Below are 60,948 nucleotides of genomic sequence, written 5' to 3' on the forward strand. Positions count from 1 at the left end.
TCCTAATAGTATCCCGGGGGTAGCATTAGGAAGATAGCCGAACCTAACCCCTCTACCCTTCTAGGACTACTTCCCTCTAGATTCCTAGACTCTAGTAACCTTCCTTAAGTAATAACGACAATAAGATACTCTGCTAGAGGATGTTCCTGCCCTAATTAGCACTAGCTACGTAGGACACTAAGAAAGGGAGGTTCCCTATCCCTCTCCCTTCCTAGCTCTTAGATAGACATAGCAACCTAGGCCTATAGCCTCTAAGAATAGGGACCTTAGGCTATTAAGCTTAGTGTTTGGAAGAAGAAAGAAGGTAAACGTACGGACTACCTTTACGTGCGTGCTAATATAAAAGGTAATGCTACACCTACAATAGTAGTGCTATAGGCTAATACATCGACGGATTAGCTACGCTAGGCCTAGGCGACTTGCTCCTCGTTACCGAGCATCTTTAGAGAAAAGCTAATACTACCCCGGGGGTGTTATTAGTCCCGCTAGCCTTACTACTATAGATTTCTGCTAGGGACTCGAACTGACTAGTTACATTTCGAGCACGCGAGAGTCTACGATAGCTAAAGTTTAACAAAGGGCGCGTAGTCGTTATTAGCAATTAGCTAGATCGATTGTTAAACTTTAGCCTACCCGGACAACAAAGAAGTCTCGTATGTAGCTTTACTTTTATATATAGCCGTTATCCGTTTGCTTTACTAGCGCGGAACATACGGACTACGTTACCTTCGCACTATATTTAAAGCGAGCTTCCTAAGCTCCTTCTTCTACTCGATTACTAACTAACTCGCTACCGCTTAACTACCCCCCCCCCTTTTTATCCAAACCCTTTAATTATTATTATTAAGCAACGAACATACTTGCAAACTCGTTTACAACCTACTTCCGCTTCGGTCGACTATGTCTTCCGGCGCCCCGAATCCGCTAGGCGCTAGCAGTAGTAACGACCTACCTGCTCCTATTAACCTAAGCCTAGCCGCCCTAGTTCCGATCGAAGCCCTATCCGATAGCGCCTTAGCTGCTGCAACTAGCCTCGAGTACTGCTTCTAGATCGTTACCGCCCTTAAAGACCCTTAAGAGAAGATTTAGAACGCTCGCACCCTGCTACGCGTTATTAATAAGAATATTAAAAAGGCTGCTATCTTAGTTGCGTACGGTATAAACAACTTGCGTTAGTCTATCGGTAAGCGTATCTTTAAGCGCGAGGTTCTTAACGATATAGATATCGAATAAGCCTTTCCTATCGTCTATAGCCTCGAGACGGCCGGCACCTAGATTCGTTTACGCTTTAAGACCCTCGACTAGGCCTTCGAATATTAGGGAGGACTAAGCAGTCTTCCGAAGAGCCTTATTAACTTCGCCTACGGTAGACAAGAGCGTACTAAGTAGGTCTCTTCGTTCGTTAATAAATACAAGGTCCGTCGTTAAGGCGCCGAACACCTTTCCCGTACTATAATCTATCGCGTATCTACCGCTAGTAAGAAGGTAGGCAAGCAGTTACTTAACCTGTCCTTTGCGCTTAACGACTTTACGACAGCCTACTAGAAGAAGCACTACGATGCGATTGTCTAGGTCGATCTTAACGTATAGACAACTAAGGATCTACTAAAAGAGAAGGGCTGTCGCATTAATAGTACAGGCTTTATTATTAAGGGTTAAGAGGCTCCGATCGTTAATGTCCTTAAACGTAAGGCTCTTCGCCTAGAGACCGAGGCCGATACGGCTACTAGTCTTACGCTCGCTATAGAAATACAGGCTAAGGATCGTCGCTCGACCCGTAACCGCAAGGTCCCTTAAGAAGTTTAAGACGAGCGCGCTAAGGCCGAAGCAGCGCGCAAGAAGGCATTACATACTCGCTAGGCCCTCCGCAAGGCTACTAAGAAGTATAGCACTCCTTCTAGTACCGACTATAGTACTAACTATAGTACTAACTATAGTACTAACTATAGTAACTCGGATATTAATATGCTAGATACACTACTAGAAGATATCTCCTCCGAAGGCTCCTTTAGCGAGCGTAGAGATAGAGGCCTCTCGCCGATTCTATTAACTAAGAACATCTGTAGTTCTTGTAAGGGCGACTCTATTGCGTACCTTATTACTAATATCGATATAGTTCCTAAAGCCGATATAGGCAAAGCTCCTACCGCCCTGTCTATCTATTAATAGCTCGACGACCTTAGTAAGCTAGGTGAAGAGCGGTTTACTATATATACTAACTATATTAAGAAGGCCGCTAAGGTCTGTAGTCTTTACGCTAGTGCTAAGACGAGTGTCCTCGTCGGTCGCCTATTAAAGATTAGTCGCGAGGTTGCTAATTAGGATGCCTTTACTGCCCTTAAGACTAGTTATGCTAACTAGTTTCCTAGACGCCCTACTACCGCCCCGACCTCCTTAGGACTCTACGCATTTAACCCTACTAGCGCTATTACTCGCGATCTTACGCTAACTAAGCGTCGGTGCAAGTTAATTACTAGCATTCTCGGCTAAGGCACTTCCTTCGACCGTTTTCGTTAGACTAGCAATACTATCTTCCCTCGAGTCTTCGGTTAGATATAGTCGCCTCGTAGAGCGCACCTTCCTCTTATCGTCGACCTAATATAGGAGGAGTTTCGCATATTCTTTTAGTATATACGTAAACTGCCTAAGTCTAAGCAGGAAGGCCGTAATACCCTTTAGACCTATAGAGTAAGCAACTAAATCGTCCGTTAGCATCCCGCCTTGTAGCTCTTAGCCGTTACCTTTCGACCTAATTACGTATACGAGCTTATCTCCGTCCCTAAGCTTACTAAGTACTTCAAGGTAGGTAATAGCGGTTATAAGAACTGCCCTACTAAGGAGACTTCTCGTCTCGGACAAGATGTAGTTAAGCTCGCAGCTAGTAAGGGTGCTAGCTATCTGCGCATTAAGGTTTCTCTTATGTCTAAAGATAAGACTGCCTATTTAACTGTTATCGAGGGCATATACGAACTAGAGGTCTTCGAGAACTAGGTTGAGAAGCTTAATGCCCGTAGCCTAGTTCTACTAAATAAGATTAGCAAGCTTACTAACAAGCACCTTACTAACGACGACCTCGGCTATATATTCGATAGTTAGCCTAACGAAGGCGAGGCAGCTTAGTAGATCCTCAACCCTCTAAAGGAATACGAAGTCTCTATTTAGATACTACACCTTCCGTATAGCGATCTAAAGCCCGAGAGCGACCGCATATCAATCGACCTAGGCTACTCTCGTATTATCGACGGCACTAAGATTAAGGGCTACGACAACTTGACCGTCGCTAAGGTTGCTAAGGCGTACCGCAATCTGACTGCCCTTCTAGGTTCTAATACCTTCGTACCGTTCGCCTTCCCTACCGCTATCTTAGTCGAAGGCCTTAGTTGCATTTCCGATACCCTAGTCGGTAGAATTCCTTAGTTAAGTTACGTTGTTTAGAACGAAGTTAAACAAATCCTCTAGTTTAGTAAGGAGGAGCTTAAGGACTATCTACGCGAATAGGAGAAGGCTATATAGGACAAGGCTGCTAATCTCCTCGTTAATTAAGCTCGCTTCGAGGCGGAGTACTTTAGTACTAACAGCTTCAATACCTACGGAGGAGTTTAGGACAGTCGACTAGCTAATAAGGTTATTGCTAGTAAGGATTACGGTATATTAAAGCAGTAGTAAGTTAGCGTAGTAGATTGGATGCTTAGGAAGTTCTTTTTGCATATTAATAGAATCTAGGAACAATGCTACCCTAGGGGTGTTATTGCGGAGTCTCTAAAAGATAGCCTTAGCTAAGATACCTAAGGTTACTATATAACTGTTTGTTTTAAGCGCACAATGTGAAGCGTATCTAGTTAGATACGAAGAAAGGGAGGGATATTAGCTAGTAACCGGCCCTATACACCTAGGCTGAGTTTTGAGCCTATATAAGAGGCCTCCTTCTATATTATAGATAGAGCACCAACCTCGTATAGTACATTGTTTACGTTACACTTCTATAATGCCTATGTTACAGGGCTCTAGTCATTAGCCTAAGCAACCGTCTTGTTATCCTATTATGCTAAACATAGCTGCCTATATTGCTATAGGTTATGTTACCCTCGGTAGCCTATACTATTACAGCTAGTAGTAGTAGTGGTTTTGGTTTCCGTCCTTTACTAAGTAGTGTTTAAACACATTAATATAGGTCTCTCGAATAGGTTCTAGTATACGCTTAAGCTGTTTAGGGTCTATACTATTAGGGGGCACAGGTTTATCGTTATTACTACCGAGCAGGTCGGCAGTTAGATTAGCTAAGGCGGGGGTTAGGTTGCTAATAAACAGGACCCTAATATTATTAGGACACTCGCTAATATCGATGTGTTTAATGTCCTCTCTCCTAACGATTCTAAATCGCTATTGTTAACTGCCTAAGTCTATAACTATAGCATAGTGCTTAAGAATAGGGTTACTAATAACAATATTAGATAGAAGGTTGTCTACGTCTACCGCGTAGGTAGTAAAGTCTAGCAGGCGCTTATTGCCGAGGTTATCTCTTAGAACTATAGGAATATAGTAGGCTCTATAGGTTAAGTGCCGAGCGTTATTAAACTAAGCAAGGGTTAGTATGTTAGTTCTAGGCAATTGTCGGAGGTCTAATTGCTTAACTAGGCGGTAATTAATAAGGGCGCTAACCGAATTTCCTAGATCTAGCATAACCTTAGTCTTATAGTTGTCTCTATATATGTCCTATATAAGACAGGTGCGTATAATAGCTAGCACAATATCGATAGTCTTACGCCGCACAAGGCTAATAGTTAGTGCGGCGCTTACTCTTTTTTCGACTAATTAAAAGAGCCGACTAGGGTAGCATTAGCGGCTAAAAGGTGTTTCCTATACTTAGCGGAAGCACGGTCAATTCGGGCCTAGTCCTTTAGTTTGTCGCATTGGCCTAGTAGATAGCTAGTGCTATTATAATTAAAGCACTTCAATCCGGTTAGTAGACTACCGTAGCTATTATTATTGTTAGCAGAGCGGTTAGCATTGTAGGGATACGAGCCCCTTCTACGGCCCCTATTACGGCCTCCTCTATATAGTCGCCGGCTACGGCCCCTTCTACGGTCGTTGTTACTATTCCTACTATTAGTATTATTGTCTTAGTAGGAACCTTAGTTTCCTCCGCGGCTACTACGATTGCCGCGGTTAGTACTAGCTAGTCGGATCCTTAATTCTAGTCGTTATTAGAGCTAAATAGCCCGTTCGGCTGTTTCTACTTCGACTATGAATTAAATGCGTATTAGATTGGTTTGTTCGAATATACGGCGACGGTCTAATTCGAGGATAAGCTCCTATCTAAGTTTTAGGCGTATCTCGGAGATCTATATAGAATTAGTCTTAGGCGGAAGGTCGTCTTTAAGGGTTTTTAAATAGGCCTCGAATAAGCGAGCCGATTAATTAGTCTTCTATTTAGCTCGAAGATATAGGTCCTAAGCATATTATTGCCTTAGTATAGGGTTTCTAAGGGTATCTAGTATAATAGTTTTGTAGGTCTACTACTAAATAGCGATCTAGTTGTCGAGGGAGTCGAAATAGTTATCCTATATGCGCTTTAGGTCGCCGTTAATGTACTATATAGCGTATACGACTAAGGAATAATCGTCTAGTAGCGCTCTTAGTACATTGCGCTAGTTAAGCTTATAGTTACGAATATAGTCGTTATATTGCTTGCGACTAGAGCCGTTAAACACGGTATAGTCCTTAAGCTTAGCATCCTTCTTTTAGACTAGTAGTAAAGAAGGTCCTGCTATAGGTTTAGTAGTAGTCGTTAGGGCTTCCTAAAGGCGACGGAGCTCGAGGAGGTTATCTCTTAGCTATTGTTCTTAGCGTAGGGCAGCAAGCCTGTTTTAAGCGGCTTCTCAAAGTCTCCCTAATAGTTAAGAGCTAAAGGCTAGTTAGCTATATCGTCGATTAACAATATTGTTAAGAATATCGCTAATAGGCAATTCCGGATTATTACCTAGAATTACAGGTTCTTCTTTAGTAGGCTCTCCGGCAGGCTCTTTAGTAGGAGGCACTTTAGCAGGTGCTCTAGTAGGCACTTTAGTAGGTACTATACTACTAGCGTTGTTATTGCTAGCGCTACTAGCGGCAGCACGGTTGTTGTTACTTCGTAATAAGCCGGCTATTATAATAGAGGGTAATACTAATAATGTATTATTAGCCCCTAAGATACGGATGTAGCGGAATTAGTAGATATCGGCCTAGTATGCTTAACTTAGTGTAATAGGCCGTATAGAAGGCCTTGCTTAATAATTAGTACGGTTGTTTCGATAGAATAGTACGTATAGGTCCCGTTCTTCGGGCGTAATATAGTTAAATCGATAGTTTTCGTAGCTATACCGCTAAAAGCTTGAAATAAGGACTATCTAGCTGCTGCCCTTAAAGGGTAGATCGAATACTATATAAGAAGGGTATATTAGTAGGTAGATAGGGTAGTAGTAGGTACGAGTAGTATTCGATAAGGATCTAGGAGGAGAGGGAGGAAGGCAAGAGAGTTAGCCTAACGCTAAGCGCTAAGCCCTACCTAAGGCACTAAGACCCGGGCTTTACCTAGCCTAGTTATATACTAATTACGTATAGCCTCCTTAGCTCTAACAGAGACTAGCTATAACGCCGACGCGCTATACTATTACGATACCTACGATTAGTAGGGTCGCGAACGCCTTAACCTCTACGAGTAAAAGCTTCGTAACAGTATAGAGACTAAGGCTAGACGCTAGGTCTATTATAAGGAATCGAAAGAAGAGAGCCTTAGGGACGACAACTATAAGGCCCTATAGATCGAATTAGAGACAGAGGGCGAGCGCGCTACGCGTCTCGCCGATATTAAGAAGGCCTTAAAGGCTAAGGCCGACTAGTATAAGAGGAAGTTTAGAAAAAAGGATAATAAGGGCCGCGATATATATAGTAACTACCTCTAGCCGGACCTCGCCTCTTTTAAGGACGAGTACGATTTCGACGCCGACGACGAGAAGCCTACCTAGGCTAGGAAGAAGGCTATCCTCGGCGCGTACGTAGTACTATAAGCGGATTAGCTTATCGGCATTTTGCCTAACGGACTAGCGGTATACCTCGCATTAGTCTAGCTATTATATTTCGGCCTTAACGAATTCAAGATAGCGCTTATTAACCTAGATTCTATATACAGTTCCGAAAAGTACGCAAATTAGTAATACGCCCCCTCCGGCAAATAGCCTAAGGCGATCTAGAAGAGTATCAGCGAGATCTACTCTCCTAGACAGATAAGGAAAGGCTAAAGCGGACTAAGAAACCCTTACTACGGTACTAACGTACGCTTACTCGAGTAGGCGATAGCCGGTAATAAGCTACTATACGATATTAACGAAGACGGCTTCTTTATAAATAACTTAATTATATACGCCCCTAAGGTTCTAGAGAACTTTACTATACCGGACTTCGCTATTCCGAGATACGAGCGCGACAGTTTTGCTTATATAACGGCTTTCTAGAAAACTTACTAAGGCGAGATAACGACTATTGCCGTCGCCTACTACGCGTTAGTATACTAGGTTACAGAGGGAGCGTATTGCCTCGTAAGTTGCCTAGAGCTAGCGAGTTGCTTCGCCGGACTAATCGCCGACGTAGTCGAGCGCTATAAAACAGATCCGAGATAGAAAATAGCCGCCGACCTTAAGTCTATCTTCGATATGTTCCTCGAACCTTTCCTAGCGCTAGTGCTTTAGGGCGAGTAGCTAAAGATATAGCGCTCGATATATATATAGCTAATCGTAGTACTTATAGACGACGAGAAGTAGTAATTAGAATATAGCGATATTACTAAGGACTTCGAGCGCGTAGTCTATAACTTTTAGATATAATTAGGCCGTTTCCCGCTAGGCCTACGCGTCCTACTAATAGACCTAATATTAAGTCTTATACTAGCTACCTAAGGCATAGTCTTTTAGGATATTCCTTTAGCCTACTACGAAGAGAAGGCTAAGGCGATAACGAAAGACGGATACTAACGCCTAGCGACGCTACTATATCCTAACTATATAAAGTAGAAAAAAGCAATCGACTAAAGGATATCTACGTAGACTAAGAAATTTAAGGCTAAACACTTAGAGTGTATGCCTAGGTATTAGGGTCTATTACGTGCCTAATGCCTAAGGCTATAACTGCTGCACTTTATCTTCGGACTTCTATATAGATTAGTCCTTCTTTCTAATACATTAGTTACATTAAGTAGTTATAAGCCCCCTGCGTTTCTAACGCATTCTATACGTTTTCTAATAGTTAATCCGACTGCTACGTAGATAGCGCTTGTTACTAAAAATTGCGCCGATACTAATACCGTCGCCGCCGCCGCCCTCGAGTATTCTAGTAGATACTAGACTCGAGTCGGTTACTATTAGTGTTAGCTGTCTGCTACACCGGTTCCTAACAATAGTGTCGGCTGTCCGCTATACTAAGACCTAGGCGCGCCTATCGGCCGCCTCTTAAGACGAGTCTATAATAGTCTCTTTCTATATCGCCGTCGCTATCCGCAATAGCTCCCCCTGCAACCTCTAGCGCTTATATAAGCAACATTCCTAAGCTAAAGAATAAGGAGAATTACCTATTATAGTCGTACGCCGCTAAAGGCGCCCTTAAAGGTATATCGGTCTAGCGCTATATATAAGGCACCCGCTAGCGACCCCTTTCTAAGGCCTCTAGTAAGTCTTCTAAGGAGTTTGAAGACCGCTAAGATAAATAGGACTCTAAAGATCAAACAGTACGTACCTAGATCTTTGCTAATTGTATTAGTAACATTTAACAATTACTACTTAGTCTGTCTACATCTTAGGAAGTATAGGACTTCCTTAAGAAGAAATACACTAGTAAAGGTAGGTCTACTAAATTTATGCTCTACTAGGAATATATTACCCTTCGGTATAATAGCAAGGACATTAAGAAGTTCTGCAATAATTATAAGAAGAAGCTCGGTGCCTTAAAGGACACCAAATTAGCTATTAGCTAATATTAGGCTGTCTATATGTTTATTATACAGATCGCACTATTCTACGAGGCATTCGTATAGATACGCCGTAAGCAGATGCGCGCCTTAGAATACACTATTAACGATAACACACTTAACAACATTATTAGCGCGTTGCTTAATAAGAATATAGCTTAATTAAACTAGGCCCAATATAACGGCTTCTTTAGTCTTTAACGCTAACTATAATAGCAAGGTAGCAATAGCAATAGCAATAGTCGAGGTAACTCGAACCGTAGCGGTCGTAGTAGCCGCGGAAACAACAACAATAGTCGTAGTCGTAGTAGAAATAACTAGAATAGTCAAAATCGCGAGAAGTGCTTATACTATTAAGGCACTTACCCTTCCGACCGCTGCTATACTAAATACCCTTATCTAAAGGAAGAAGACCGACTGCGTCGCGAATAGCAGAAGGCTAAGAAGAAGGGGGTGTAGTAGCAATAGCAGCAGCGTAGACTAACTGCGTAGCAACAATAGCAATAGCCGCTATCTAGTTAGAACGGTGCCTAGGGCCTATATACGGCTAATGCTACCCCGGGGGTATTATTAGACCTAAGCAGCAACTACGCCTTTAATGCGATTACTGTTAGTAACGCAGCTTCTACAGCACTTACTATAGCGACTCGTACTACTAATTAGGTTGTCGACTTAGGTACTAGCATATATATAGTTAATAACCCTTTATTGCTTATTAAATACGAAGGCTGTTATATTCCTGTCCGGTTTAGTAGCAACACGAAGCACGCTACGATAGTTGGTATAGCTTAGACTAAGGTTATTAATAAGCGTAGTATAAGCAGCATAAAGCTGTCTAATACACTATATGTTCTAGGTCTAGTAGCTAACCTTCTGTCTACTAAGAAGCTTGCCGACAAGGGCTGTTTCTATCGGAATAACAAGCGAGTACTGTTTACTATTATTAACAACTCTAAGGTTACTGTTACTTAGACATACCGCAAGAATAGTCTCCCCTATCTGTATATACCAACCTCTAGTCCGGATAGCTAGGTTGTTGCGCTTCTATCGAAGAAGGGGGTACTAACAGGTACGATAGAAGAGTAGCATCTACGATATAGCTACATCTATTACCGTAAGCTACTACGGCTAGAAGCTGAGGGCTAGATTGTTATTACTAGTACTAAGAAGGACTTCCGCAACTGCATTGCCTATCGGATAGCGATAGCTTATAAGGAATACAATCGTCTACTACGCCTTCGACTATCTACGATTTACTATATTGTCTATATAGACGTAGTTACTATTACTAATCTAGGTCTATTATAGGAGCGCTATTTTACGCTGTTTACGTACGCTAAGTTAGGCTATCGATACGAGTATACTAGCACGCTCAAGTTAGGGGCTGCAGTAGCTATTAAGGACTATCGTATATATATCCGTATATAGACTAGTTACTTAATCCCAATCTACCGCCTCGATAGAGGGGGTAAATACGGCGGAAATTAGCTATTAAATTAGGCTCGAGACGAGGGCATTATACTGCAAGTTACTGCACCTTATTTATTAACTTAGAATAGCCTTGCTAAGGTTAGCAATTACATCGTGTATACGACTACGAGAAAGATAATGCTATAGGCTAACCTTCTAAAGTCTCTATAGCTATATACTGTTGCCTCCGCTATATAGGTCCTTAATATTACACCTAGAACCCTAGAAGGTCTTAGCCCCTATACTATTATAGCTAAGGAGCTTAATTAGTTACGAACACAGCTACGCCTATAGCACCTTCGAGCTTATAGCTGCACTGCAGTTGCCTACGATTACAGTATAGCTCGTAGAAAGAAGATAGACAGCAGAGGCCTAGTTAGCAAGCTAGTTAGCTATACTAAGGGCTCTATAGACTCTAGAAAGTACATAATCTACCTGCCTGATTAACACAAGGTTATCGCTTCTAAGGATGTTCAGTTTATTAAGTTAGATAGTAACCTTCTACTTCTAAATAGCATAGATCTATATACTAACCCTAATAACCCTTCTAAAAGCGAGTTTATTAGTATTAAGTCTATTATGCCGGCTCTGTTTAATGCTACAAGCAACGAGCCTCCGCCCCTATTAGAAGCCGCTAGTATAGTCTAGCAACTTCTAGCTTAGCAAGAAGAATAACCTCCGGAAGGGCTAGTATAGGACTTAGCTAACGAGGTTGTTAGTCTATTGCTAATCGAGGACGACCTTCTAGACGTTTAACTACTAGCTTCGAGTAATAAAGATAGCTTCTAATTAGCTAAGGAAGATTAAGCTCCGCCCTTTAATCTAAATGCGAAGAAGGGTAAGCCTAGCTAGTTGCTAGAGTTTAAACGACCTAATACGATAGGCGCTCGTTCTACCCGTACAACCCGTAGTACTAAGTTAGCTCGTAACCTATTACGTAGCTATCTAGCTAATTGTAGTATTAAGCGGTCGACTCGACGCATAATAGCTAATATGCCGATAGCCTATATAAAGGGCTTTATAGCTTCCTACTACATTGCTAAACAGCCTAATAAGCCTAAGGATACTATTCCTATTCCGAAGAGCTACAAGGAGGCGACTTAGTCGCTATACTAGCTACAATAGAAGGAGGCCTATAAGGCTAAATACAAGTTACTAATCGACAACTATATATAGGTCTATATATCTCGGTTAGAGGTGCTAGAAGGTCGTAAGGTTGTCTATAGCCGATAGGTGTTTACTATTAAGCGTAACGCTAATAGCAAGGTAAGCCGGTTTAAGGCTCGATAGGTCGTTCGTAGTTTTATATAGGTTGAAGGACAGGACTATAATAAGACCTATACGGCTATAGCTAAGCCGTCTACGCTACGAGCGCTATTTGCACTAATCGCTTATTACGACCTAGAGGCTAAGCAGTACGATATTCTAACGGCCTTCCTTAATGCGCTTATCGGTAATAAGTATAAGATCTACGTCGAATAGCTATACAGTTTTAAGGACCGTAGTAGAAAGGGCATAGTTTGCCTATTGCTAAAGGCACTATATAGTCTAAAACAGTCGCTAATGCTATAGTACGAAGAGCTTCGAAAGTACTTAAAGAGCCTAGACTTTATACCGATAATAGCTAATGTATGTGTGTTTAAACACGTCGTTAGCGGCTCTATTATTATTATCTATATCGACGATATAATTATTATCGCCTATAGCCTATTAGCACTAGAAGCAGTTGCTTAGTTGCTAAAGGACCGTTTTAATATGCGAGAACTAGGCGACCTATACTACTATCTCGGTATGCGGATCATCCGCAACCGCGGTTAGCGTACTATTTACGTCGTTTAAGATGCCTATTTGAATAGGCTTAGTAAGAAATATAGTATGCGTAGCCGTATCGGACTAGCTACTCTAATAGCACCTCGCTATATTAAGACGTCTATTTAACGCGTACCTAAGGGCTATATAGCTAGTGCCGCCTTTAAGACTTAGTATTAAGAAGGTGTTAGTAAGGCACTATAGCTAGCTATAATTACACGACCTAATGCTTGCTACACTACAGGCCTGTTGTTACGATTTATCTCTAACCCTACTAAAGAGCATTATGCCGCGCTCCTTTAGCTAATTAAGTACCTAGTTAGTACCCTTAGTCGTAGCATACGCTTCTAAGGCACATAGAACGATAAGCTCAATTTTGCTAGATACTGTAATACCTTATAGGCCGATAACCTAGTTACTCGCCGTTCTATAGGTAGCTTCTACTTTACTATTGTAGGCGGACCTCTGTTATATAAGTCCGGCCGCTAGACGCTTGTTACACTATCGTTAACTAAAGCTAAGTATATCTAACTTACTATAGGGGCTAAGGAAGCAGTTACCTTAGCTCGTTTATTAAAGGAAATTAGCTATAAGGGCTATATTCTTCTAGTTACGCTCTACGAGGACAATTAGTCCGCTATTGCTATTACTAAGTCTACTAGCATTAATAGCCGCATAAAGCATATAGATGCTCGTATCTACTATATTCGAGAGAAGATTGCTAATAGTACTATTGTCGTCTAATAGGTTAGCACATATAATTAGATAGCCGATAGCTTTACTAAGCCGCTTAACAAGGTTAAGCACGGCCGCTTTGTTAAACAACTAAACCTAGTAGATTACAAGACCGCTATTAAGAATGCTGCAAAGCTAGCTGTTAAGTACTAAAGGGCCCTTTGTTTGCTTTGTCTATATAACCTAAGAGTAGTCTAGTTTGTTTACCTGTTTCTGCTTACCTAATACCCCTTGTTTGCTTTGCTAACAGAATGGCTATTGTATTGTTTGTTTGTTTCATTCTATAGCGATATATACGTGCTAAGGGGGTAACTTAGAGTATATGCCTAGGTATTAGGGTCTATTACGTGCCTAATGCCTAAGGCTGCAACTGCTACACTTCATCTTCGGACTTCTATATAGATTAGTCCTTCTTTCTAATACATTAGTTACATTAAGTTAAACTCTAGGAATAGAAGGCTTAGGAGCAGGCCGACGCAAAGGCTTAGAAGGCAGCCTAGAAAGCCGCAAAAGTATAGAAGGCCGCCTCTACCTCGATAGCTAGAAAGTGTAAGAATACGCCTACGTCGGCCCTAACCGCCGCTAAAAAGGCTAAGTCTACTAAAGCCGATAATAGCAAAGCCGACCCGCTAACTACTACTAAAAAGGCTAAGTCTACTAAAGCCGATAATAGTAAAGCCGACCCGCTAACTGCTACTAAAAAGGCTAAGTCTACTAAAGCCGACGATAGCTAAGTCGACCTAGGTACTAGAAAAGGCAAATCTACGAAAGCGCCCGCCGGGAAGGCTACAACAGTAGGAAAGGCTAAGTCTACCAAAGCGCAAGCTGCGAAATCTATAGCGGCGCCGAAGAAAGCAACCGACAAGGGCAATTTAGACTTAAGTAAACCTATAACTCGCGTATATAAGGAGATCGTAGACGCCGCTATCTACGTAGGACTAGCTCTCTAAGGACTCCTTATAGATTCGACGATCCGCCTCCCTATAAGCCGTTTCGACTTTCCGAGACTTATAATAGCTTTCCGCAACGTAGACTTAGAGCGGGTACTGCCCGGTAACAAGCTACGTCTATTAAGGGAGTAGGAGAAGGATTTTATTCGCCGCTCTATAGCTTTTTACGAACTTAATATCGATACTAGCTAGCTTATCCTCGCGATATTCCTAGATAAAGAATAGAAAGCCTACCTCTACTATCTAATGCTAGTCGCATTAAATTTCAACTACGAGTGCGGAAACATTTACTTCTAGGTCTCCTAAATGCTAGTATCTACTTAGGATAAGATCGAGAAAATTAATAAAGCCGACCCTTTCTCGAATCGAGATTTCGTTACTAGTATATCTAGAGACGATAGAGACGCAGACATAAACGCCTTCTATAACTAGACGAACTAGATACTAAGTTACGCCCCTAAGCAAATAATAAACGTTATTTAACAAAACGGCGACTACTTAATACTTTACCTAATAAGCAAGCTCCTTATATTAGCGGTACCCTTACTATTAAAGGCCGCTATCCTTCGGTACTAGATAAAGGCGCTCGTTCTAATAGACGGGAATAACGAGATCTAGCCTATACCTTAGGCGACTATCGTTTACTATAAGGGAGATAATAACGTTAGATAGCTACTTAAGCACTTCGCGCGGGAACTCGACGACCGAAGTAGCGGACGCCCGCTATAGCAAATCGCGACTAAGGATAACGGATACTCTAGGTCTACTATAGATAACGCGTTTTAGCTCCCTAGGGAGGATATTCTCGATAAGCTCGAGGCCGTAAAATAGCTATATTTCGTAGAGCTAATATATGCCCGCCTCGTAAAGATAGTCTAGCAAATTCCGCCGGAGCCTACGTCTATCGACGATAGCCGTAGCTTACTAATCGAGGTAATACGGGACTATAGATAGGACAACGACGCCTTTCGGAAGGCCTTAGCTACGCTATAAGGAAATTAGTAGAAAGATACCGACCCGTAAGAATTTAAGTAATACGTCGGCCTCTTTGTAAGAGCTATCGGCGACGCGCTCGAAGATAGCGGTTACGATTAAGTAATAGACGACGAAGACCTTGCCGAACTAGACGCCGACGAGAGGTTATAGTACGAGAGATATATCGCGTTATATTAGAAGTTCGGTACCGCGTTTGCCTAACTACTAGAAGAGAATTAAAGAGAGGTTATAGACTATAGTAACTAATTCGACTAGGAAGGTACCGCCTAGAACGGCAAATTCGACCTTACTAACCTCGAGGACATTATAGAGTTTATAAATATACTCGCCGATTTCTAGTTAGAAGACGGCACTATTAAATATAATAACGAAGACGAGCCGACCGCAAGTCTACCCCTAATTATCGATTCTATCTAGCGTATATCTAAAGAACCTAACTCCGCTACGAATGCGATTAAGGCTATAAAAGATCTACCGCTACTATAGTTCCTTAGGTAAGAGGAAAGCGACCTTTTTAAACTACTTGCCGCGCTCTATAGATTAGTACGACCGAGCGGCGATAAGGGCCTATATAAGGCGCTCGGAAAGCTTACTATAGAGACTTTTAATAGTCTATATCCTACTAATAAGAAAAAGGGCCTCTGCTTTCTAGAACTGCGCCCTCTATAGTAAGGAGAACCTAATAACGAGCATCCTAGAGACCCCGTAGTTAGCGAATAGTAGTGTTTCTTACACTCTCGCGCGTTAACGACCTAGCTAGAGGAAATAGGATATTAAGCATTAGCGGGCAAGGAAGAATTAGGATAGCGAGACGAAAGATAGGAGCGTATAGCCTAAAATCTCTTTTATTATATATGTAGATACTAAGTCTACCGTCCGCGTAGTTGCGGACATTTCGGAACCGAGGGATTCTATTACGAAGGCAGGCATAGGTATAGGCTAGGCAGGAGGCCCTAGCCTACTATAGTATATACTTCTCTAAGCCTAGATAGACTTAGAATAATTATCTACTTTATAACATACGATGTATAATAGTTACTCCTCGATCTTTCCGACCCTTTAAGCGAGGCAAACCTTAACTATTACACTTATAATAGCCTTTACCTATAGAAACTAGATAAACTATGTTTTTTAAAAAGATAAGATAAGATTAACAATTAAAGGCTGCTAAACCTAACTAATTAGAGCTAGTGAAACTACGATAGTAAATAATAGTCCTCGTAATAATAAGAATAATCCCTCGGAACGGATAACCCTCGGAAGCGGACATTTCTAGGTCTTTTAGAGTAGACGTAGAGAACTCGGAACGATATTACTTAGAACAGAGGCAGTGCTATAATACCTCGTACGCCTACCTATTATAGTAGGGAAGGCGCGCTCGTATTATAATTAGTCGATAGTCCTTAATTCTCGTAGTTATATATTACTTTATTATATATAAGGATAGCGTAGTTAGAGTTAGACATTGTACTAGAAGGTAAGGTTTAACATAGTTATATAATTAGGTAGTTAAGCGTTTAATTTAGCGCGGCTAAATAGCTTAGTTAATCTGCTAAGTCGGCGGTAGCGGAGATTAGATTAGAATATAGACAGGCTACGAGGGCGCGGCCTTTAGAAGGGAAGCGTATATTAGAGGCTATACGTAATTAGTATATAACTAGGCCGAGTGAAGCTAGGGTCCTAATGCCTTAGGCAGGGCTTAGCGCTTAGCGTTAGGCTAACTAGCCTGCCTTCCTCCCTCTCCTCTTAGATCTCTATCGAATACTATACTAATTTACGACTACCCTATCTACCTACTAATATAACCCTTCTTATATATTATCTCGGCTAATTGCTATCTCTAGCTAATAGCGCTAGGATAGGCGTAGTTAAACGTCTAGAAATATAGTCTTTATACCTAACTTCTTACTAAGTCGTTAGTTACTATCTATTATAATAACTAGCTATTAATCTTGCTATAAATAGCCTAGTAAGCTAGGTTGTTACGATATAACACTATTGTATATACGATAGCAGGCAGCGGTTACTATCGACCGCTGCGGTCGCTATTACTACTAATAGTAGGACTATTATATAGATAGCTTGCCTCGCGGTACCTTAGAGAATATATTAACTTTTATACCGCACAACCGTTACGATACCTTCGTACTATAACCGTATGCCTAGCAACTTAGTAGCTTCGCTTAATACTTAGTTAGCTTCTATACTAACTACTAGTCCTCTACCCGAATCGACCCTAGTTGTTATAGCTACGACGAGAATCGACGCGATTAGCTACGGGTCCTACCGATCTTCCGCCGATTACTACGATTTAACTCCTACCCGTTACGACGGTACCTATTCGATTTACTACCCTTCCGCACTATACCCTACCGACGCGCGAGCGCTTTATCGGCGATCCTGTTAGTACTCCGAAGAGACAGTAGTAGTAGTTTCTACCTTTAGTAGCAATTGCCTACTATACCTAGGTCTAGAGGTAGCTACTTTCCCTAGGAGGACCTACTCTAATAAGCTACGCTCCTCCGCCTTTAGTCGGTTCTCCGTTGTTATCCTCTATTTAGAGACTATCTCGCCTCTACCCTCTTACTAATAGTTTACCCGCTTACCGTAGCTCCTTCGGACTCGCTTCTAACTCCGGTAGAAGCCTCGAAATTAGCTAAGCTAGCGGTTTAACCGCTGCCCTAGTACTACAATCTCGGATTACTAGATATAGAGCCCTATATCCTACGTATCTATTCCTATATTTAGAACTACGTCGATTATAGCGAGAACTTCGCGACCTAGCTTAGGGCAAAGTACGGCCGAATCGACTTGCTTGCTTTATACGTTCTATACTATTACCCGCTCGTAGGAAATCCGCCGCCTCTATAGGCTAAAATCGAGGAACTCTACCTAAACGCCCTTAACGGTTATAACTTCCTAAGGTAGTAGATAGTAGATAAAGGAATTCTAACTAAATCGGTTAAGAAGCTTAAAGCTGTGCTCCTAACGGTGCGCGATTTACGCTATTACTATTAATCCTATCCGGATATCTATCTACTACCTATAGTAGAGTAGCGCCTACCGGCCCGACTAGCTTAAGTTCTACCGTAGCCTACGGTTTCGCCTATTACTATAGTAGAAACAACCGTGCCGCTAGAACAGCGTCCTAGTTCGCCTAATAGCTCGCTTAAATCGGTTTTCTTATAGAGGCTACTTAAGCTACGATACCCGGCAGACGAGAATCCTTAGAAGCTAAGGGGGCCTCTACCTAAGACTTTCCCTAAGGAACCGTTAACCGGGCCTTCCGATCTGTCAACGTCGCCGTTCTAGGACATCGGTCGCGGCTAATTGCCTCTAATAAACGACGGCCTCGCCGACCCGTAGGCTAACGAGCCGCGTAGTCGTTTCTAATATCGTACCCCGGTAGATACCTCGTAGATAACCGAGGAGATCGATAGGGCGAATATCGCTATATAATAAAACCGTTAGCGTCGTAATTATTTTCGCGAATTAGCTAGACGGAGAGGAGTCTATCTTAATAAAGTCGTATTAGACTTTCTAATAGAATAGGCGATTTTACCGCTATCGGCTACGCGTAAGCTAAGTCCGCCTTAGCCGAACCTAGGTTAATATAATTACTAGTAGAGAGTAGATGTATATATAAATGCCTATAGGCATAGCTGCTTACGTCGGGGCGGCTTTGCGCTAGGCGATCCGCCTAGCAATCCGCCTAGTAATCCTCCTAGTAACCCTACCGGTAACCCTCCTAGCAATTCGTCGGTCTATCTACCGCTACCGCTAGCTAGTAACTTCGATCTAGGCGATCCCTCTCGCGAGCCGGCGTAGGATTAGCCTTTGCCCTTCCCGCTATTAGACTTGTAGGGTCTACTACGGGAAGGTAAGAAGCAATGCCGGAAGCACCGTCGGTATAGGGATAATCCGAGTAAGGATAGATCCTTATTAGATAGTAAGGATTCGAACGACTTCGATTAATTCTCGTTAGATAACGATAGCTCCTTAGATGCTAGTTATTATAGATACGCCTACCGTCGTAGATACCGTTAGCATTATCGGGACTACGTCGCGGAATCGCTAGTTTCTAAAGCGAGTTATGTCTAGGGGTACTACGCCCGCTCCTAGCGGCTACGGTTCGATCTAGCGCATCTTAGGTTCTTCGATCCTCTACTTAGCGTTACGGATTACGGCGAGGGAGACTACGCCTTAGTCGGGAATAAGATAATATACCGTTTAGTATATACTTTTATTAAAGCGGCTAAGGATTATGCTTATATCGTAGAGCGAGAGACGGTTCGTCTTAACCTCTCTCTTTACTTTCGAGGGGTAGCGCTTAGTTAGTATTATAGTTAACTTTCTAGCCGTAACTAAGTAAAGCTCTGCGGCGGATACGGTCTAAAGCGCTAGGAACGTTATCTTAGCAAGAAATAGAAGGTCCCTCCGATAAAGGTAATAGATCTTCTCGATAAGTAACGCTATAACCGGTAGGATATCGCTTTAGAGCGTTTAGTAATAGACTTTATTATTAAGACGGTGCGACTCGCTAAGGATACCGGTATACGGAAATCGAACCGGCTCTTAGAAGCTTATCGTCGAATAGACCCGCGCCTTTAATTAAATATAGACGAGCTAAATTGTCGTATAAAGGTCGATAAGTAGGTTACGTACTATAAGAAGTAGGTATTAATCTAGGAGTATATGCTTTCGTCCTTATCTAATCGTCGCTAAGACGCTACGACTAGGAATAATAGCCGCGCTAGTAAGGCTGCCTAGTAGAACTAATACGAAGGGAACGCCTCTTATACTCTAGCGAGCTTCGCTCTAGTAAGAGCATCCCCTAACTACTAGAACCGCGATATCGACCGACCGAACCTACTACGCCTTACTAACGCCTATTAGTAGAATCGCCTACCTAACGCCTCTTAGTAGAATCGCCTACTACTAGTAGGAAATAGTAAAGGACCGTCGAAGGGTAGTAGCCCTACCTTCCTTCCGAAAGACCTAAAGCGAGTCGATTCGCGCCTATTTAATCGATAGGATAGAAAGCGCAATAATCGAGCTCGTAAGTAGGCTAACTTTACCGATAATAGTAAGAAAGCAGGCGATACTATAAATAATACTAACTAAGCCGACGACGGCTATCGGGAGGATAGTTAGGAGGATAATAGGAGAACCGACGCAGATAATTATAGCTATTTTAGTAACGCCGAAAAAGACGCCGACTACTTTACCGACCTATACGACTCCGATCCGGGCTTAGGAGCTTACTTTGCGGGCGTAGGCGACCGCTCGCTATTAGCGTTAAACTCGGTACTATAGGCTAAAGCGTCCCTACTAGCGGCGATCTAACTATTTGCCTCTACGAAGCACGCTTATAAGGTCTATAGGCGGCGATTTAAGTTAGGCAACCTTCTATACTAGTATATTCGTAAGGAGTACGCTAGGGCGGCGACGCCTTCTACTATTATCGAACGCGTATTAGCAAACCCGGAAGTAATTTAGTCGAAGGCGCCTCCGTTAGCTTAGTAAGGTTACGTATTCTAGAATTAGTAATATATAACTTTCCCTTTTTAGTTATTACTATCCGGTATATCTATATAGGTCTGCCTAGATACTAGCTATATACTTGCTATTACGGAAAAAGACTTCGTTTTAAGCTATTACCCGGACGTAGAGGTACGTAAGCTACGCGAACTAATCGAAATCGGCGGCATTGCCGGCGCGTATCGCTCTAGGGAATACGTCGTATTAGACATGTTTATCCCGGTAGCGAAGACAGACGGTACAGTCTCCCTAGTACGAATAACTCGTAAGGTTTACCTAGTTCCTAAACTAAAGGCAAAAATCCTAGTCGGTATAGATACGATTGCTCTAGAGGGAATAAAGATCGATATTCCCGTACGGACGGTTACCGTAGCTAGTTAGGACAACGCCCGCTTTAAAGTAGCCGTTAAGCGTAAGAAAGGGAAGTCGGTTTAGCGCCCTATAAAGCTAGCGGAGGACGTAATATTAGCGCCGCGTACGGTCGCCCTCGCGCTAGTTAAGTACGGCGGTAACCTCCCTAAGGGCCGGGATTTTATTCTTAACGCCGGTTTCTTAGTCTAGCTAACTAGTAATATATAGAGGTTATCGTTATAAGCTCCGCCGTTAGTAACGGCGTATAATTAGGTCGTAGACGCTAATTTTTCTTATATATATATTCGTAACGATGCGACTACTCTAGTAACGATTCGAGCTAGATAGCTACTCGGTTCGTTAAGTAATAGGACTACTACTAGGGCCTGCTATATCGACGTAGCCGACTATAGACTAGCGGGATTGAGTCCTAACGCTTTTACGGCTACGCGGGATATGCTAGATACGTAGCGGGAATGCTAGCACGCGTTAGGCGTAACGATCTATAGTAACGATAACTAGGTAGACTAAATCGCTATAGCGGTCGAGCGGTACCCGGAGCTTTTTACAGATTACTAAACGGTAGTCGATATTCCTAAGCACGATTATATGCCTATCCCTATAGTACCGAACTACTTAGATCTATTGCCGCCTCCTCGTATAATTAACCTAGGTAAGAGGGACCGTAAGGTAGTAGACAAGATATATAACGACTTGCACCGCTAAGGGAAAATGTAATATACGACCGAGCCTACCCCCTTCGGCTTCCCGGTGTTCGTAGTTTAGAAGCGGGTTGCTAACGGTAAAGGCGGTATAATTAATAAGCCGCGGGCAGTAGTCGATATACGCGCCTTAAATAAGGTAACGATCCCCGATAGCTATTAGATACCGCTCTAGGCGGATCTCTTTATATAGTTAGTAGGGTACTAGTATATTAGTACTATAGACTGTCTAACCTTCTTCTACTAATAGGGCGTAAAGCCGGAGGATCGTTATAAATTAACGATTAATACTTATCGTAGCTAGGAGTAGTACAAGGTCGCTATTATAGGATATTCGAATAGTATCTAATTCGTATAGCAGAAGCTAGATTAGATCCTTCGCGACTATCGTAGCTTTATACGAGCTTATATCGACGATATCGTAGTATTTTCGCAGACGTTGCCTAAGTATCTCGATTATCTAGAAGCGGTCTTTTAGAGATTAGACGCCGTAAGGATTAGCATTAGTCCGAAGAAGACTTTCTTAGGCTTCCCCTTTGCGACCCTTTTAGGTTAGTACGTTAGCGGCCTCGGTCTAGCTACAAGTAAGGAGAAAATCGTAGCGATTACCTTACTTTAGTTCCCGGAGAACGTATAGAAGCTAGAGCATTATCTTAGTCTAACTAATTAGTTACGGTAATATATCCTATACTACGCGCAGATAGCGGCGCCTCTATAGGCGGAGAAGATACGCTTATTAAAAGGGGCGCTAGTTACTAGCAATAGTCGTCGCCGGTACGTCGCTATTACGACGCTAGGTAAGAACGATTAGTACCGCGACGAGCTAGTAAAAGCGTTTCGCTTATTGCAATCGATGTTCTACGAGCCCTCCTTCCTATACTATTTCGACCCTAATCGTTACTTATACGCTAATATAGATTCCTCTAAAGAGTTTAGCTATAGCGCGGTACTCTACTATATTAATAGGGACCTAGACCCTATTCTGTCTAAGAGAAAGGCGCAGTTGCTTCCTTACTACAAGGTTTAGCCTATTTTGTTCTTAAGCCGAGGCCTAACTTAGGTAGAGATACGATATTAGCCGATAGAGCTCGAATACTCGGGAATCGTATAAATAGTAAAGAAGGTAGGCTATTTAATATATGCTTTATCGGGGCCGACGACTATCTTTATAGACTACTATGCCGCGGTCGGTCTTACTAACTCGGTATCGATAACTACGACTACCGATATAGGTAAGCAGAACCTAAAATTAGTAAGGGTATCGATGTTCCTTTCCTAATATCGAGCTAATATAGTTTACCGTCTAGGGCGGATATACCTAGTTCTAGACGCCCTTAGTCGACTTCTAAGAGATATAGAGTCGCCTAAGTTAACGCTAGACGAGGAGAACTTAGACCCGCTCTCTTACTATACCGACGTTATACCCTCTTTAGCCGATTTAGAGGAAGTAGCCTACTTCTATACGATATTAGTAGAGCTAGATCCGGATTTCCGACGTCGGTTAAACCGAGCGTACGATAACGACGAATATTAGTCTAGGGTTTTACGACTAGTTCGATAAGCGTAGGCGCGGAATGCTTTAGAGTATCTCTATTCGGAGGGAGCTAATATGCCTTCGGTAACGAAAACGCTAGTTCGGTATAAGGGTAGCAAAAATCCGGACCTATTCGTAAGTAATAAGTTTAATAGTCCGCTAGGTATTCGATTCTTCGAGAGGGACGGCCTCTTATATTTCTATAACTAATCTTTAGGGCGCGAGCGACTCTATATCCCTTAGGCCTTAATAGGCGAGATCTTCGAGTAGGCTTACGATAACCGTTACTACTAAGGCTTTTAGCGCGTCTTCGACCGCATTTAGGCTTTATTCTTTATATATCGACTCGCTCGCTACCTTCGCCTCTATTTAGATTATTATTACTAGTGTCTCCTTTTACGTACCCCCCGATACGCTCCTTATAGCGAACTTTACCCGATCTAGAATACGGAGGGCCTATACTATACTGTAACGATAGATCTCGTAACCGCCCTACCGGTTACGACCGATAGATTTAATATACTATATACGATTACTTATAAGACGTCTAAGCGGGTAGCAGTCGTCCTAGGCAAAGAGGACTAGAAGGCCTACGACTAGGGCATCGCTCTAATCGATAGGCTTTGCTTAATAGATATAAGTTTGCTAGTAGTGCTTATCGCTAATCGTAATCCTCGCTAGCTAAGCGACTTCTTTAAGGGCGTTTTCTCGCGCCTACGTACGAAGCTAGCTACGTCTATAGCCTACTACTCTTAAACCGATAGTTAATCTAAGCGAACTAACTAAACGGTCGAGACGGCAATTCGTTACTAGTTAGCGGATTATCCTAGCGAGGATTAGACGACGTTTATCCTATAGCTATAAGCTACGCTTAATAACTCCCGTAATACGACTACTAGTTAGTCGCCGAACGAGGTTGCTATAGGCGTAAGAACGAATCTCGACTCGCTCGATATACTATACGACTATCCGTATAATAGGGCGGTAGCGCGTAGTCGTATCTAGAAGGAAGTCTAGGACGCGATTACTTAGGCGAACGTAAAAATAAAAGAACGGTATAATAGTAAGTATAAGCCCCTATTCCTTAAGCTAAGTAACTATATTATACTTCGCCTATACTATAGTTACGAAGTGCTAGGTTAGTCGTATAAGTTTAGCTACCGTTTTAAAGGGCCTTTTATAGTTCTTAAAAAGGTCGGACGACTAGCCTACTGTCTCGAGTTGCCGCTATTAATACGTATCTATTCGGTAATATCGGTTTCGTAGTTAGAAAAAGCTCCTAAAGACCTAGATCCTTTTAAGAGAACTATTAATTACGAGCCCCCGCCCGTCGCAGCTAAGGACAGTCTAGGTTCTAGCGACGAGGGCGATTCTTACGAAATCGAGCGCTTTCTCGGGCGACGGACCGTCGTCCGAAGAGGCTAGCCCGTTCTCTAATACCTAGTAAAGTAGAAGGGCTATAGGAGCGCCTATAATATATAGTATAATATCGACGACTTAATAGGCGTAGACGATCTACGCAAAATCTATAATAACGTATACTCTCTAGAGAAGGTACCGCTATCTCGTACCCTCTATAGGGTAGTAAAGCGGACGAGAGCTCGCTAGCCTTTTTTAGAGGTTGCTAGCTCCGCCGATAAAGGCGAGGCCGGGCAATCCCTCGCGGTTCGTCGCAAATCGATACGACTCTATAGCGCGACTCCTCCTTCGGAGTCGTAATCCGCCTAGGCGTACCCTTATATCGTTATCGTAACTACGTTACTTAGGCAACCGTTATACGTAGACGCAGGCTATTCCTTATTTAGTATCGATCTTTCTAGTATCCTACGATAAGAGAGCTTTCTATTAATTATCGACGATAAATAGAAACGGACCTTAAGCGCGAGAACTGCGTCCGCTACGGAGATCGTAAAGTAGCAGCTTTTTAGCAAAAATTTCTATAGTACTAATCGCGATATAAGCGCCTAAACGTTATATTATTTAAGGCGGATTTATAACGCGCGTCTCGCCTATACTATAAGGCCGATACGTTCGACCTCCTCTAAGGAGCGATAGCTAAGGAATATCGTAGAAGCGAGGATCGAGACCCTTAGGATATTGTAATAGGGAATAGTAAGATTAACGCTCCTCGCGGGGAACTGCTACTATTAGACGGTCTAGGATCGGCCGGACAGTCCTTATTTATTACCGGCTTAACGCCTACGCCTAAGCTAGAGAGTAAGGCAAGCAATAAGGATATAGTATTAGATACTACGGTCGAGAATTATATAGCCGCGCCTAAGCTAGAGGACCTAACGGACAAGGCGGATATAGTATTAGATACTACGGTCGAGAGTCGTACGGCCGCGCTAGAGCTAGGGAATATAACGAATAAGGAAGATATAATATTAGACGAAACGGTCGAGAATCGTATAGCCGCGCTAGAGCTAGAGGATATAATAAGTAGAGAGGATATAGCTTTAGATACTACGATCGAGATTCCTACGATCGCGGCTAGGCCTAAGGATATAACGAGTAGAGAGGAGGCAGCCGTAGACCCTTCGATCGAGGTTCCTACGCTCGTAGCTAAGCTTAAGAATATAACGAACAGAAAGGATATAGCGCCTAGCGCTACGGTCGAGATACGTACGGCTACGCCTAAGCTAGAGGATATAGAGAACTCGATAAAGGACTCGGTAGGCGAAGAAGATACGATAGTAGATTAGATCGGCGAGTATCGTAGAGAGATAGATAACGCTACGCTTAACCCGCAATAAACGCGTCTAAAGGAATATAGTACTAACCTAGCGTAGACGCTAGAGGGCTTTACGATCCTCGCTATAGTAGAAGGCAATCTTCGATAGACCTTTCGTAAGGCGCTATCGCTTATTTCTACTAATAGTAGTTTAAGTACCGGCGAGGTTTAGGCGGTATTAAGCTACGCTACTAAGAATAGATATATACGGCCTTTCCTAACATTTACCGAGGACGGATTAGATATAGAACTATACTATATATTAACGGACTCCGGTCGACAACTATTATAGCAATATATACCGTTGTTCTTAGGCCGTAGTCGTATTAACGATACGCTAATAGCGAGCTTAGTACCGTTGCCCCTAGCTAATAATATAGACGAATCCGATTTAGAATTACTCGAGGTAATAGCTCGCCCGCAATCGTAGAGGACGCTAGGTAGCGAGTTTAGTACTATATAGCGTTAGACTATTACTAGCCTATCGATAGTGCTTCCGAATCTAGACTATCCGCTCTCTAATATTAGACGGTTTTCCTTTCTAAAATATTACGTACTAGCGGTTATCGCGGCGGTTAATCTAGATTACGTTTTCGATAGGAAGTCGTTTATATAGGCGGTTATAGCGCTTACTACGAAGAAGAAATAGTTAATAGAGCTAGCGAAGGCGTTGCTAGGCAAGGGCCGATAGACGGGCCGAGCGCTCTATAAGGCTATAGCCGACTACTTTATCGATAAGGACGACCCTCCGCTATACTATTTAGGTAAATAGGAGTTTGTTTAGAAGGGCAAAGCGTTATAGGTCGAGATTCTAGAGGCCGAGAAGCTATAGGACATCGTGCCGGGCTTCTTTGCCCTTTACTAAGACGCCGCTACCTACGCGTCTAGTAGCCCGGTTAATAGTACGGAAAGCGGCCCGATTAATCCCGTTAGCGCGTAGCCTCTTAATACGCCTTCGGCTTTAGAATCGGCACTACCGTTAATAATACCCGCAAATCGACCGGCTTTACTAGAATTACTATCTCCGCTAGCGCGTATACTTCCTAATTTACTACTACTATAGGTACCTGCCTCCCTAACGTAGGCGCCGAGTAACGGCTCGCTATAAGCGCCCGTACTAGCTCCTCCTAAGCTCCTAGCTACTCCGATCGAGTCGGTTTTTAAGGAACCTCTAGTCCCTTCCTCTAAAGAACTTAAGTTCGAGCGGTAGCGGCTTCGAGGCTAGCGCACGCGCTAGACTTTAATTAATAAGCGTCTTTTTCGCGCTAACGAGACGCCCGAACAAGCTACAATCCGGTAGTATATAGAGTACGAGGACTATAATAAGAAAGTCGATACGCTAATCGCCGCTAATCCTATAGAGCGTAATAAGAATAAAGACGTACGCTTTATCTAGGCCGCGAAGCTCGTACGTAACGCGTACGCTAAGGACGCTAACGGTTAGCTGCCTAATCTTTTTTGCCTACGCCTATATAAGCGAATAGTCGAACACTATTTAGTAAGGCTTTAGTATTACCTATATTATCTATATCTTATAGCTAGCGATCGGCGCTTCTAGATTCTACGCGAATTGTATTAGTATATAGGCAAGCTAGTTACCGATTTTGAAAACCTACTCTTTACGTAACTATACTCCTTCTAAATCGTAAACAACGATCTCGCCCGTAAATACTCTATCTTTAGGACCGACCTCTACTCGGACGGTTACGATACGTAGTAGGAGATTTACGCGATACGCTTTAGCGAGTACGTAGCGCTTGTAACGGCGGGCGAATTAAAGGAGCTTCCTAACCTAGCTAACCTCGATATAAATTTTCTACTAACTATTACTTTCTACTACGCGAAGTTATAGTACCGACTCCTAGCAAATATTACCCGCTTACGCGAGAACTTCCTTAGCTTAAGCACCTATACCGGCGACTTACGATTCTAGCTAGTACTGTCTCTAATCCGTAATAGAGCCGTCGGTCTTATAGTACGCGCTATCTTATACTTCCTATAGACGGTCGACCTCGTATAATAGTAGTTCTACCGCTTCGTCCTAAAAGAATATTATAATAGTATTATAGTAGGTAGTTACCTAGTCCTATATAAGCGTAGCGAGAATAGTAAGGACGTATCCTACCGCGACTACGGTAAGGAATACTAGAAGATAGGCAAGCGACCTATTAGCGAATACGTCGGAGCGATAAAGTATTATAAGATCGACTTAACTACCTACGGCGAAGTCTAATTCTTATAGATAGTAGCTACCGGACGACTCTCGATAGTGCGCCTACCTCTACTAAACTCCTAGCTTAAGGACTACATAGTTTAGCTACTGCTAATCGGTATAGAACTTAGTGCCTAGTCGGCTATATAGCTCTATAAGTAGTATAAGTCGTCCCTAAATTCTAGTAGTCTGCCCTACCTATACTGTCGCAACCTAGGTCGCCTAGCTATTACCTAGGACGTCGTCGCTTATACCTAGCGGTATATTACAGTCCGCAACGCCTATACGCTTCGCGGCGAGGGCTACATATCCGCCCTCTGTACTAATAAGGCGCTTACGGACACGAAGGCTACTAATACGTCGCGTATAGAATAGTACGCTTAGCTTATAGGTAGCGGTCGCTACTAGAACGGTACCTATGCCGCTAATAAGGGCAAAGGTATACCTCTACTACTCCTTAACTGTTAATGCCCGGTAGACTTTAGCCTAGTCTACTAGCTAACTTAGATCGATCCGGTATACGCCTTATCTACCTTTATCGCCTATATCTAGACGCTTAAGGACGGCGCTATCCCTAATAGATTAGAGCCCGCGCTAACGCTATAGTTCTATAATTTACCGAATACGGTCTCTACCGATCTAGTCTTCGATCCTTTAGGCGTCTAGAAGCGTATTATATAGGGCAATACTATTTTTAAGTACGATAAGATAGTAACGAATAAGAATTACTAGTAGTATAACATCGACTATACTTAGGATCCTATAAGCGTATTCCTAGTGCCGTTACCCGACTACTCGCTATACGAGACCGACCTTACTAACGCGCGCCTCTTTAGTAAAATCTTCCCTCCTAAGCTCGCGACTCGGGCTAAGCCGTAACCTCCGGCCGTTGCCCCGCTAACTAAGGCGATCTAGCTAAACTCCTCGCGCGTATTACTATCGACTAAGTTAAATACTCGCTAGAAGCTAACCGCTAGCCCGTTCTTAGCGCCTCGCCTACTATCGAAGATGCCGCTACTATCTAACCTATTCTCTACGCCTACGAAGGCTCTAGTTGCAGCTTAGCTACTACTACCTAACAACATAGTTGCGCAGCTATAGTACAAGCTCCTATCGCTTCCGATACGCTTACTACCTTTGCCCGCTCTATAGGAAAACACTATAGGCGCCTATAGATAATACTAATATAATGCGACGGCAATTAGTATACGTACGCTTAACTTATAAGCTCTCTACTATATGCGCTAGTCCGAGTTAGTAGCAACCGAGGTATACTAGCTTTAACAGATACTAGCTAAGGTATAGATCCGCGAAGCAACTAAGCGCTAGATAGCCTAGTAGTATCGTCTTTCTGCTATAGTTATAAAGGAGTCGCTTACGCTATCGCTAACCTATCTTTACTACGATTTCTTACGCGTCGCGCCGCAATAGGCAATCCCTATACTATACCTAATTAACGAGGACGCTTTTAAGCTACTTAGTAGCGTATAAGGCAATACTACTAAGGATAAGATCGCGAAGCTTAACGTATAGATAGCCGACTACTTTAAGCTATATAGTACTATACGCGACGCCGATACGCTACTATTACTAGGTGCCGACTTCCCTAATATCCCTATCGATTAGTTAGACCGCGCTACTACTATAGCGGACGCAGTTAATACCTCGCTATCCGATAATAAGACTATAAAGACCGTCGCGCCTTAGCTGCAGCTAAAGGCGGTTTAGACTGTGCCGACTAGCTTACGCGACGCCCTTCGTAACCGTCGCAATAAGTAAGTATAAAACCGACGTAGTTATTACTAGAGAGACACGATTCTATACCTAGTATTACCGTTCTAGCATACTGTTTAGGCTTAGCCTTTATACGACGCTATTACGCTCTTTTGCCTTAAACCTTCCTATAGTGCGGCCTACTAAGGACCTTTGTTTTAGGATACTATAGACAGTGCCGACCTTTTTTATAGGGAGGGAGGCTGTTACGATATAACACTATTGCATATACGATAGTAGGCAGCGGTTACTATCGACCGCTGCGGTCGCTATTGCTACTAATAGTAGGACTATTATATAGATAGCTTGCCTCGCGGCACCTTAGAGAATGTATTAACTTTTGCACTGTACAACCGTTACGATACCTTCGTACTGTAACCGTGTGCCTAGTATAGGTATCGAAGACCTATAGTATATATAACTCTATACTTGCTTTCTAAGGCTATATAAACTACAGGTCGCTATTTTAGATAGTCGTTAAGTACTATTAGATTATAGAGATAGATGCTAGTCTTATAGGTATTATATATATTATCTATAAGTATAATATAACTACATTTCCGAAGCAATTTAATACTAGCGGGCTCGGCAAATACAAAGCCTCTTCGGAGGCTATTAGGAGTTATTATTCTAAAGCTATAGAAGTATAGACCTAGCTTAGTAGCCTTATTGTAAGCGGCTTCTAATTAGACTAGAATATTGCCTCTTATCTGCTATATAACCTATCTCCTATTACGGTTATAGTATAGTAAAGAACGACCTAGGTTATAAGCGTCTTAGTATACGTTCTAGCCGCTAAATAGTCGCCTACTTCTAAGCTATCTACTTAAGGCGTTTCCGATACGATTAATAATATACCTAGCTCTTAGAGAGTGTAAGAAGGGTTATGTTAGCAGGTAGATAGGGTAGTAGTGAATTAGTTTAGTATTCGATAGAGATCTAGGAGGAGAGGGAGGAAGGCAGGAGAGTTGGCCTAACACTAAGCGCCAAGCCCTGCCTGAGGCATCAAGACCCTAGCTTCACTCGGCCTAGTTATATGCTAATCACGTGTAGCCTCTTTGGCCCTAACATACGCTTCCCTTCTAAAGGCCGCGCCCTCGTAGCCGATCTTTGTTCTAGTCTTAACTCCTATTACTACTAACTTAGCAGGTCTAATAAGCCGCTTAGTTTGCGCTAAATTAAACACTTAACTACCTAATTATATAACTATATCAAACCTCACCTTCTAATACAATATCTAACTCTAACTACGCTATCCTTATATATAATAAGGTAATATATATCTATAAGAATTGAGGACTATCGACTAATTACAATACGAGCGCGTCTTCCCTACTATAATAGGTAGACGTACGAGGTATTGCAGCCCTGCCTCCGTTCTAAGTAATATCGTACCGAGTTCTTTGCGTCTACTCTTAAAAGACTTAGCAATGTCCGCTTCCGAGGGTTGTCTGTTCCGAGGGATTGTTCTTATTATTACGAGGGCTATTATTGTTCGTAGTTTCGCTAGCCCTAATTAGTTAGGTTTAGTAGCCTTTAATTGTCAATCTTATCTTATCTTTTCAAAAAACACAGCTCGTCTAGTTTCTATAGGCAAAGGCTATTATAAGTGTAGTAGTAGAGGTTCGCCTCGCTTAAAGGGTTAGATAGATCGAGGAGTAACCTATTATCCGCAAGATCGACCCCGGCTAGCTTAGCTCTATAGTTTTGCCCTTAGTTAGTTAGTCTATTAGTCTATTCAATCTTTTAAGCGGCTTAAAGTTTTGACTTAGCCTTAAAGTTTTGATTAAAGTTTTAATTAAGGGTGCCTTAGGCTCGTAGTGCAGGTAAGGTTGTATCTATAGGCGTAGTAATAATAGCAAGTAATATTAACAATAGCGGCGCTAGTCGTCTTAGCGCTAACTCTACCTTGCTTTCGATTTCCTTCTTCGACTAATAATACACTCTACAATACCGTTACTAATATAGTCGCGCCGGCCGTGTCGCCCTTTAGCATAAGCGTAACGCCGTCGTTACTATTATTATTACTAGCACTATTCGCCTACACGCGCGCGCCTCCTCTATCGACCGCCTAGGCCTTAGGCCTTAATAGAATAAAGGAACAAGAGAGGGACCTAAATACTAGGAGAAGGGCCTTATAGGGCGCATTAGTAAAGAGGTGGAGCCCTTAAAAGAGCATGCGATTAATTAATTAACGCGTCGTAGCGCGCCTAGTATAGTCTTATTATCCTTTGTTGCTAACAATTGCTTATCTCTAATTAGTTAGCTAATAGTACCCCGGGGGTAGTATTGTTCCTAGGCGACATTATAGGCCCTTAGCCTTCTTCTTGTTCTTTATACTAGTCTAATACTTATCTAACAACTTAGTTATGTCCTTAAAGGAACCTTTAGCTTCCTATAAGTCCTATTTAGGTAAATAGCCTTGCTATCTTAATAGGTACTCCTTCTTGCCTTGCCTAGTCCGGTGCTTTAGAATACGTTCTATAGACTATAGCTCTTTACTATCCGCTAGTATATCTTCGTGTTTAGTAGGGGCTTTATCCCCCTCGCGCAGGTAATATAGCTTAAGGAGGGATACATAGAAGGTGTTATAGATAGTATAATAAGGTAGAAGCTACAACTAGTAAGCCTATATGCCCTTAGCTTCTCGAATGCGGAATAGGCTAATATATCTTAGTGCGAGCTTAGGCCTTGTTTTGCTATTAGGTAATAGGTGTTTACGGATGCGGAGGTTCTTCGTGCTTAGTATAACTATATCGCCTTGCTTGAAAGTTATTAGCGTATAGTGTTTGTTATAGTAGGCCTTTTAGTACTCTTAAGCCTTTGTTAACTTCTCGGCTATCTTAGCATAGATTTCTCGCATCTTCTAAACCCTCTTAATAGCTACTAGTGTCTCTAGTACTTAACGCGCTTCCCTTTCCTTGCGCTCGGCCTCGAGCGATAGTAGGTCTTACAGCATAGCAGCATTCTAGCCTATTATAGCTATATATAGTAAAACCTTAGTAGATAAGTGTACGCTATTGTTGTATACGAACTCCGTAGGCTATAGGAGATTAACCTAATCCTCGGGGTTTTTATTAATGTAGCTGCGTAGGTACTGCTATAGGGTAGCATTCTGCCTCTCTGTTTAACCGTTAGTCTATAGGTAGAAGGCTGTTAATAGCCGATGCTTTAGTCTTAGCTATAGGCATATTTCGCTCTAATAGTGCGATATGAATGTCGTGCCCCTATCGGAGACTATCCCCTTAGGGGTTCTCTAATAGGTATAGAAGATGCTAGTCTATAGCGCCTCTACTATATTAATAGCAGTCCAATCCTTACGCGCCGGGATATATCGAGCGCCTTTAGTAAATCGATCTACTATAACAAGGATAGCATTATACACGTCCTTTCTGCCCCTGCGTTTAGCAGGCGGAAGTCCTATAATAAAGTCTATTATAAGCTCTATAAATAGCTTATAAGGGATTGGTAATAAGGACAACTCGCTAAAAGGCTAATGCTTTAGTGCCTTAATACGTTAATACACGGCACACGTGTCTACGTAGTCCTTTATGTCCCGCTTACTATTTAGCTAGTAGTATGTGCGCGATAGTAGCTCGTGCGACCTCTCTATGCTATAGTAACTAGCAAGCTTACTATTATAGTGTCGCTTAAGAAGTTCTTGTCGGATCGAATGTTTAGCGGGGACATAGTATCTACCCTTAAACTTCAAATAACCTTTGTTATCGATCGACTAATTGTTACTCTTACTAGATCGAGTCTTTCGCCTACTTACAAGCTTATCGATACGTTTAGTAGCAAAGGCGTCCCTCTACTAAGCACGTAATAGCTCATCTATAAACGATTAACTATCCCTATTTGTAAGGTTATTTAACAGCACCCTCGCTATTAAACGAGGTACGTATTATATGTATCTAATAGTACTAGTAGCCGGATTAACTATAGTAGTACTATCGCTGTTACTATATATTGCGATGTCGACTAGGGAGTTATTATAACTTCTCCTGTCTGTGTCCTTAGCCCTTGCCTTAACACGCACTATTAATATAGCAAGAGCATTAATATGCTTTAAGCCGTCGCGGAGTCTGGTAAGCCGCTTATCCTACGCGTGCTTATTAACAATACGGGCTATAGCAATCTTATACTGCAGGGTTAGAAACAAAGAATTAATGTATTAGGTTTCGCTATCGTAATTAGGTCGCCTCGATAGGCTATTAGTAGGGTTGCTTACGCCTAGCCGATATAATATATTAAAATCAAACCTAGCGAGGTAGACGGCCTATCTAGCCTATCGACCTATAACTCTAGTAACCTTAGTAATGCTACGGAGGTTGTTATAGTCTGTATAGACCTGTATTGTATATTAAGCCCTATCGAGGTAGTGCCTCTAATGCTTAAAGGCCTCGATAATAGCTAGGAGCTCTTGCTCGTAGGTCTCGTAGCGACGCTTAGCATTAATTATCTTCCGCGAGAAGAAGGCAATCGGGTGCTAGTAATAGTTATTATCTGATTGCTAGGACATAATAGCTAATACAGCGAACTGTAAAGCGTTAGTCTCGATTCGGATCTGCTTGTTTAGTACGAAATAGTATAATAAGGGGACTTTAGTAAAGCGTCGCTTTAGACCGTTAAAAGCGGCTTGTGCTCTGTTAGTCTATTTAAACTCTCTAGTCGGGTTAGCCTTAGTTTTAGTGAGCTTAGTTAGTAGCATTACATACCTCGAATAGCCCTTAATAAATCGGCGATAGAAGTTAGCAAAACCGAGGAACGACTATAGTTCCTTAATTGACGTAGGAACAGGCTATTTAGTAATGGTTTTAATCCGATTAGGATTAGCCTTAACACTCTTAGTTAATACGAGGAAGCCGAGGAATAATACCTCTTTTGTAGCAAAGGTACATTTAGAAGGCTTGTAATACAAGCTATAGGCTCGTAGGCGATCGAGTACCTTACGGACTATAGCCTAGTACTCCGCAATGTTAGGTAAGTATATATAAACTAGGATGTTATCTAGGTAAACTATATAGAGGTAATCTAATAGGCCTAATAGGGCCCGATTAATGTAGGACTAGAATGTAGTAGGGGCATTAGCTAGCCTAAATAGTATAACTAAGTACTTAAAATAGCTATAACGAGTGCGAAAGGCTATCTTCTATTTATCGCCCTTGCGAATACGGATGCGGTAGTAGGCGTCCTTAATGTCTAATATAGTATAGTAGTAGGCACTAGAAAGGCGATCGAGAGTCTTATTAATAAGCGGAAGTAGACAGCGGTCTTTAATAGTAACAGTATTAAGTCTACGGTAATTAATATATAGGCGCAGGCTACTATCCTTCTTTAGTACGAATAGGATAGGGGCGCTAGCAGGGCTGTTACTATACCGTATCCGGCTATTAGCTAGGTTTTCCTCTAGATACTTACGCAATATAGCAAGCTCTCGTTTACTAAGGTTGTAGAGGGGGCTAAAAGGAACCTCCTTGCCCTCTATAATATTAATCTTATAATCCGTCTCTTTAAACATAGGTAATATCGATGCTAAGTAGTGTTTGAATACATTAATATAGGTCTCTCGAATAGGCTCTAGTATACGAGCAAGCTAATTAGGGTCTATACTATTAGGGGGCACAGGTTTATCGTTATCTCTACCGAGAAGATTAGCTATCGGATTAGCTAAGGCAGGTGTTAGGTTGCTAATAAACAGGACCCTAATATTATTAGGACACTCGCTAATGTCGATATATTTAATGTCCTCTTTCCTAGCGATTCTAAATCGCTACTATTAACTGCCTAAGTCTATAACTATAGTATAGTACTTAAGAACAGGGTTGCTAATAACAATCTTAGATAGGAGGCTGTCTATGTCTACTGCGTAGGCAGTAAAGTTTAGCAGGCGCTTATTGCCGAGGTCGTCTCTTAGGGCTATATAGACATAGTAGGCTCCGTAGGTCAAGTGCCGAGCGTTATTAAACTAAGCAAGGGTTAGTAGGTTAGTCCTAGGCAGTTGTCGAAGGTCTAATTGCTTAGCTAGGCGATAGCTAATAAGGGCACTAACTGAATTTCCTAGATCTAGTATAACCTTAGTCTTATAGTTAGTCCTATGCGTGTCCGATACAAGATAGGTACGTATAATAGCTAGCACAATGTCGATAGTCTTACGCCGCACAAGGCTAATAGTTAGTGCGGCGCTTATTCTTTTTTCGAAGGACCGACAGGGGTAGTATTAGCGGCTAAAAGGTGCTTACGGTGCTTAGCGGTAGCACGGTCGATTCGGGCTTAGTCCTTAGGTTTGTCGCATTAGCCTAGTAGATAGCTAGTACTGTTATAGTTAAAGCACTTCAACCTAGTTAGGGGATTGCTATAGCCGCTATTGCTGCTATTGTTAGTTAAGCGATTAGTATTATAGGGATACGAGCCCCTTCTACGGCCCCTATTACGACCTCCTCTATATAGCCGCCGGCTACGGCCTCTTCTACGATCGTTACTGTTCCTATTGTTAGTATTGTTGTCTTAGTAGGAACCTTGGTTTCCTCCGCGGCTACGGTTGCTACGGTTGCTAGTAGGTTGGATCCTTAATTCTAGTTGTTGCTAGAGCTAGATAGCTCGTTTAGCAGTTTCGACTTCAACTATAAATTGAATGCGTATAAGATTGGCCTGTTTAAACACACGGCGGCGGTCTAATTTAAGGACCAATTCCTATCTCAATTTAGGGCGTATTTCGGAGATCTAGATAGAATCAGTTTTAGTCGGGAGGTTATCTTCGAGGGTCTTTAAATAGGCCTTAAATAAGCGAGCCGATTGATTAGTCTTTTGTTTAGCTCGAAGGTACTAGTCCTAAGCGTATTGTTGCCTTAGTATAGGGTTTCTAAGGGTGTCTAGCATAATAGTTTTATAGGTCTGCTACTAAACAGCAGTCTAGTTATTAAGGGAGTTAAAATGGTTATCCTAGGTACGTTTTAGGTCGCCGTTAATATACTGTATAGCATAGACGACTAGTAAATAGTTATTTAGTAGGGCCCTTAGTACGTTTCGTTAGTTAAGCTTATAGTTACGAATATAGTCGTTGTATTGCTTTCGACTAGAGCTATTAAACACGGTGCAGTCCTTAAGTTTAGCATCCTTCTTCTAGACTAGGACTAGTAGTAAGGAAGGCCCTGCTATCGGCTTAGTATTAGTTATTAGAGCCTCCTAAAGGCGGCGAATTTCGAGAAGGTTATCCTTTAGCTGTTGTTCTTAACGTAGGGCAGTAAGCCTGTTTTAGGTAGCTTCTTAGAGTCTCCCTACTAGTTAGGGGCTAAAGGCTAGCTAGCTATATCGTCGATTGACAATGTTGTTAAAAATATCGTTAATAGGCAATTCTAGATTATTACCTAGAATTACAGGTTCTTCTTTAATAGGCTCTCCGGCAGGCTCTTTAGTAGGAGGCACTTTAGTAGGCACTTTAGCGGGAACTGTGCTACTAGCGTTGTTATTACTAGCGCTACTAGCGGCAGCACGGTTGTTGTTTCGTAATAAACCGGCTATTGTAAGGGGCGACACTAATAATATATTGTTAGCCCCTAAGATGCGGATGTAGCGGAATTAGTAGATATCGGCTTAGTCTGCTTAACTTAGTATAATAGGCCGTATAGAAGGCCTTGCTTAATAATTGGTACGGTTGTTTCGATAGAATAGTACGTATAGGTCCCGTTCTTCGGGCGCAATATAGTTAGATTAGTCTTGTTCGTAGCTATACCGCTAAAAGCTTAAAATAAGGACTATCTAGCTGCTGCCCTTAAAGGGTAGATCGAATACTATATAAGAAGGGTTATGTTAGCAGGTAGATAGGGTAGTAGTAAATCAGTTTAGTATTCGATAGAGATCTAGGAGGAGAGGGAGGAAGGTAGGAGAGTTAGCCTAATACTAAGCGCTAAGCCCTGCCTAAGGCATCAAGACCCTAGCTTTACTCGGCCTAGTTATATGCTAATTACGTGTAGCCTCTTTAGCCCTAATAGAGAGTTATTTATATTAGTCCTAAATTCTTAATTATATTACGTACGTATTTATCTAACTTCTAGCTACTAAGAAGGTCTAGGCTATATATATATCTGCCTTCGAATTAGCCTCTTATAATATATACGGGTTCTTATTAAATACTATCTAGGCAATATATAGTTATAATAGAGAATACTTTATAGGCCGCTATTAGCTTAAACTTAGGTTTCTAACGCTATCTAATAAAGGTCTCTTTATTTAAAGCGCTATCTTCTTTCTTCTTATTTTTTAACTATTACGTCGTCGTTTAATATAGCCGAAATACTACTTCTTAGTTATACGCCGCCCCTATATATCTAAACTCTTACTTAAACGTAATATAATTGTACGTAAGTAAATATTGCTTGAAATAGCCTATATTATATCCTATTATAATAGGGAAAGTTTAAATAGTTTAGTAAGGTTAAAGAATAGTTACTAAAGTCGTTCTAGCTCTATAATATCGTTTATTATAGTAGTATATAGTAGATTATAAGCGAGAGGCTTAGGATTTCCGCTTATTAAGTATAGATATACTAAGCTTTATCTCGAAATACGCGAAGCCTAGAAATTAAGCGAGATAATATAGGAAAATAGGGTCTTAGCGGGAATTACGTAATTTCGTAGGAAGCCCTACCTCGCTAATCGAGGTATTAGTAGAATATAGACTACTAATACGTTATCCGGAACTCTATATATCCGCTTAACCGCAACCGTACTATCGTAGACACCTCTATATAGCACGCTATACAAACTTCCTAGCGCCGTAGGAGATCTATATACCACATTCTGTATACTAATAGTCTGTGGGAGTGAATGCTGAAAAAGCAGCATCTATACAAGAGGCACGAGGCCAATTGTGAGTCTGCCACCCTTCCATGCCCACCCTTCGCACATACATTTTTTATCCTCTTGGTGGCGTTTGCTGCCGAAAGTCTAATACAGCGCCATGGGTCACAATCTGACCCTTAGTACGGGCAATGTCCTTGGCCAAGCCATACGACTGGCTGTGGTATGCAGCAGAGCTGGCAGGTGAGCTGTTGACAGTTCTTCCGAAGCAAGGGACTTGGTATACAGTAGTCTCACCAAGGCATTCAGCTACTGGATATGAACAGCATCTGTGCGCTTATCAACAGCACGTGCTCCCAACCGTGACCGTTATGGTCGCCACGCCAGGATCTTGCTCCTGCACTTGTTTTTGTTTTCTTCCGCCATCACCACTCCCGAGTTCCACCAGAGTGCATCGCGGGCAGACACATCGAGACGTCAGACTTGTGCGGAGGACTGAGATAGAAGTATTCCTATACAAATACCGCGTGCGGAGAATGTTTGGCAGCGATCTAGAGCGAGGCCACAGCGTCGACGAACGGGCCCCTTTGCTACAGTTCCCTGAATCTTACGCACCACTTCAAGACTCTAGACGTAAAAGTTACGACGATAGAGCACCTCTCGCTCAGGTCCCCGGCTCTTCCTACATCCCTCCACAGGACGCAGAAATCTTACCGGATGCATACAAGCAATTCTGCCAACTAGTAGGCAATAAGCCTCTGGACCATCCTCCTAACGAGCCATATCACCCGCCGCAGGACTCACTCTACCATCGAGCTCTGAACCATCGCAAAAGTCAAGCACGGATGTATGTCTTCTCTTCCACGCTCACGAACGGACTCCTCCTGTCACAAATTGCTCTTGGAGCCGCACTTACCGGGCTCGGAGCTAGCAATTCAAGCGCAGTCTTGATCACAGCATTTGGTGCTCTCAACACGATCATTGCCGGACTTATCGCATTTCTGAAGTCAAGAGGACAGCCAATGCGTGCACGCATGTTCCGCGATGATTTGGATCGTGTTGTGGACGAGATTGAGAACTCAGCAACGATGTGGAGAGGCATCAGCCAAAAGGTCCATGGCTACGATGCAATCGACACCGACGAGTCAGTCACAGTCAGAAGCGAAGTGGCTCGACTCACGAGACTGTACGATCGAGCAGTGAGAACAAACACTATGAACGACCCAGACTTCTATGGATCAGGAATCACCGCGGATCATTCAGGCGGTGGGCTACGAAATCGCGGCGGACAAACGTTTCTTCCTGTTGTACAGCCTCAATTACCTGCGGTTGTTGATCAAGCTGAAGCCGCTCCAATCCCAGCCATTCCAGGCCCATCAGCTGATCCGGACGAGAGCCCTGCGACTAAAGCACCCACACCGCCTCCAAAGAAGGACGAGACCAAGCCTGCTAAGACCCCGACCGATAGCCCGAAGTCGCCTGAGATCAATGGCACGCAGCCGGAAGCGGCACCCACCGCAGAGTCGTCAGCCAACCCAGCACCCGCTCCAGCTGGGCCAGATCCAGATGCCAGCCCCGCCACAGCTCTCAAACCTCCAGGCGCCGACAAAACGAAACCTCAACCCATCCCAAACCCAGCAAAACAACCAGAGACAAGCGGTAAAGTACCCGGGTCGCTACCAGACACCAATGCCGGCGTGCAGAAGAACCCACCCTCTGGTATGTAACCGCCGTTAAGAGAAATCGATATAACAAGAAAGAACATACTTTAATTTTGTCTTATCGCGTCATTTGCAAGGAGATGCCTAGCTAGAAGTAGATATTGGTTTGGCGGTTAATGTATATATGTAAGTATATATGTGCTATAGCTAGATATTAATCTAACGGCCAATGCATATATACAAGTATATATATACTATATGACCGGATTAAGGGTGGTGCTGTACATTTCTCCATGTCATCTCGTACGTCGATCAGCACCTCATCCTCCAAAACCTCCTTCATAACTTCACAAGTCTTCAAGAATCGAGCTGGCGGTGCCTCACAACCTCCCCTCCCTCCCTCCCATCAAGCCGGCACAGGCCACACAGCCGGACTCTTCCACCCATTCCCGCCAACCGCTCGAATCCCAAACTGAAAATTATCCTTATCCAAATCCACACTCACGCTTCCTCCATTCCCAACATTCAAAACAATGCGTCCATTGCACATTCGTATCGTACTCGCCCTCCAAACCAACTCATAACTCTCATCAACCAACGGATCATGGCCCGTAATCCACGAGAACTTCGGAAGATTCGTGATCAAAGTCGGATCCTCGTCTTCACTTGCAGCTGGAAAACGTACATCTGTGGAAATAATGACATTCTGAGGGAGAGCCGGAGAATTAGCAGCGCTCTATATCGATACTAAATTCACTTTCGCTACGCGGGAGGTAGAGTCGAAGTCGACGAATTGGAGGAGTTCGCCATACTGGATACCGTCTTGGACGCGAGGGTCTTGGTGTTGATGTGCGAAGTTTTCAATTGCTTCGGTGAAGCGGACAGCTGGGAAGCCTTGGGTGAGAAATGATTGATGTTCTGAGTATGAGATCGTGTATCGCAATTCCAACGCCTTTCTAGGAAGGTGACAGTGAGGGGACATGAATCGATCTCCTCATAATCTTGACGCCTTTGAATTCTGCTCCCCGAGGACTTTGCCGTAACTCTGGGCAGTCGTCCCGCCCCTTCTTACTGCCATAGTTCTTGAGCACCGAATTGATGATGAATCGGGAGAGATTTGGAACGAGTATAAGAGACTGTCCACAAGATTGAAGACTTTATACATAGCAGACGAGTGCTGTTATGATATCGATGTCAATCGCATGTGTTCAAGGGAAGGGGGTCTTTCAACGCCGAGACCTCTCTCCCTCCCTCCCATGCTCCTGGTTGTGAGAGCTGTCTTGGCGAGGGCCGTGCCGTGACGGAGCTCTATACATACTAGATTGTCAATGGAGGGTTGGCTTTACTTTAGTCCATTGTCCTATTGCGCCTTCCTTACTAACCTTACTATACCTATTGTCGCGATAAACCTTACTTAGACTCGCTACACTTTCGCGCCTTGCCTCGCAATGTTCTTCTTCTATCGACAATACCGATAGCGATACCGATACCGATAGTAGTAGCCGCTATAATTAGTATTCCGCGAGACCTTATTCTCAGCGTAGCTTTAGCAGCTTTAGCTTCAACTTTAGCAGCGTACTTACTAGTAGCGTACTTACTAGTAGGAGGAGGAGAATATTTATTGTAAGTCGCGAGGCGTATCGCTATAGACTCGCTACTAACTCGCTCTAGACTTCGACGCCCTATAACTATAAACACCTACGATTTCTAGTACTATAGCGCGTAGATATAGCAAGAGCTGCTCGATTAGATAGCGATACCGGATAAGAAGAAGGCGGCATTAAACAGACTATAGAAATATAAGGCTACTAGAATTATTATAGAAACGGACTCTAGCAAGCTTATACTAGCGCTATACTACTACTGTATACGCTTTAATAACTTTAAGTATCGTATACTTAATACTAAGGGCGAGCGTATCTACGCTTATTGCAAGTATAAGGGCAAGTCTAGCTATACGGCTAGTATAGAAGAGGTTGAAGAAGACGATAGAAATAGCGAGCTAGCCGCGATATAGGCGCGAGTCGAGGCCGTAGAGGCAAAGAATACTAAACTAGAGGCAAAGATTAAGGTATTAGAAGCTAGGTTCGATAAGTTAGAAGGATATTGCTTCTCGTAGTTCAAATAGCTTAAGAATAAGGCTATTATTAAGTCTAAGGATATATATACGATATAGAAGGAGCTATAGCTAAATAGCGATCGCGAGCTACTAGTAGATAATATTTAAGGAGCGAGTCTATAGCGAGTCTATAGCGAGTCTATATTTCAATTTCCTTTCTTCTTCGATCGTATCTCTATAGACAATAGATTAACTAGCTTCTAAGCACGCTTTAGCTTCTAACTCTTCTGTCCGCTCTAACTATCTTACTAACTATCTTGCTAGCTATCTTGCTAGCTATCTTGCTAACCTTGCTAACCTTGCTAACCTTACTAACCTTCTTACTAACTATCTTGCTAACTATCTTACTAGTCCTTAGCTTCGCTCGACTCTTTTAGAATAGGCGTAACTCGCGGTAGCCTCGCGGTGTCCTCGCCGCTTAGGTTAATAAACTTAGGCGGCTTTTTAGTATCGATTACCTTCTCCTTCTATAGCTTCTCTTGCTTAATCTCTATAGATAGAACAACCCCGTCCTAACTCGCTATAGCACTCGCGCTACTACTCGCAGTAGGAGTACTTAGCCGGTGCTTCCGCTTTAGTTGCCTTTATTACTACAGCTTCCGCTGTTGTTAGATACAGATTTTAAGGTAATAGATTAGTAGCTACTTTATTGCTTTCCCTCCTGTTTGCGGTTTAAAGAGTATAAGAGCCTCTTTAACTAGTCCTAGGCCGAGTGCTTTAGAAGCGACTTTCTCTAGTAATAAGCGCTTATTATCGAAATTAGTACAAAAGAAGTAGTCCGTATAGTCGTCGACCTAATAGACGCTACCTTGCGGTAGGTCCTTAGCGTCAATCCGACTAAGAACCTAGTCTATAAGTAATATGTTAGCTTCTTCGAAGTCTTTATTAGACTAGATATTAGTAATAGAAGTCTATAGGACTAGCGGATTATATTCCTATAGGTCGACTCTACCCCTACGAGAAACCTCTACTCGCTAGCTAAAAACTAAATAGCGGCAGGTAAATAATACCTTTGTTAGCTCCTTTAATAGTTGTATAGGTGTTAGTAGACGTTGCGAGAGGCTCCGAGATCTAGCATTTAGTCGAGAAGTTGGCTTATACTACTAAATAGCAGCATTGCGTATAGTATTCGCCGCCTTAGGTAGAGAAGGGAACGCATTAAAGCCTCGTACTATACTCGCAGTTGAACTCGTAGTAGTAGCGGTAGCAGCAGCGGCTACTACTAACGGCTCGCGTACAAATCGCTTAGTTAGTAGATTAAGGTTCTTAAGACTACATTAGTTACAGAATGCGTATGCTTTTAATAGTATTATATAGTTAGCGCCGGTAACAGTACAAAAGGTACCCTAGATAGGTATTATTAGCAGTAGAACTAAGGTAGAACTATAGCAGTAGTATAGAGGTAGAACAAGATAGGAATTGAAAGATTAAGAAGGAAATAGAACTGAAATAAGCGACTCGCGGCCGGCTCGCGGCCGGCTCGCAAATCCCTTATTTCAGATTAGTATATATTATTTGCAAACTCAATCAATCTAGCCCCGGTATTCGCCCTACCTAACGTCCAATTACGAGCTGCTAATAGCTTATCTAACTCTATTAGTTTAGGCCCTAACCCTGTAGCTATATACTCGGCAATTAGCTATTAAAGAAGTAAGTATACCTAGCGGTAAACTCGCTCTCTATCGCTATTATTCTCGCTACTACTAACTAGATACGAGAAGCCGCGAGTCTATAATGCTATCTAACACTAAGTAAGCGTAGCCTCGGGCAGGTAGGCTTTAAGATCTAGGAATTAGCGAGTCTATTAGCGAGTCTATAGCGAGTCTGTAGCGAGTACTATAGAATCTAATATATACCGAATCCTTAAAGGTCTTGCTCTATATTATTAAGTACGCTATTAGGCATAGGAATACCTTAATAAGAATGCCCGCTTAGCTCTAGATAATAGTATAGAATATGCGGAATACCTAGTACGACGTATAGTCGATTAGCCTACTTCCTAATCCGATAGCTGTTCTAGAGGTAAACAAATTCGAGGACTTTATAGCGCATAATTAGTATATAGACTACAAGGAAGGCAATCCGATTAGCTAGCAATTTAGCATCGTATAGTAACTCGCGTAGCAACTCGTAAAAATAGCCCCTCTAGCTATTTAATGCGGGTGCTTGCTAGCGCTACTATGCCTCGATCCGCTAGTTTATCTTACTCGTACCGTATTTAAAGCAGTCTTCGAAAGCTAGTAGTTCTAGTTCTAGTTCCGGTTCTAGGTTACTACGAGTCGTAAGGCGAGTCGCATAGTAAGCGTCCGTAGCTAGAATCGTTTCCGCCCTACGGTCTAATCGGATAATCTATAGCATTATACTACTATTCTTAATCGTTATAATATATTAAGCGAGTACGGATACAGCTATACGGCTAGTAATCCCTACGTAGACCTAGATAATATAACGCGAGTAGACATTAATAGCTGCGTAGATCTATATCCCCTAATGCTCGAATTTATAGTAAGTATCTATTAATATTGCGTAGCTAGGGCCTAGTATAACAATCGCTCTATAGTACTCTCGCGCCCGCTCGCGGCGGACTCGCAACCCTTTAGGATTTAGTAAGCAAGCTATACGATATAGCCGATCTCTGCTAATAATATTGTATTTAGACCTAATATAGGTATATAGGTGCCGTCGGCCGAAGGACTCTACTATAGACTTCTCGAGCTCTTCCTATAAGACCTCTACTATCTCCTCTTCCGCTTCTATCTATCTATCTCGCGATAATACCTTCTTTAATCTAAGCTCTTAACGTATCCGTTAATATCTCCGCTAGCTAATATTAAATCTATCTATCTTTAGTACTTCAACCGCTTCTTTATTAGTTAAGCGTAAAGCGGAGAAGGTATATACGACTCGGATCTTTAGTACCTCGACATTATTAACTCGGTTATAGTAAGCGTAATAGCTATAATTAACCCCCTATTCCTTAAGCCTCCGATAAAGCGTAGAAAGAGCTATCTAGTAACTAGTCTCTTATATAAGGTGCTATAGGATTTCGCCTTGTATAGTACCGCTATTAACCTATAAGGTTATCTAAGCCCTCTATAGCGAGAGATCGATACGTAGAGGCATTTTGCGAGTCAATAGCGAGTATAGTGCGAGGGCAAATATAGAAAGTTAGTCGTAGAGGTAGGTTGGTAGAGGCGGTGAGAACCTCCATTGACAATCTGGTATGTATAGGCCTCCCTATGCCGTCGGCTTCCCAGTTCCCAGATACGCTTCGTCATCTGCCTGAGCTACGCCTGCCTCTACACATCATCTTTCACGCCTCACACGCTGACGCCGAGATTCCGCAGCAGACACTGAGGTGTGCTGTGGGCTGTATTGGTATTTGGACTCTGGCCAGCATGCGGTAGCAGGGACGACCGCGAAGCCCGTCGCCGGCACGCTTGTACAAAAACAACATACACCATGTATCTGCCGCACGATTCGCACGCGATACCCGACATCGATACGAATTGGAACGCTATCAGAGGTCCTAAAGGGGACTCGAAGAATGGAGGTTGGGATAGCTTGATTGGCGTGGTCACAGCGATATGCGGGAATGTGCTCATATCTTTTGCCCTGAACACACAACGTTACGCGCATATGCGCCTGAGCAAAGACCGCGAACAGAGATTGCAAGAGAAACGGAGACGCAGGAGGAAAGTGTCGCCGAACCATAGCAATCGTTCGCAACAGTCAAAAATATCGGACGAGTGCGCCAGGCAGAACGCGAAATCAGAGTCGAATGGATATACGCTCGAGCGCAGCGAGGAAAGCACCGAGACCGAGCCACTGATATCGAGAGCGCATTCGAGACATGAATCTGGATCTTCAGGTGATACGACAGGAGCCGCGGTAGACGATGATGAAGATCCAAAAGAGAAGTCATATTTGAAGTCGCCTATATGGTGGGTCGGCATTGCGATGATGGTTGTTGGCGAGATTGGAAACTTCCTGGCTTACGGATTTGCTCCTGCATCGATCGTCGCTCCTCTCGGTGTTGTTGCGCTTGTCTCGAATTGTTTGATAGCACCTCTGCTTCTTCGAGAAAAGTTCCGACTCCGAGATGGGTTGGGAGTGCTGATCGCCAGCGGAGGTGCAGTCGTCGTGGTCCTCAGTGCGAGCTCAAGCAATCCAAAGCTGACACCAGAAGCCATTTGGGGACTTGTGACGACCTGGGAATTCGAGACATATCTGGGCATCACACTATTCTTGATTGTTGCTCTGGTGTTCTTGAGCAACAAATTTGGAGAAAAGACAATTCTGATCGATCTTGGACTGGTGGCTTTGTTTGGTGGCTATACAGCGCTATCTACGAAGGGCGTTGCATCGCTCCTGACATACTCTATCTGGAGGGTGGTGACGTTCCCAATCACATATCTGCTGCTGGCCGTTCTGATCGGTACTGCTGTCATGCAGATCAAGTATGTCAATAGGGCCCTGCAGCGTTTCAACTCCACCATGGTGATCCCGACGCAGTTCGTGCTTTTCACCATCTCCGTCATTCTTGGCAGTGCTGTTCTCTACCGCGACTTCGAGCGAGAGCAGACAGAAGACGCCATCAAATTTGTCGCTGGTTGTGCGATGACTTTCTTTGGCGTGTGGTGTATCACGAGCGGCCGGAAGCTGAACCAAGATGGCGATGTTGGTGGTAATGAAGAAGCAGACGAAATAAGTCTTGCAGACGAAGAGGGTGTATTCCCCGAGATCCGAGAGCGAGATGACCCAGAGAGACAAGCCTCCGTGGTGACTGATTCATCCGGCAGAGCGACGGTCCGTCGCATACATACTGCTGAGGGTACGAACGTGGGCTCTGTTGGCAAGATGCCCACTTTTGCACCGGTTGAGGCTGCAACACCGCCAGGGCCGTTTGACCTGACGAAGCACTTGCAAGAGGCAGATGTGGCGCCTGCAAATGCTAGCGCTATTCATGCAGAGTCGACTGCTCGACTTAACGGAGTGGATGAGTCTCAGGTCAATCCTGTGAAGCCGCCACCGATCCATGCTACGACATCTGCGCCAGTAGTACCGCAGACTCCGAAACCAAACGATGGATCCCTTAAGCCAAAGACTCCTGCGAGGACGCCTTCTGGACCTCCGATGGAGAGCCCATCGAAGATGACATCTACACAAAAAGCGCAGCATCTCGGTCCGAATGTATCTACACGGCAAAAGTTGCAGCAGCGTCACTCTGTGCTTGGCATGATACCTGGTCCTCTTACCAGCCCTCTCAGCGGCTCGCTTGCTGCTATTGTAGCGGACGAGCTGAGGCGCTCGCCACTGGGTAGCATTGGTCGCCGACGCTCCGCAAAGACGAGTCGGCCATCCATCAGTCATGATGATGACCCTTACCAGCCTCTGATCTCCAGCAGCCTTAAACGTCACTCCATAGCAAGTGGTCATCTCGATTTCGATGGCGAAGAGGCTCAAAACCTCAGAGTGGCCGCCGGAAGTCCGACTGGCGGCCGTATGCGGAGTCTCAGCGCGACGATTAACGATATGCTTGGCTCTGCATCTAATTCGCTCAAGCGCCAGAAAACCATTGATAAGCAGGCGAGAAGGAAACAGAGCACAAACGATGACCGTACAGAATAGCATGACACTGAGCGATGAACAGAAGCCGAATGAGCATTGAATGACATTTCGCATGGTATGGATTGAATGACGAGATGATCGCTCTGCGGCACATCTGCGGAGTAGGAAACAAAGGCTTTGTATAAATTGTTCTGACCAAAGCAACAGGTATGTATTGACAAGATGTACAGACGACTGCAGTTTGCCATTGATCACTCACTTTGTCATCCTCGCTGATCATGTTGATGATGTTCACGAGCGCTCAAAATTGGTCACAGCGGTGAAGCCGACACCCTGCTGCATCGGCATCTGAATTGATTACCCTTGCCCCAGTCCTACAACCTTGACAAAGCTCCGTTCGACACCAATTGACGGTGCTGGAAATGCAAATAGTTAATTTTTGGCTTTTGCCGCCAGTAAGATCCACCTCTCAGAAGTATACAGATGCCCGGCCTTCAACACTTGTCTCGATAACTCAGCCCACGGTCTGCCTGACATCAATACACTATTCAAAAAGGCGGACTCCACACCGGAACGACCATTATGGTGCAGCAAGAAAGTCTCCGCTTCTGTACAACGAAGCCGAGAGTCTTCGTGCTCACCGACATCTCGAACGAGCCGGACGATGCTGAATCGCTGGTAAGATATCTGCTTTACAATAACGAACTTGAAACCGAAGGATTAGTCGCGTGTACCTCAACCTGGATGCGGAAGAAGGTCGATCCCGTGGCTATCCTTCAGATTCTGCAAGCTTATGGCGAAGTCGTGGATAGCTTGAACTGCCATGTTCATCCCAAGAACCAGTATCCCAGTGCCGACCACTTATCGAGTCTTGTCCGATCAGGGCCTGTAATGTATGGCAAAGCTGCGTTGGAAGACGGCGTGCCACTGAGCGGAGGTACGGAGCTCTTGGTGGAACGCCTTGCAGATGCTGTCGATGATCGCCCGCTTTGGGTGCTATGCTGGGGCGGGACCAATTGCTTAGCTCAAGCGCTCCAGCATATCCATCGTACCAACGATGCTGAGGATGCTGCTGCGATACGTAGCAGGCTTCGTGTTTATGCCATTTCGGACCAGGATGACACCGGCTACTGGATCAGACTGATGTGGCCAGATATTTTCTACATCTGTTCGGTTCAGTAAGTGTGATGAACTGCTGTCGGATAAAATTGGCTATTACAACCGCTGACGCCGTGAATTTGGCGGCTGTAGTGGCTGGAACGAGTATAGTCATGCAGCGTGGACCGGCATTTCCGCTCAAGTCGATGGAGGCGGTCCCGATCCGACAAAGGTTAGAAAGGAGTGGCTCAAAGAGCACATCCAGATAGGGCCCTTTGGCAAGGTCTACCCCGACTTCAAGTTCATCGTAGAAGGTGACACACCAACCTTCTTGTACTTGTTACAGAATGGACTTGGCTCCCCTGAACATCCGCACTTCGGCAGTTGGGGCGGTCGCTATAATGCTATTGATTTGTCGCTGGCTGGGAAGCACTATTCTGATGCCACCGACACTGTCCTCGGGAAGGATGGTAAATGGCATACGAGCAGTCAAGCTACGATATGGCGTTGGCGAGATGCTTATCAGAATGACTTCGCTGCTCGCATGCAGTGGACTCTTACGAACGACCGCGCGAAAGCCAATCACGCACCGATAGCGAGCATTGACGGCAGTACCGGGCCTGATCCACTGTACATGAGAGTTCCAGCTGGTAGCCAGATCATCCTTGATGCCTCCCTAAGCCGCGATCCGCATGAGAAGTCGCTGAACTTCAAGTGGTTTGTGTACAAGGAGGTTTCGAGTGCCTCAGGTCTGGTTACGGCGCAAATTCCGAACATCAACGTTGAGCCCTGCGACTGGACCAATGTTGGTAAAATGGTCAAAGTGCAGATGCCTCCACCGGAAAAGTGTGCAATTGACCTACTGAGCGGCGTGCCGCAAGAACTCGGACAATGCTTTCATCTGATTCTGGAAGTGAGCAATAAAGGTCTGCCTCCACTTGTCTCGTACAAACGAGTGATTTTGCAGGCAACGAATGAACATCTGCGAGGCGGTAGAGACCACGCTGTTGACAGCGTTACTGAATGGCTCGAACTTGGTTTATAGAGCGATCATACCCAACAAATGCTTGGGTCTAGTGCACAACCCCTCTCTTCCACTCTGACGAGAATGCACAAAATCGACGACACTCATATATCAACTGATGAATCCCACTGCTTCCTTCGTTCCCTGTTCATAGGGTTAAGCTTACAAATTGGGTACAAGTTGACATACCACTCGGAGCTCGGACCTGCCTATCCCAGCTGCTTATCAGTGCGATTCACATCCTTCGCCAAGCACTCAAAACATATAACACCTGAACCTCACCTCCCCTCCCCTCCCCTCCCCTCCCCACTCCCCAACCCCCAACCCCAAAATCTAAAATTCAATCAAAGAAGAAAACAAAAATGACTCCAACAATAATCTTCGGCGACATCCGCGGTCTCGACCTCTCCGAAATCCTCCCAATCCTCCAAAAATACGGCATCAACCGTCTGGACTCCGCCGCAAGTTACATGAACGGAGATTCCGAACGAAGGCTCGGCGAAGCAGGGATTGGTGGAAGCAAGAATTTCCAAATCGATACGAAAATTTTGACAAATTTCCCGGCGAAGGGGACGTTGACGACTGACAAGATCATCAAAAGTTCGAAAGATTCGCTCGAGAGGTTGAAGATTGAGAAGATTAATGTGTTGTATGCGCACGCGCCGGATTCTGAGACGCCGATTAAGGAGCAGGTGAGGGGGTTTGATGAGGTGTTTAAAGCGGGAGGGGTGAATGCTGTGGGAGTGAGTAATTTTAAGCCCGGGATGGTTGAGGAGTGGTTGGAGGTTTCGGAGAAGGAAGGGTATGTGAAGCCGATGTGGTATCAAGGGCAGTATAATCTTGTGGTGAGGAGTTATGAAGAGGATGTTTTTCCTTTGGTGAGGAGGGAAGGGATGCATTTTGCGGCGTATTCGCCGCTTGCGGGAGGGTTTTTGAATGGGAATTTGAAGAGGAATGGGGTGAGGACGGGACAGAGGTTCGTTGAGCATCAGGCTAAGGATATGTATACTGGTTGTAAGTTTTCACGTCCCCGGGTCTAGAGGTCATGACTGCTGACGTTTGATGACAGTCTTTGATCAGCCGTGCATGTATGATGCTTGGGATAAGTTGGATGCTATCGCGAAGGACACAGGCATCTCACCGGATGAACTTGGTCTGCGGTGGCTTTTACATCATTCGGCGTTGCAGGATGGCGATGTTTTGATCCTTGGTGCTAGTAAGGTCTATCAGATCGAGGACTCGTTGGCGAAGTTGCAGAAGGGACCGCTGGATGAGGCGACTGTCGAGCAGTTGGACGCGATCAACACGTCTGAAGTGAAGGAGGCTGCTTTCAAGGCTGTCAACTTATTCACCAAATAGGAATGCGGAAGACGCCGATTGTGCTGAAATGGTAGGCAATGATCATAACAGGTAGACGTGTTCATTTTGAAGATCTAGTGCGGAATTCTCTGCGTTCGCCTCTTTTTGGCCATTTGTTTCATCGTGGCGGTCGTATGGCCATGGACAGCAAAGATCGTGACGGGCGAAGTCTCTTCATCAGTCACTATATGTCGCAAGATTCCTTTGAGTATCCATCAGTCTGTCGAACGGGTGTCCCATTTCTCATCCGCACCTTAGCTGCGCCCCCAACCTCAAGTCTGCCTTCTTTATCCTCTCTGGCAAATCTTTGCCCGCTCACCACCAGGTAACATACTTGTATCTAGGCCTGCTTCTCGCCCGCTGCGGCTTCCTTACGCCCCTATGCGCATGATGGGACATCTTCATCGTGGTCGTGATACTTGCATTTCTGTGCAGCACGTGGTTCGATGAATTTCGAAGGATAAAGACTCCACTGCTCCCACTCAATGGCTAGGTCCGCGAAAAAAGCGGCCGGTAAGTCGTTGCGATGTTCAGCGAGCCATGTACCTGGGCGACTCGACAGCATTGAGTCCACACACAGCTTCTGAAGCTTGCTTCCTGCTGGAGTTGACTCGTAGGCGATCTTGTGCATTTCAACGGTAGGGCCCATCTCGATGAAAAACCTGTATCTGAGGAAATCTGTGACAGTGTTGCGGCACAAAGTGTCTCCCAGGACGTCGGCGACCTGATACAGCTCTCCACAGCGATCAATAGACTGAACCAAAATGCGATCTTGGACCTCCTGTTCGCCGGCGCTCAGCAGAACAAAATGACCGCTGTATGCCCACTGAGTCCAGATCTTGAAGATGGTCGGATCAACTTCTGGCAGCTTGACGACCTTTTCCTCGGCTTCGACGAAATTGCCTGAAAATGCTGCGCGAAAGAATTTGGAGTGACGGCAGATGATGTTCTTGTGGAGAAGGAAATGCTGCTTCGAGTCGCCATCGCCGACCACGACATTGACGGTCTCGGAGAAGTCCAGCCTACGCCCGTCAGTAATGTTGAGAATCTCGCTAGAACTGTCTAAACTCACTGCTCGACATGAGCTGCTGGCAGATTCGAAGGTGCCATGGCGCAGGCGAGCGTAATGCGCGGTTGAGGGTATGAAAGAGCAGAGTGCGCGTCTTGGTAAGTCTGTATTGAAGTACAGTGAAGTTGAAGACGGTGGAGCTGTATCTGCATCGAGCTAGTCTGAGACAGTATTAGCTGCGCATGTGAGCTGTGAATCGAGTCAAGTGAGGGATAAGTGGCTGCCTGTTCCAAAGCCAAACTTGTATTTCAGCAAATTTCCAAATCTTCAAGGCCACCCTCGCCAGGCCAGACCTCGCCATGCATAGCACCATGAAGGTAGCAGACTGAAACGATCTTGTTACTGCCACCGACAGATCTTACAAGGAATGGCATATTCCCGCCAGCGAAGAGCACAATCCGGTCTCCCGGCTCTACATCATAGTGTCCGAGCCCCAATCGGCCATCAGCACTCACGAAAAGTCTAAGAGTCTCCAGCTCCTCGGACAAGTACATCCAGAGCAATTCTGGTCGGCCACGCCAATTGATATCTTCCGTGCAATCGCCCCCAAGCTCGCTAGATTGCACGTCAGAAGGCAAGGATAAATCAGCTTTGAAGAAGTCGACGATGGTAGACAGAGCGGCGAGTCGATCAGCCGGGGTGAAAGCGCCGCCCTCCATTTTGCGACCCTGGACTAATGTCTTCCAGAAGGCATCGGCTAGTGCTTCATTTGTCGAGGGATGTGGATTTTGGACAAACGCCTTTGCGAATTTGGCCCACGTAGTGATCACAAGACCTAACGTCCAAGGTTTGTGCTGTCTACGCTCGCCTGGACGATGTCGAGAGGTCCATGTTACACTTGTGGTGTTAACGGAGTCTATGACTATGCCTCGCAGCAAGAGCGCCTTCGACGAAGAATAGTGAACATGAGTCTGTGACTCAGCTGAAGCGCTGAAGTGCGAGTAGTGTCTTTGCAGGTGCCCAAGATTTTCCACGTACGACCCCTGCTCATAGTGAAATCGGGTACCCACGACGGCAGCTCTGAAGAGTCTCCGGGTAGCCTTAGAGCAGGTATGATCATGTTTCTGGATTCTCTAATCGCATTGAACGTAAAGGTCTCGTAGACTTCTCTAGTGCTCAACCGATAATCTGGATCAATCTTGAACATCTGCTGCTCATCGTTCAGTAGTCCTAGCCAGCCATAGATTTTGTCTCTTGGGTCGCTCGACTTCGCGTTCCTAGCGGATCCGGCCAATGAGCCAATGGCGAGAAGCTCAGACAATTCATTCTTCTTACGGTTTGTTCTTCGTGAGTCAAGTATCACGCATCGTCCCATGCTCGGTCCATAGTCGAGATCGTTTGTGTAGCAGAATAAATCAGCATCGACCAAAGTGTTCCAATCCACATTGTGCTCTCCAATCATGACATCTGTACTTCGAGCTAGTACAAGCTCTTGCTGAGTCCACATCCTATCGAACCAAGGTCGTGCAAGAATGGAGGCAATTGCGTCGATGACATTTGTGATGCTACCTTGTGGATCCAGTGAGCCCAAAGTTTCGGCAAAGCCTACCCCTAGGATGTTGTCCACCTGCCAGGTAGCGACGTCAGGTTCAGCTTCGTACGATCGGCTCTCTATTCGATACCACAGGGATCGGATGGCAGCATCAGAAGCTGCTAGATCTAAATAATCCATGCGGTGGTAGTTATCGCTGAGGCCAAGGTCACCACTGAGAACAAACAGTAAAGACCATCGGAGGACAGAAGTGTACTGAACATGTCCAATGGACAAATCCTCATGTTTCAAACGATCGCATTCGAGATTTTTCGCCGCATCAATGCAGAGAGCTGGTCCAAATGGCATGCCGAATTCCATGTTTGCGAACTCTTCCATGTTCTCTAGCTCATCATGAGGCCGTTCAAGCAGGATCTTGAGATGCTGAATCATAGAGTCCATAGCCAGATGAGCAGGATTGTGTATCTGCTCTTGCCACGCCTTCCGAAGCAGAAAGAGCTGTCGGTCAGATGCAATTCGCTCGCGCAAAGAAGATTTTACATGCTCGTTGTCAAGTCTCAGCAGTCGCTCTTTCGGCAGTGCAGCCTCTTCCTCGAAAGCATAGAGAAGACCTGAAAGATCAGCCTTCTTGATCCTGCTTCTTTCTCTCTCAGCATCATCTTCCCTCTTTCTTTTCTTGCTCTTGGCTTGATTAGCGGGACGGCATTCCTTACGGTCGCCAAGAATAGCTTTCACAGTCTTGGTCGCTTTCATGCCAATTACATCCATGCTGTCTGCCGACTCAGTCTCCCAGTTATCGCTCCCAGATCTGGCTGCGTCTTCGTCCGTCTCATCACCATACCTCATCTTCCAATACGCCTTCGCGAGCACATCGCAACCTCGCAGGCCTAAAGCAGTCCGGTCATCTGCATCGCCAAGCCAGATTACAGTCCCAAGGGCTTTCGAGTAGATTTCGCCCATCATGGCTACTTGCTTCATCTTTTCATCGTCATCATTTTGGTCGATGCAGATAGCATCGATCCACACAACATGGTGTTCATCGTCAGCAGAGTCTCTGAGTTTCCTCAGTGCTGAGTCTACATTAGGTCGTACTAGCATAAACCCCTCTTCGCCATGTTTGCCGATATGGATGCGTTTCTCTGCTCCAGGCGAGTCCCAGGTGTATGAGAGTGCGACGTAGTCGACGACAAATTCCCAGTCCTCATGGAGGTGAAATTCTTCGAGTTTCACATAGACAGGATCCACCGTGGCACCAGGAAGAATGGTCAACAGTCTAATCGATTTGCCATCTTCGTCAGAGAGCCAGTTGTAGACATACTCGTTGTCCATCGAGACATAGAGGGCTGGCAGGGTAGAATGAAAACAAGCTTGGAAGCATTTCAGCTGGCGTCTCGGTCAGAACAGCTCGGTGCAACTAGGAGGTAGCTGCACTGCCACATGGCGCACTTTAATGACGAATGACGGGAGCAAGAAGGCCGAATAGTCATATAGAGTCAAATGGCGATGGAAAGCAATGTGGTCGATGGTATTGACAGGAGACCTTCTCAAGCGAGCAAAGGGAGGGAGGTACGAGATCTTGGCGATTAGAATACACGTGACCCTGTCTCGAAATGAAATGAAATGACTCGGTGAAGACGGGCACTCTAGCATGGACAGATATCAATGACCATTCGTCGATTGTGTCAATCCGATACTTATAAAATCTCAGCTGAACCGTCTTCGTTACGCTTCCCGCAGCAGCCTCCAGGTTCTTCGTATGAAAGAGTCTTCAAAGTCCGAGAGCTTTTGGTTTTTTGACGTGAGGATTCTGCGTACCCATATCTGCGTCATCAGCTTTGTGGAAGGAGTGCATCTAGCTCTTCTGATCGTGACAAACGAATCCAATACGATCTCCTTCCAGGGCTATTGGCTGACCATCATCCTTACGATCTGAGCTGAAGTCTCTTGAGCAAATTGCTCTGGTTCATATGCGGTCGAGTATCTCTGTGAGGCAGCCCAGATTGCTGTCTGCATGGCTCTTCGCTGTCCGCTGCTCACTCGGACAAGACTGCCTTCAGGCGAGGAGGGTATGTTTCAGAATTTTCTCAATGGCGTACATCTGAGTGGATTGGCTGTGAATCGCGAGAACATATCGCCAAAGGGCCTGCATCAGTGGCTGCATGAGTTCCGCGGTTAACGATCCATTTCGTCTTGAAGGAGCGCTGCTGTCGCGGTGTAGCAAGGCATTGCGCCAGGCACTTGCACACTAGCAATGGTTGTGGGATACAGCGAAAGCTTTACCTGGACCGACAGAACTCCTTTGGAGTCATCTTCATATCCGCATATCTATCACCAAGGTGCGAATGTTGGCCAACTGTTCACAGGTCATGTCATCACTCGACTCCATCAAAATATCCCCATCTTCCCACTCCATCCGCTCTCCCCGCTCTTATTCACATGAATCTGATAAGGGAATGGATTCGTCTCATTCGTCGTAATCGGCGGTATATGTCCTTTCTCACGATTCACAACCTCGACAACCTTAAACACAGCTCTTTCCAAACTCCTCACCATAACCCTACGATTCCTGCTCGCCTCAATTTCGCTCCTTGCGCCTAAGACCGTGACATCGATCGTCCAAGTCTCCCAAGGAATATCCTCATCTGGTTTCGTAGTGAACCAGCCTTTTCGACGTTTCTTCTCTAGGAATTGGACAGTGATTGAAGCACGTTGAGAGCCGTTGGGATTCTTGTATTGTGGGGAGGTGCTTGAGCTGCTGGCATCGAGGGCACGGAGGAGAGAGTTGGCTTTGGTCTCTACGAGGGTTTCGATGTCGTCTTCGCTAACGTAGGGGAGTGTGATGTCGAGGATTTCATGGGTTGCTGGGTATAGAGGCGTGAAGAAGCGGTGGAAGAAAATTGTGTGGAGGACACCTTTTACCACATCCTTCACGCTAGAGCGGTCTGCTGAGATCTCGAGGTTGTATTCCGGTATCCTGCGTTGATCCATTATTTTGGAGCGGCGATGGTATGTTTGAAAAGGGCGGTACAAAGGAAGGGTAGGAGAAGACGCCCTTAAGGCTGTTGAAGATTGTTACAACATCGTATCTAAGATAAACAGCGGTCTAAGCAAGATCCCGCCCAGAGAAAGAGTGGTTGAGTTGTAGATAGGAAGATCGGAATGACGACGAGCTGTCACATGCCCCTCGAGACATCGCTTCCTGCCCGCCAAAATACCCGCCACCTCATTGGACAACACAACTTCTCCCTCTCAAACCATTCCTTCCCCAAGACATAGAAAGTACAGGCCTGACGAAAATCATAAATGCCATACGTAGCAGACAGCAAAGCCACAAACCCAACACCATGGCCCCCATAGCCCTATCAGATCTACACTTCCAAATCACCTCAGAAAATCTCTCAAGTCTCCAACACCTCTCAGACCTACTCCACCTCTTCCACCATCGCAACAAAAACCAACACCGACGCTCCCACTGGTACAAACACATGAACACCTTCCGTCGCCAACTGCAATCTCTGCTCTCAGATCTCAAAACCCTGAACAGCGTCCCATCAACCCACACCTCCGCAGTCCAAAAGCGAAAAATCCAAGACCCAAAACTCATCCTCCAAATCCAAAAGCGTTTGGAATTTTGGCGCGAGGTTATGGTTTCGAAGTGGCAGTTTGCGTTTAGTCAGGTTGTGGCGGATGGAAGGTTTAGTGTTTTGGGAGTTTTCTTGTATTCGTGTTTGGCGGAGGTGGGGAAGTTGGTTGGGATGACGGGGATGTTGGAAGAGTTGGGGGATGAGGAGACTGGAAAGGTTTTGAGGGAGTTTGCGAAGGCGGAGATGGAGTGGGATGAGGGGACGCCGTTGGGGAGGGAGGATGAAGGTGTGGTTGATAGGAGGGAGGATGAGGATGCGAAGGGTATGGGAGAGGTTGAAATGCAGGAGGCTGTAGTGCATGAGATGCCTACGAAGATGAAAGCGGGCAGGAAACGGACTGCGGAATCGAGTACTGCTAAGTCGAAGAAGAAACGGAGGAAGGGAGGGAATGCCATTGATGATATTTTTGGCTGAGGGAATGGAAGCAGCTTGTCGAACTTTTGGATTATGGCTAGACAACCTGAACCGTTTGGGTCCATTTTGTCAAACGATGCCAACATAGGCGCCATGTCTCGAGACTCGAGTGTCGAGTGTCGAGCAAGTGCTAATCGAAAGAGAATTATTTGACGACATCCTCGAGAGAGTTCGCCACAAGCTGTCTGTTTACCGTATCATGTGTGCCTTCATGAAAATGGTCCAGGCGTGTTGTCATGCTGCACCCAAGGGCCGTAAGTATATCACAAAGATCGCCGCTGCGTCCATGGCAGAAGGCCGAGTTTTGAAATCGAACGATGAGGATTGAAAACTTCACGTTCATGATTACAGCCATTTCTCATTCTCAGGAAGCAACTGTCTCTATATGCAAATGTCGTCACGCCTGCGCTCAGGTACAGTCACCCGTCTCTACCTCCCTAAAACGCTTCGCACTTTTTGCATTTCGTCGTAGCAGCATGACATGGAAACCGGTGGTGTAGGTGCTCGTATGTAGGTATTCTCGGGTTTCGCTTCCCAATTTCCCCTCAATCGCTCTAGACAAACGCTCGCTCTTTGCATTTCTCATCTCAAATCTATCCCAAGCGCCTGGTAAGACATCAGAGACACTGGCCTGCAAGCTCTTGCTTATGATGGTCGCTGGATGGACAGCTTAGAGCTTGTTTGGCTCGATCTGGTGCTGTGGCCACTGGTAGCCGGCAGCGTCGGCGAACTTGTAGCCGTACGAAGAGGTGAAGTCGTCGAGAACGGCTGGGCCGCGGGAACCTGCAGAAAACATTAGCTGATGTTGCATGAAATTGTGTGCGTACCCGACTCACCGTATGGGTAGCCCATGGGGATAATCTCCTTATTGTCGTCCAGGTAGTGCAAGAGTGGGGTGAAGATGCGCCATGAAGCGTCCAACTCATCGTCACGGACGAAGTTGGAGTGGTCGCCCTTCAGCGAGTCAAGGATCAAGCTCTCGTAAGCCTCTGGAATCTTAAGGTCAGAGAAGCGTCTTCGGTAGGTGAGGTCAAGCTCGGTGACCACGGTCTGCATGCTCAAGCCCGGAAGCTTGCTGTTCATCTTGATGTAGATCGACTCGTTTGGCTGAACTCGGATGACCAGCTCGTTACGCGGGATATCCTTGAAGATACCAGAGGTGACGTCCTTGAACTGAATACGAACTTCAGTCTTCTGCTCGTTGAGAGCCTTGCCTGCCTTGAGGATGAAAGGCACGCCATCCCACCGCTCGTTCTTGATGTATGCGACCATTGAGGCGAAAGTTGGGCAACGCGACTCCTTGGGTACTGTGTCGTCCTCCTTGTAGCCTGGCTTTGAGCCGTCAAGCGACTTCTCATACTGTCCAATGATGACATCCTTTGGCTGGATGGCCGGCATACCACGCAGCACACGGACCTTTTCGTTGCGAATGTCCTCGGCGGAGAAAGAGATCGGACGCTCCATTGCGAGGAGCGTGAGAATCTGGAGGAGATGGTTCTGCATCACATCACGGACAATGCCGAACTCGTCGAAATAGCCTCCACGTCCCTCAGTGCCGAATGGCTCCTTGAATGTGATCTGAACGTTATCGATGTGGTTGCGGTTCCAGGTTGCGCCGAAGAATTCGTTTCCGAATCGCAGAATGAGGATGTTCTTGACCATCTCCTTACCCAAGTAGTGATCGATACGGAAGATCTCCTCCTCCTTCCAGTTTGGTCGCAGAGCCTGGTCAAGCTCACGCGAGGACTGCAAGTCTTTGCCGAATGGCTTCTCGATGATGATACGAGAGATACCGTTCTTTGGGTAGTTGTTGCGCTTCAGGTGCTCAGAGACAGGAATGAACACTGATGGTGGGAGCGCCATGTAGAAAATGCGGTTATTCTCCTTCTGACCCTTCTCGAGCTCTTGCAGGTGCTTCTCGAGCTCCTGGAAGCTCTCGTCCTTGTCGTATTGACCGCTAACATAGGTTGTGAACTTGCAGAACTGGTCGAGTTGCTGCTCCATTTCCTTTGTGGGAGTCTTGATGTGAGACTTTACGCGCTTCAGGTACTCGGTGTGGTCCATCTTCGTTCGGGCGTAGCCCACGATCTTGACGTCTCTTGGGAGGAAGCCATTTCTGAACAGACCGAACAGCGCTGGAAAGGTCTTCTTCTTGGCGAGGTCGCCAGACGCGCCGAGTACGATGATGACGGTGTTGTCCTTGAGCTCCTTGCTGCTGCAATCATCCGTCTGTCAGCGCCCGATCTCCGCAGTGCATTGGCAATTACGGAACGTTCGAAGGGGGCAGGCGGTGCATCCGGCAGTTTTAGGTGTGTGTTCATCGCGTCGCTCGCAGGTAGTGACAGAAACCATAGTATCGTCCTGTGCTGGAACATGTACAGAAAGTTTCACCGACTCGATAAACACTTACCTCGGAGAGTTCTGGTCCTGGTCTGGGTGGATGAGTGTGTCCGCCATGGTGTCGGCTCGAGTGTCAATTAATGCGGCGTGTTGTTGCGATGTCTGCCGCCGGTGTAGGAAAGAAGTTGACGAATGCGGCGACAAAGGTGGAAGGTGCGCAGTTCTGTTGAGCTGATGCGTTTCGGGCTTTGTGAGGGCGGAAGCAGTGGAGTTATTCGAGCGGCTCAACGTCACTTATTACACAGTCGAATGATGTTATTCACTTCACAGGCGCCGAAGAGATAGCGACGCTGCCAATTCTGCTGTATATACCCGCCTTCACTCGCTATCTTGTCTCTCACCGATGTTCGCTGACTGAGCGCTTAGTGATTTCTCAAGACTTTGCTCACAGTCGGTAGCATTTGACAGAGCTTCTCTGAAAAATCGCCTCACTTGCCTGGCTGGCACCACATGGCGGGGTTGTCGTCATTCAG

The 60,948-nt window shown here is 44.6% G+C and overlaps 10 protein-coding genes across 10 annotated transcripts; 5 read left to right on the forward strand and 5 right to left on the reverse strand.

The window, feature by feature from the left end:
- Window positions 1-39,340: 39,340 nt before the first annotated feature.
- On the forward strand, window positions 39,341-40,123 carry MYCFIDRAFT_120512 (uncharacterized protein; the record flags this gene model as incomplete). The annotated part of the gene is made up of 1 exon (XM_007929268.1): window positions 39,341-40,123. A coding segment is annotated over one exon (783 nt), but the record flags the coding sequence as incomplete, so codon positions are not given.
- Window positions 40,124-40,552: 429 nt separating this feature from the next.
- Window positions 40,553-41,450, reverse strand: MYCFIDRAFT_175538 (uncharacterized protein; the record flags this gene model as incomplete). Its single annotated transcript, XM_007929269.1, has 6 exons — window positions 40,553-40,564; window positions 40,605-40,685; window positions 40,713-40,991; window positions 41,043-41,237; window positions 41,266-41,367; window positions 41,430-41,450. 6 exons carry the CDS (start codon window positions 41,448-41,450, stop codon window positions 40,553-40,555), a joined length of 690 nt encoding a protein of 229 aa, XP_007927460.1.
- A 4,416-nt stretch (window positions 41,451-45,866) lies between these two features.
- MYCFIDRAFT_154588 (uncharacterized protein) lies at window positions 45,867-47,463 on the forward strand (the record flags this gene model as incomplete). Its single annotated transcript, XM_007929270.1, has 1 exon — window positions 45,867-47,463. A coding segment is annotated over one exon (1,596 nt), but the record flags the coding sequence as incomplete, so codon positions are not given.
- Window positions 47,464-47,964: 501 nt separating this feature from the next.
- MYCFIDRAFT_175540 (uncharacterized protein) lies at window positions 47,965-48,512 on the reverse strand (the record flags this gene model as incomplete). The annotated part of the gene is made up of 7 exons (XM_007929271.1): window positions 47,965-48,116; window positions 48,146-48,209; window positions 48,235-48,275; window positions 48,306-48,311; window positions 48,337-48,349; window positions 48,380-48,467; window positions 48,499-48,512. 7 exons carry the CDS (start codon window positions 48,510-48,512, stop codon window positions 47,965-47,967), a joined length of 378 nt encoding a protein of 125 aa, XP_007927462.1.
- Window positions 48,513-48,557: 45 nt separating this feature from the next.
- On the forward strand, window positions 48,558-50,118 carry MYCFIDRAFT_197231 (uncharacterized protein; the record flags this gene model as incomplete). Its single annotated transcript, XM_007929272.1, has 2 exons — window positions 48,558-49,153; window positions 49,245-50,118. The coding sequence occupies 2 exons, from the start codon at window positions 48,558-48,560 to the stop codon at window positions 50,116-50,118; spliced, it is 1,470 nt and encodes a 489-aa protein (XP_007927463.1).
- A 389-nt stretch (window positions 50,119-50,507) lies between these two features.
- MYCFIDRAFT_120395 (uncharacterized protein) lies at window positions 50,508-51,426 on the forward strand (the record flags this gene model as incomplete). The annotated part of the gene is made up of 2 exons (XM_007929273.1): window positions 50,508-51,111; window positions 51,167-51,426. Coding segments are annotated over 2 exons (864 nt in total), but the record flags the coding sequence as incomplete, so codon positions are not given.
- A 1,310-nt stretch (window positions 51,427-52,736) lies between these two features.
- On the reverse strand, window positions 52,737-53,497 carry MYCFIDRAFT_211507 (uncharacterized protein). The gene has a single exon (XM_007929274.1). The coding sequence runs from the start codon at window positions 53,182-53,184 to the stop codon at window positions 52,774-52,776; it is 411 nt and encodes a 136-aa protein (XP_007927465.1). The 5' UTR covers window positions 53,185-53,497; the 3' UTR covers window positions 52,737-52,773.
- Window positions 53,498-55,522: 2,025 nt separating this feature from the next.
- MYCFIDRAFT_211508 (uncharacterized protein) lies at window positions 55,523-57,132 on the reverse strand. Its single transcript, XM_007929275.1, has one exon. It carries the CDS (start codon window positions 57,003-57,005, stop codon window positions 56,403-56,405), a length of 603 nt encoding a protein of 200 aa, XP_007927466.1. The 5' UTR covers window positions 57,006-57,132; the 3' UTR covers window positions 55,523-56,402.
- Window positions 57,133-57,439: 307 nt separating this feature from the next.
- MYCFIDRAFT_18376 (uncharacterized protein) lies at window positions 57,440-57,796 on the forward strand (the record flags this gene model as incomplete). The annotated part of the gene is made up of 2 exons (XM_007928725.1): window positions 57,440-57,586; window positions 57,638-57,796. Coding segments are annotated over 2 exons (306 nt in total), but the record flags the coding sequence as incomplete, so codon positions are not given.
- A 619-nt stretch (window positions 57,797-58,415) lies between these two features.
- Window positions 58,416-60,615, reverse strand: MYCFIDRAFT_56496 (uncharacterized protein). Its single transcript, XM_007928874.1, has 3 exons — window positions 60,486-60,615; window positions 58,912-60,290; window positions 58,416-58,858 (listed from the first exon to the last, which is right to left on the reverse strand). The coding sequence occupies exons 1-3, from the start codon at window positions 60,530-60,532 to the stop codon at window positions 58,746-58,748; spliced, it is 1,539 nt and encodes a 512-aa protein (XP_007927065.1). The 5' UTR covers window positions 60,533-60,615; the 3' UTR covers window positions 58,416-58,745.
- Between the last annotated feature and the right edge of the window lie 333 nt (window positions 60,616-60,948).

Source organism: Pseudocercospora fijiensis (genome assembly GCF_000340215.1).
Source record: "Pseudocercospora fijiensis CIRAD86 unplaced genomic scaffold MYCFIscaffold_5, whole genome shotgun sequence".
NCBI classification, from domain to species: Eukaryota; Fungi; Ascomycota; class Dothideomycetes; order Mycosphaerellales; family Mycosphaerellaceae; genus Pseudocercospora; species Pseudocercospora fijiensis.

Coding starts and splice junctions, on each gene's coding strand:
- MYCFIDRAFT_211507 (XM_007929274.1), bottom strand. CDS start 53,184: ATGGAGGGCGGCGCTTTCACCCCGGCTGATCGACTCGCCGCTCTGTCT.
- MYCFIDRAFT_211508 (XM_007929275.1), bottom strand. CDS start 57,005: ATGGATCAACGCAGGATACCGGAATACAACCTCGAGATCTCAGCAGAC.
- MYCFIDRAFT_56496 (XM_007928874.1), bottom strand. CDS start 60,532: ATGGCGGACACACTCATCCACCCAGACCAGGACCAGAACTCTCCGAG. Junction 60,291..60,485: donor CAGGACCAGAACTCTCCGAG/GTAAGTGTTTAT, acceptor GGATGATTGCAG/CAGCAAGGAGCTCAAGGACA. Junction 58,859..58,911: donor CCCCATGGGCTACCCATACG/GTGAGTCGGGTA, acceptor TGTTTTCTGCAG/GTTCCCGCGGCCCAGCCGTT.